The sequence below is a fragment of the Rhinolophus ferrumequinum genome, chromosome 4 (assembly GCF_004115265.2).
Source record: "Rhinolophus ferrumequinum isolate MPI-CBG mRhiFer1 chromosome 4, mRhiFer1_v1.p, whole genome shotgun sequence".
Taxonomy (NCBI): Eukaryota; Metazoa; Chordata; class Mammalia; order Chiroptera; family Rhinolophidae; genus Rhinolophus; species Rhinolophus ferrumequinum.
This window is the reverse complement of record NC_046287.1, coordinates 33,575,079-33,647,167: the sequence shown is the minus strand read 5'-3', so window position 1 is coordinate 33,647,167 and position 72,089 is coordinate 33,575,079.

Sequence of the window (72,089 nt, the reverse complement as noted above, 5' to 3'; positions counted from 1 at the left end):
TATATATATATATATATGTATATATTGTTTCAAAAGTCCTTTACTAAACCTTTCATTGCATGATATGGTAAATTAGTTTGTCACTTATTTATTTATTTTCCCCATATTTATTCTAGAATAAATTTAGAGACAGATGACAGATAGATAAATATACAGATACATGGATATATAGACATACATAAATACATATCTGAACTTTTTGTTCATTTCCATTGGTATATTTGCCTTTTAAGGAAAAAAAAGGCAGTTTAATATATCTGAATTTCTTTTCCATCATCCACCTGTACTACGTATAAAATGACTTAATTATACATGGGCATACATATTTATTTTTTTATAAATCATTTTGAAATTGATGTCTTCATAATATTGCTTTCACCATTCAACACAGTGCTTTACATCTCCATTTATTCTGACCTCATTTATGACTTTTAGAAAAGGTTTAACATTACTTTGATGCTAATGTGCATTAAATATATTACTTTGTATATATTTAGTTTTTGTTGACATCTCAAATTGGCTTATATATTAGTAACTGTTTTAGTTACAGGCAGATAAATTATTTCTCCTTTTCTTCTTTCATTGAACAACTCCGGACAGTTTTTCATGGAGATTGTCCAAATGCCCATATAACAGTATCTGCTAGGCAAACAGCTGTATTTCTTCAGGGCTCATCGTGAAGCAATAACCAGGAGAGTAATAATGCTTCATTATGCATTTCTTCGTATCTTTTCCAGTCTCACATCCCTACTAGCGTACTCTTACTTACTTACTTGTATTTTTCAAACACAGTCTGGACATTTAGTCTGTGTGCACGCTTGCGTATTTAGGAATCCAGGCTCAGAAAATTGCTAGCAGGGGCTCTTTCATAAAGCAAGCCCTCAGGATGGGATTTCAGAATTGGATTCCCACCTGACTTAAGACAATAATAAACCACTGATGATGGTGATTGAGATGACAGTAGTTTCTGGAAATTGTCACATCACAATTACTTAAGATTATACCTATTATTGATCCATACAAAGTACAGTAATGGGATTAATGAAAAATTTAATCGGTATGGGACAACAGTAAACATAATCATTGTGTAATGAGATTGATGCTTTTGATGGTACTCTTAGGTTGGTACTAATGTAATTGTGGTTTTTGCAATTATTTTTAACCTTTTAAACCACAATTACTTTTGCACCAACCTAATCAATACCTCTCAAAAAGAATGTAATAGGCTCTGAGCTGTTATTTGCCAAGCTAGTGAATGATTTTAAACCAGAGCACCTCCATGTCAACTTTAAATTAGACTTACCTCTGGTAGTCACGTGATTGGCAGTGCTGAAGACAAGTGCCCCTGGGTCTTGTAAGAACTCCAACGGGGATATAGAATGTACAATACTAAATAGACTTCTGTTACTTAATAAGAGACTGATAAGTAAGATGGACATGAGCAAATATATGTATAACCTTAAACCCGTAAGCCACCCCCATAACAAGTGTCATTCTTAGTCCTAGTAATGAATATAATATAGAAAAAAATATATACAATTATATATGAAAAATCATCATTAACTTTACCAAGCACAGAGTTACCTTGGTAAATGGCACATATCTGTTAGGAAAAGTTAGAATTATGACTTATAAAAGGTGCTTAAACTATTATAGTGTACTGTCTGCTGTGCTTACCGACTTTATCTATCTATGTGTCTATTGTCTATCTATCTATCAATAAATTTTACCTATGTTTTAAGACTGTACAATATTCCATTATTTCTGTTATTTCTGTGCCATGAGTCCAAACTACAAAGATTTATACATCCTTTGGTTAAAATGTCACTAAGCATCAAAGCTCTATCATTTGTTTCAGTTGCAGCTTATATTTGATAAAAAGACAGCAAAGATCAAAGAATTCTCAGAGCAGATAAAGATATTCAATGAGATGCAAGTAATATCTCTTTGCACATTATAATAATCTAGCGTGATAGACTTCATAGTTTTTACTCAAGGATATTCTGTGGACTCACTGAGTGTATGAATGATTCAGACTAGAATTTGAGTCAAGGGTCCAGATTTTGTAGTGTGATGGCTCAAATCAGGCCACCATTTACAAGGCTTTTAGGATGATTTTTTTCTGTTTGTTTGTTTGTGGGTTTTTTTTGTTTTTTTTATTATGCAATCCTAATTCTATAATTAGACAACTTGTACCCAATTATATTTCACAGGAAACAATGGTTAATTAGTTTCTACTAATTCGTCTTGCAGATCATTCTATTCTGGTTAGAGATAGACCTAGTTATTGTGAAAGTTACCTCTGGTAGTGTAGAAATGGTATGAAATTATGCAACACAAGTATCTTATCATCCTTATACAAAGCAAGCAGTGCATTTGGTTGGCATTTATCACCTACTACTCTGATCTTCAGAAAACAGTCAGAAAATATTTTTATGGGAGGCTTGCTCTTTCCTCAGTAAAGAATGCCTCTATGCTTGTTAAAATAATTGATATCTGACTTCATACAGGAACATATGTAAGTGGTAGGTGAGCACAGAAGGCAACTTAAATCCAGTCTAGCATTTCTATCTTCAGTAGACTTGGAGCCTTATCTTTCCATTTTGACAAGGAATTTCTGATATCTCAAGTTAATTTTGTGTGGAACCCTGTCAAGTCAGGTTATTGTCAACACTTAGTGATTGATCAATTACTGTCACATTTGTGGGAGCACATCAAACAAAATCTATAGTATGTGAACTCATCTGTAAATTCTACCTATAAAAATGATACTTCCCATTTCCTTTCCTAGCAGCTCAGGGATGCATTTTTACACATATATCTAAGTTTTCTTTATATGTGTAACAGAAAAGCTTGTATTGTTTTGTTTTGTACGCTTCCTTGTCTCAAATGTGAGTTTACAATTAGTCTTGTGGAATATAATGTAGTTCTGGATTTGTAGACAACAAATGGTAGTGAGGATAGGGTATGAAGACAAAACTTGCATTGTCAGGCTACTTTTGTAACAAGACACAAGATCTTTAAGCTTCAATGAGCAGAAGAGGAGCTGCTTCTGTTGGTGCAGAATTTTCTGTGGATTTGACATTATAAACATTTCCCCTAATTTGTTGATCGTCTTTATTTCCAATAAATTCTGAAATTTTCACACAAGAGATCTGAAAAGCCTTAAAAAATATCGTTTTGTAATTCAGGAAGTTAGAAAATCAGACTCTTAATTTGATATTTTATATCACCAGCACTCTGGAGAAAGTAAGGGAGTAGAGCATCATAAGCATTTCCATTTTCTATGACTGTGTGTTAAGCTACGAATTTAAAAACAGAATGCCATATTTTATCATTAAAACTGTTGGTGTAATCTGAAGTAGCCCTTATTATGTCAAAGCCTTGGCACCACAGTTACTGTGATTCAGGTGAGCAAATTTGAAAATTTGAATAATATTCACCACTGGATGCTCTTGCCTCTCAATGTCTTATCCTGTAGTATTGGATTTGCACCAAGTCAGATAAGCAATTCATGATTCTTGAACATTTATTAATTGCAAAAGTTTCTTGAAGTTATTATTATTTTTTTCCTAGAGCACATACTTGCAAGTAGTAAAATCCGTTCTTGATAAAGAAAAAATGATTTTACTAATGGACATTAAGTGGCTAACAGAATTTTCCAGTTAGCCAGATAATCAAATACTGAAGCTACCTACTGTTTATCCTGGAAAATATGACATAGCTGGACCATCAGTTCTAATGCGTCTTTTGGAGCAAAAATTAATATAAGACCCAGTCTTGTAGTAAAATAAGTAAAATAAGTCTTATAGTAAAATAAGACCGGGTATAATATAATATAATACCCGGTCTTCTTTTACTATGATATAAGACCAGGTATAATATAATATAATGTAATATAATATAATATAATACCAGGTTTTACATTAATTTTTGCTCCAAAAGACGTATTAGAGCTGATTGTCCGGCTAGGTCTTATTTTCAGGGAAACACAGTAGTACAACAACCAGCGTACAAAAGCATTGTCCTCCTGTTTGGCATCTGCATATTTAATAACAGAAAATACCTTGAATACTTATGAACAACTGAACACCTCTGCCACCACGATTGCTGGAAAATCATTTTCCCTGAATTTAATGACATCATGTTTCACACATCAGAAAATAAGCCCTGAAGATGTCCATCCTGATGGTATAATGTAGATTTCAAATTTCCACCCCAGCAAGAAAGAATAAGAATTTACAGGCCATATGCTATGCTAGTAAACCCAAACTAACAATATATCTGAAATTTTCAAAATGTGGGAATTATTTTCAGTCATATTGAGTAGCCCCGATTACACACATTCTAAGTTTCTTCATTGTTTTTCCAATAACATTTTTCTTTCCTTTTTAATATCATTGATACCTTTTGTCAGACAGTAAATAATTGGCTCAATCCACTATATTTAATCCTTATCTCCTACTACACTAAAAGTGAGATAATACAAATATTTGAAAGTGGAGGTTAAGTTTGTACTCTTAAGTTGATACTGCTTTCAGATAAGTATAACTTTAATGGTCTATATTTATATGCACTGTTTCCAGTAGAATGCACAGAAATCTGATTGGAATTCACTAAAGACATATTTTCTTATATTCTATTTTCAATAAAGGGCTTCCACACGTGTTAATATTTATATAGTAATCTAGTATATAAACTTAGAAATGTAGTATTACCAAATGTTTGATTGCGCTTGATACTGGTACATTGTTAGTAACATTAAAATTTCCTACTACAATAATAGTGTTCAACTACCTGTCAATTGTTGACATAAATTTAGCTTTAAATGGATTAAAAAAAAAACAACTTACATTTCAATTTCTTCAAAATAATAGGCTAATTTCTACATTCACCTAAAAGCAATGTAGGAAGTTTGAAAGACATTAAAACATTACAAGAATCCTACTGACATTTCTAAATATTTCTACATTTTAGTGCAATTAATAAAATTAATTTTATACATTCTGTAAGTCTCACATTGGAATCACTATTTTTATTACACTTAAAATCTTCTTGATGCACATGCATTTCTTTCACTTTTAATTTTAAATACATATTTAAAAGGGTCCTCCTCACTATTTATAATATTTATAATGTATAAATACGTGTGTGTGTGTATATATATATAGTACATATATAATATACATGCCTACGTATATATGCCTATATATAATATATATGCCTACATAGATATATAATGAGATAAATAGTATATATTTATACAGCCAGCTAATAACTCTGAGTGTTTAGAGAATGTACAGAATTTCATTATGACCAGGAATAAGAGATACCAAAATTAGGAATAACAATCATAATAATAATCATCACAGAAATTGCATAACTACAACTGAAACAGAAGAGCTTTCCCCTGAGGAACTTTATAATGGTCCATTATAAAAGCACTAGTAGTATAACATAGTCTTTACCTGCCATATATGAGAGAAGTAAATTAGACAAAGGATGATATTAGATGCAAATACCAGGGGTGCCAAAAAATGTATACACGTTTTAAGAGATGTTGTCTATGCCCAAGCAGTAGTTCGCTGTAATCAGAAGTGTCTGGATGCTGATGGTAACCACTTTGAGCACCTCTTGTAATTGCAGAAGTCAAACTTGTATTCATCTTTTGTTATCAATATATATTGACTATTACAATTTTAATAGTTGTTTCCTGTCTTAAAATGTGTATACTTTTTTTGGCACCCTCTGTGTATAGTACTCTAGTAAACTATATATATATATATATATATATATATATATAGATAGATAGATAGATAGATAGATATAGATATAGACATAGACATGTATATATATAATGTGGCTGCAGTCACAGGAAGGAATAGACACTAGAGAAATATGGAAGCTATGTTTGAAAGTAAAAATGAATTTGTGTTTGAGTTACTTTACTCTGACAATAATATAAAGGATATACTAAATGTACCGTGTTTCTCCGAAAATAAGACTGGGTCTTATATTAATTTTTGCTCCAAAAGATGCATTAAGGCTTATGTTCAGGGGATGTCATCCTAAAAAATCATGCTAGGGCTTATTTTTCAGTTAGGTCTTATTTTCGGGGAAACACAGTATGTCCCAGAGCTAGCGTATGTATACAGGATGTATTCGATATAATGTTTTAGGGTATATATTACATTATATATTGAAAATGACTGACATCTTTCAGATCAAAAATCTAAATTGATTATACAGTCTGATATATATTATCCAGAAGAAAAACAAATTTTGATTGTAAGTTGTGTTTCAATTTTAATTTAAAAACTGAACTTTCATATAATTAGTTTGATAGAGCAAGATTTTCCTTCAGTGAGCTCAACATTAGAATTTTATTACTATTTTGTAGTGCTTCATTTTAATGTCTATTTTGCCTTGAACAGATCAGTGTAGTCCTTCCTGTGGTTTAAGCCCCATTGGTTCTGATGGAAAACTTCAGCTTTCAATATGTGTACTGTGAAGCAAACATTATGTTTTCTCTAGTCTTTAGAGAAAATAAGCAAACATAAATTAAAGGCAGAGACTGTGTCTTTCCAGTGTCCTTTTTCCCCCCTGTGGTATCCAACCTATTATAAATTCTTGATGAATATTAAATCATGGTGATGACAAAATCCTAAACTGTCTCACTCTAAATCACCAAACTATGAAATTTTATAATTTACACACGATGTTATAATAGCTGGAAATAAGAAAGAAAACCTTTTTATGTTTCCTTAGGTCATTTTGAAAAAGTAAAACAATTGGCATGCATGACAGCCTCCCATCTATCTGTGTATTTAATAAACCAAATGTGATGAAGACTAATGTACCATACTGATGTTTGCAGAATTTCATTAGCGTATTTCCAAGACTATCATAACTCACTCACCTCTGTTGAGTTTATGAGCCATGGGTTTTGCTCCAGCACATAAAATCAGCTTGCCTAACACAACACAGAGACTGATAATATCAAAGATGACACTTCCTCACATTGTGAAACAAGGTGACTCATTTATTTATCCCTCCTCTGTGTAATTGGACAATGGAGTCATTTTAAATTAGCACTGAAATTAAGAACTTGTACGAAGTCACTAAGTGACAGTAACTTGTCTTTCATAATGAAAGTCTGGTATTTTTTAATCACAAAATTCAGAATATTACAGCAAAGCAATACAATTTATCAGCTTAGTATCCATGAAATCCCCTTGTATAAATTATTATCCATTCCTACTGCTGTGTGCAATAAATATTTTTAAATTTTTCAAGCAGCTTTAATAGTATGCTAATGATAAATTGATGTAATTACTCGTTTATACCCAGAAAGATAATAGAGACAGAATTGAAGGAAGATATTTATCCGATATACAGCATTCATCTATTTTTATTATTATATTGAATCATATACAGAGCTAAGTAATATTTTCATAGTCTATTTCAACCTTGCCCACCACATTTGATGATTCAATACATTTGTATTGCTGCTGCTCTCATAAGAAAATAAAATTATAAAATATGTTTATAGCTATAAACCAATTTTATATAAAAATCATATAAACTAAACAGTGATGACTACAAAATCTGTTTTCTGTCTAATTCTCTGTTTCCTTTTAATGACACCCACACTCCTACCTACACCCCATTTGCTCCTCTGCTGCCTCACTGGCCTTCCTCTTTTGTTTCATTATATCAAATTCATTTTCTCTCAGATCTAATGTCCTTTCTTATTCTGTTTGGAAAGCTCAAATGCAGTTTTTGCATCGCTGCCTCCTTGTGATCTTATAGGTCTCTGTTTATTTTTTTCTGGTGTAGTTGTGAAAGAAGGAATCTCTCATCCACATTCAAATACTAGAATTAGGTCGGTATGTTTTTTTTGGATTTTAGTCCAAATAACATGGAATACTAGAAGGAATTTATTTTTTTAACTATTGGGCAGCAGTTCAAGTCTTATTTGACTACTTTATACTGTATAACATTGTAATATTAGATAAGTCACTAAATCAGTTAAACCCTGTATCTCCTCTATATGAATGTAACGTTTACAATACAAATTCTTGGACACATGTCTGATTTTAAATGTCTGAATTTATAGAGATGTCCAACCTAGGATTTTTTTCTTCTTCAATATCCATCATGATATCCAAAGATGCTCACCTTGCCAAAAGGCACAATAAAATAGAGGATTCCTTCATCCCTATAGGCAAGCAGTCCAGATACTTGCAAAATAAAAAAGGAAGTAAACATTTTCCTAAAATGTCCATATTTTCAATTCCAATGATATATTAAACTGATTTAATTTTATTAACAACTGGATGCAAACTATAATATTTGAACAGATACAAGCATAAATAATGGAATTTTTTTGGTAATTTTTTTACCCATAACCACTCAAGAAGAACAATGTAATAAATACATCAGTATGAACAATGTAGCTAATTGTTAGAAGTAACCTGTATCTAGAAAAATGAAAAAAATGATAATTTAAAAACCAACAGGATAGACATTTATCTTACATCAATATGTATGGCTTTCTCAAATTGAAGAGGTAATATAAGCAGTTCTTTACAAATTGCTGTTGGTTCTTATACTTACCTTAATTGTGAAGTTAACTGAATATAGTTCAGCACAATCCATTTATGTTTATTTTTAAATAAACTTTTTACTCTCTCTCTTGAGATTATAATTTAAAGGAATTCTTATTTTTTACGAATGTCACACAACTCAGAAGATCATAAACAAGAATAAGTTAAAATACAAAATTGACAGCATAATAATTAGAAATAATGAACAAATAAATAAACAAAAATGGAAGTATATGGACAACACAACCCAAGCCAAAATACAAATTTTCCTAAATATATTAAGAATTCTTAAAAATCAGTGATAAAAGGAACAAAAGGTAGTCTAAGGTGGGACAAAAAAAAAATGAACAGATAAATATCAGCAAAAAAGAAACAAAATGGAAATATTCTTGACATATGTCCTAATTTCTTGATATATGATTTAGTAAATATAAGTATTTTTTACTTGTCAATTTCCCCCAAAAAAGAAACAAGTTTTATGATGTAAAACATAGATAAATCTGAGATGAAAACAGGTACTTTCATATTCATTCAGTAGGAGTTTGCCTATAGAGTATTACTTTGAAAGACTATCTGACAATATTTGGTAGTTTCAGTCAAAAACCATTTTTCACTACTTCTTTTTTTCAGACACTTTTCCAAGCCAAGAAATTACATCAGAAAAAGTTATAAACATGCCTAACCTCATGTATGTTATATTCCAGGAATGAGAGTAGGCAATAAAGAATTTAATGGGTCAAACATGTACTTCATCAGATGTTGGTAAGTGTTATAGAGAAACATAAGGCATGATAAAGTTAGTAATTATAGGGGGAAAGAGTTGTCACAATAAAGGTGACATTTGGTTTAAGATCTGGAAGAAGTAAGGAAATGAATCATGTAGATATCTTGAAGGAAAGCTTCAGTGTTTGAAGGCCGGGCCTGGGCAAAGATCTAATTGTGGAGATTGTCTACAGTTTTTTAGGAAGAAAAAGAATAGCAGTGTGTTCTAGAAGAGAAAATAAAGGAGGGAATGATTGGAGAGAAGTAGAAAGAAAACAGGAGAGGGAGGATATGTAAAATAAACCCTTGTAAATCATTGTGAAGACCTTGACATTTACTCTGAAGTAGAAAGACATTGAGAGGATTTGATGTGTCATGATCTGATTTAAGTTTCAACTTAGAAACTGACTGACTGAAATAAACTACATGGATATAAGTACTGATGTGGAATAACACTAGTTAGGAGGCTATTGCAATAACCCACAACAGAAATGGTGGCTGCTTTTATACATATTTTTAATTTAATGCCAGCTATATAAACTGATAAAATTGTAAGGGATAAGAGAAGGAGAATGGTTGATGATGAAAAACTTTTTGACATGTGAAACCAAATTAAAGCATAGTCATTAACTGCGGATCAGGTTTTTGAGTGTGACAGTGTGATAGGGAATGTGGAAGGCTCTTGATGTTATAGTTGAGAAGCCTTGGACGTGAAGAAATGTTGATTGTATAATTAGATACAGATCTGAAAATTAGTGGTGAGGTTTACAGTGAGATATTAAATTAAGAGCCGTTAGGTTTTAGATACTATTTGAAGTACAAGGATGTATGAATATGAAATGATAAAAGTGAGTTTTGATAAAGAGATGAGGTATCAGAACGAAGCCATGGGGCACTAACATCAAATGTCAGAGATGTGAATGAAGGGACAGACTGAGAGTAACAAGTAATGTAGGAAAGAAACAAGCAGAGAATGGTGACTTGGAGACACATTTTTTAAAAAATAGCATTTCAAATACTGTCTGTTGTAATTTCAAACTTGATATTTGTGTTTAGCAATGATGATGTCATTGTGACTTACAGATAAGTTTTGGTGTTTTAATGAAAAAGAAAATATGGACATTTTAACTATATTAATTCTTCCTATCCATGAACATGATATGTGTTTCCATCTATTTATATCTTCCTTCATTCCTTTCTTCAGTGTCTTATAATTTTCTGAGTACAGATCTTTTGCTTCTTTGGTTAAATTTATTCCCAGATATTTTATAGTCTTTGGAGCAATTGTAAATGGGATTGTTTTTTAATTTCTCCTTCTGATGTTTTATTATTGGTATATACAAAATGCACCCAATAAATTAAAATAATAAATTTTAAAAAAAGAAAAAGAAAATATGATTGTCGTGAAATGGAATCAAGAGAAAATGGAACAAGAAAGCAAAGATGTTTGCAAACAACACCTCTGATAAAGGGCTAATATCAAAAATATATAAAGAACTCATATGACTTAATATTATAAAAACAAACAATTTAATTAAAAATGGGCAGACAGCTCGAAAAGACAATTTTTCCAAGAGGACACATAGATGGCCAACAGAGGCTGAGCATTACTAACCATCAGGGAAATGCAAATTAAAATCACAATAAAATATCACCCCACACCTGTCAGAATAGCTATCCTCAATAAAGCAACAAATAGGTAGCAAATGCTGCCTACGATGTGGAAAAAAAGGGACTCCTAGTACACTGTTGGTGGGATTATAAACTGGTGTCACCATTATTGAAAACAGTATGGAGATTTCCAAAAAAATTAAAAATAGAACTGCAGTATGGTCCAGCAATTCGACTTATGGGTATTTATCTGAAGTAAACAAAAATTCAAAAGGATATATGCACTCTATGTTCATTGCAGCATTACTAAAACTAACCAAGATATGGAAGCAACCTGATGTCCATCAATAGATGAATGAGTAAAGAAGACATATATCCATACATGTATAGATATATACAGAATGGAATATTGTTCAGCACTAACAAGAAACTTCCTGAAAAAGAAACAATGAAAACAATTCCATTAATAGTAGCATCTAAAACAATAAAATACTTTGTAATAAATTTAACCAAGGAGATAAAAGCTTTCTCCTGAGCTATAATTTGGGGGAGGAAATCTCATTTTTAGTTCAAGCATATATAGAATCACCTAAGTATTTAATGGATAACAGTAGGATATGGCTAGTGGTAAATTACACTTAATACAAATCCACCTTGCATATCAAGTTTAATCTGAGGTGAATATTTTTTTTTAATTGGGGAAATAAGTAGACAACATGTTAGGCACATATCTCTTTATGAAAACTGAAGCGCTCTGTTTCAATATGAATGCTTTGTACGAATGTGAATAGAATTAATTATTTTTATTTTTAAAATATAATCGTTGAATGTGAAAACTTTCCAGAAACAATTTCAAGGTAAAATAAAATGTTCTCAATTTACTGTATCATTAGTATGCTATAAAAATTGTTACTGGAACATTTGCTCCTCAATCAACAGAAGATAGAAAAATTTCCTATGAATTTTCAGTTTGAATTAGGAAATAAATCGAATTAATTTCTTTAGCCATTAACCTTCTACATGAACTTACTAAGCTTTAGTGTATCTTAGATTGGTAGCCATTAAAATAGAACATAATTAGCAGCAACCTAATTACATTTAACTCATTGCACGCAGTAGTTTTCTTGTTCTTTCCATCCCATAGAGACAAACTAAAGTGATATTTTTATTTGGCAATTAAAAAAAAACTACAGAAATAATAAAATGGTTGCTTCCTTGTGGGCTATGTAGTGGGTATAATTTATTGTCTTTTACATAATGCATTGTCAGTTTCATATAATTAATGTATATTTTTATTTTGATTGTTAAAAAAACAAAGCAAATTATATATACATATATACACATATTTATGTACATAGAATGTAATATAAATACATATGTATAAATTACTCAAGGAAAGTTGTAGTTCAGTTAATAAAATAAGTTGTAATTACACAATTATAATTTATATTAGCTTTAATTACTAAAAATAAAATAAATAATACTAATAAATGCTTTAGTAGCTTTATATAGAAAGAAATCACTCTAACTAAGGAAATGAGGGATATTTTCTCATTCTAATTTGCATTTGTGATAGACTTTACAAATTTAATAAATTGATGAAATATGCTTATTTTATTTCTTATTAAAGTGTAGTTGGCATATAATATTATATTAGTTTAAGGTATATAGCATACCTATTTGACATTCATAGATATTACAATGTGAATTCCACACTGTCTAGTAAACATCTGTCTCTGCACAAAATTATCAGACTATTATTGACAATATTCCCCTTCATCTTGTTCACCCATCTCTCTACCCTCCTGTCCTCTGGCAACCACCAGTTTGTTCTTTATGAGTCTTGTTCTTTATGAGTCTTTATGAGTTTGTTCTTTGGTTTTGTTTAATGGTTGGCTTTAATGTCTTTTTTTAAATTTACATAAAAGAGAAATCATGAAGTACTTGTCTTTTTCTGATTTATTTCACTTAGTATTTAGAGGAAACAAAGTTGAGCAAAGCTAGATACAAAAGTAAGACTATATAAAAAATTTTTTAAAAAGCAGTGGCTATATTTTTTGACTTCTAGCTCCTGTAATGCCAGGGGAGGATGCTGTGGGAGGTGTTTTTAAATTGAAATAGTATAGATGAGGCAGAATGATGGTTTTCAAACGATTATAAAATTTTTGAAATGCAGCCTAAGTTTTTGACTTTACTCATAGAGCTAAACATTGTCTGTATTCATGTAGTCAACAAATAATTATTGATGTAATAGAAAATTTTCTACATACCTGGAATATATTCCTATACAACAAAGATTTCTGCCTTCAAAGAGTTGACATTCCAGCAGGAAATGTTAGGCAATGATCAATAAACAGAATAAATAGAAAAATGAAATATTGTTCTATAAATAGAAAGGTGATATAAAGAAAAAGAAAACAAAACTAGAATCTATTATAGTTATCCTAGTCTTTAGTAATTTTAAAATATATTAGTTTTTACAGTAGATATCAATGAGAAGATCTTGAAGGAAGAGAGTTAGCCATATGGACAATCGGGGGAGCATATAGATCTAAAAGATTAAGTAGTACAACTATCCTAAGTTGGGTGCATGTCTGCTGTATTGGGGGAGAAGAAAAAAGACTAGTATGGCTAAAACAGTGAGAGATGAATAGAATGAGGTCATAAAAGTGATCAAATCAGAACTTGAAGTAGTTTGTAGGCCATTTCAAGAGCTGTACAAGGGCCTTAAAGATCAGTTAATTTAGTATTCCATAATTAACTGATTAATAAACAGGCCCAGAGAAAATAAATAAATTGAAGGTATTAAAAACTTTCCTCTCCCAATACAGCTCCCAACAATACAGTTCATCTACTAATTCAACAGACATCAATGAAATATCTACACTGTGTCAATAGATATAGAAATAGAGTGAGGGAGAAAGCCATGAAAATAGGCAATCATTATTCCACTTTGTCACTTCCTTAATAGTGGTGTGTGCACATAGTAGGGAAACGATGGGAGGATACATTCCAGAGGCAGTAAAGGGGAATTGTTTGGAAAGGGAGGAAGGCCTCCTAATAAACATAGAATGCGTGGGAAATCTTTTGTAAAAGGAGACAAGGGTACGCAATATAAAAACACAGGAGTGGGCACTCTAAGGGTAATGGAGGCACAGAAATATTCATGAGTAGAACACAGAAGAAAAAAGAAAATTGTAAATCCATATAGACAAAATCAGGAAGGAAATAGAAGAATGCAAGAACACTGTAGAAATGAGAAGGGATGAGATTATGAATTATGTTATGTATCTGTTAAAGGTATGGGACTTATTTGAGGGTATGCAAGTCCCATGAAATGCAAGGAAAGAGGAAGAACATAGAATTTTGTTTAGATTTATGTTTTAAAATATCGTTATTATGGCCAAGCAGAGAATCCTATAGAAGAAATCAAACATGCAGAAGACCAATTAGGATATTGTTGAAATAACAGAAGAAATTAAACTAACCTGAAGAATAGAGAAGAGGCAGTATGATCTGGGAACATTTGTCAAGTAATAGGTAGAAATATGGTAGATTTATAAATGGTGTGGGTAAAATGCATGGCAAGGAGCTATTTAAAAACAATTAGAAAGATGGTGCCTTCACTAAAAGAAATGATACAACAATTGGAACTTGACGGTATCCTGCAGATTTCAGAGCCCAATCAGACCCCATTTGTTATGACTAATATCTACTCCAATGAAAATGAGGGTTTCACTTCTATCTCTTCTGTCTGAATTTAAATTTAAGAATTGTTCTTCTGCCTTAATTATTTATTTCTCTGTTTTGGTTTCAAGCTTGGTTTAATAAATATCTAAGACATTTTTCTTACATTTGAGCCAGCATCTCCATGTGTTTGTGTGGGTGCTGTGCGGGAGGCGATGCAGGGGGAAGCTCAGTTCAACAGACTGACCAGAAATGCCATCCCATAAAAAATGCAACTGTCTTTACAAAACAGATCAAATATATGGTGATGGAAGGAGAACTGACTCGTGGTGGTGAACATACAATGTGATATAGATGATGTATTACAAAATTGTACAGCTGAAACCTATATAACTTTACCAACGATTGTCACCCCAGTAAACTTTAAATAAAAAATTACGAAACAGACTTTTTCCAGAGGACACTGCCATGTCATTGTTATAAATTAGAAGAGGAACAGTGGGAAAAACAGGAAATAAAGAGAACAGAGAAAGTGAATCACTTCATCAATTGTTCTAGTATAGCTCTGACATGATACCATTTTACCATGTAATAAGCTAGATAAAAGATGGAAGGCATATGGTCAACTGGAGAGGAAAGATGATTTCATTAATATATATTTTTCATGAAATGGCAGCAAATTTTAATTTTAAATGGCATCAGGTTAGTAGTACTTGGAACATCTTCAGGTGTACACTAAAATCCTTGTGAGGATGAAGAAAAGTGTTACAACACTCATGAAGCTAAAGACCATTGTGTTACCTGCATTGGGTTCTAGGAGTACTTATTCTCCACTAACTGTTATTTCAATGAGGTTAGCTAGATTTATCTATTTTCTTTTTCAACTCATTTTTTAACCGAGCTTTTAATCTTGAAATCGGCTGTCATATTTCTCTCCAAGGGAAATTAACTGCTTTCATTTCTGTGCCACTGTATAGATGCTTTATGTTTCTCATAGCATTTACTTAATTCTACTCTGCAATAGAATAGGTTTGGTTAGCATCTGTCTCACTAATGAACACCTTGAAGTTGAGGAAACACATACTACTCATCTCTGTATTTTCTGCATTACTCACAACACATTTCAAAATGATTGTTCAATTATTGAATGAAATTTTGTTATCAGAATAGCATTGTAATAGAGAGCAATAAAATAATGTTTTGTTGTATGTTGCCTTAATGATTTGGGAGCTACTTTATGAAATAGAATAAAATAAAATAGGCAAGATTTAAAACTACATTTTAGTTAAAATGGTGGTTCATTATCCTGACATTTATAAGCCAGTGTTTATAAATATTTTTACACAGCTACTTAGCTTATAACTTATCACATACCATTTCCCCATAGCTTTAAAGAAGGATATATTTCTCTCCAAATTTAATGCACAAAAGTAATAAAAATGCTTCTCAGCTATCTATGACAAGTCAAGAGTGTAGGATATATACATAATTATTCTATCAAGTACATTATGTAGTATTCAATTAGGATAATAATTCTTCAAATGATAAAAGAAAACCCACGTTTATAGGACTGAAAATATTCACCTGCATACTATGATCTTTACTTCAAAATTGTTAATTTACGATTAGCTTGAATTATCTAACATAAACATATATTAGTACATATATTAGAAGGCTATTTGATGAATATTTAATCTAAGTTTAATACAAATGCATATTTAGTGTATTGATAAATGGACCTATAAAATATTTGATTGACACATGGCACTTACATCTCTGGAGTTCTATCTTGAAGGGAAATATTAAAAAAGTTTATTGTAGTTAAGAAATTTTCAAGTCAATGATGAACTTAAATACGTTTTCTTTTTTAATTACGGCAAATGTTTAAAAACAACCTAACTGTGAGTGGTTTTCTATTAGTAAACCTATGTTGACATTGATTTCAGTATTGACATATATACCAATTAATACATTCACATATATAAGTGTTGATTAAAAATCACCAAAATAATAAATTGTTCAAATTAAATTATTTTAGGATAAGGATAAATTAATAGCAATGTTATGATTCTTAAAACATTTTTAAATTTAGTAATTTCATGTTACAGATATTGAAGAAGTTATTGTGACAGATATTAATTTGTGACAGATATTGAAGAAGTTGTGTGATTATGTTGTAAGGCAGGTTTTGCTAGCAGCATTTTTCAGACATTTCAGACATTGAGAGTATGTGATTTCTCAACGTTCTATTATATTTAATTAGTAAATACAGTAGCTTAACCTGGTTTATTGTGATGTCAAATGCCATAACTTTCCACTAATCTATCACATAGATTTATCAAGAAAGAAATTGTGTATTTGAAATAAATGTAATAATTACTATTGCTATACTTAAATTTCTGCCTTGCCTGTTAAATTAGAAAACAAAAAATTAACAACTATGCATTTCATCATAATTCTATTATTCTTGGAAAAGAAAGACAAATGCATATATGAATGTGTACTCTGAGCTAAGGGATTTTACTTATTTTAACTGATTTAATTTTCATAATTCTGAAATGTAGATAGTGGGTTTTTTGTTTGTTGTTGTTTTTTTTTTTTTTTTTTTTTAAAGAACTGGAAGTGTTGTTTATAAAACTGAAGTGACAAGGGTATTAGTGAGCAGCAACAATACTCCAACCTGGTTCTAATTCTGAAGCCCCGTTTTCTAGTATACACACAAAGACTTGAATAGTTCTAGTGATATTCTCATTTGATAGACGCAAAATCAACAAATAAGATCAAAACGTATTAGACAATTGACATGTAATACATTAATTTAAATAATCTATGGAATATATTGTTTACACACCTATAATAAATTATGTAGAATAAAAGAAGCTTTCATTTATGAATATTTTCTATAAGTTCATGAAGTTATTTATAACCCTTTGTACTGCAGTAGAAATCAAACCTGCAATGTGTATGTGAGTGGTGTATATACTTATCTATTTCTTTCAATCATTTGAATTGTTTCTGCCATTGATCAGTTATTTCTTGAATTATTTCTTGAATCAACTCAGCTACCTATGACCTCCTCCTTCTTTCTGTTAGTTTTTGTTTTCCACTATATAAAATATCAATGCATAGACTCTGTTCAATGTTATTAAATGCAAAATTTCAGTAACAGAACACGATGACAACAAAATTATTAATGTTAAGCATTTTAATTTAATAGTAAAATTGGGCCTTTTTACTAATTAGTAGCTAAGTTAAATAATATTAGTGTCACTGTTTTAACAATTTTTAAAATCCTTACCAAAAGAGAAAGGTTTTATATTCTTACAGAAGCAAAACAATGGCAAAAACAATTCCAATTTGAATGACTGTGTACTTTAAAATGGTGTCTTGTCCTGTTTGATATCTTGACATTAATTTGAACCAGATATTAATTAGAAACCTATCACACAGCCATTTTTATGTAGCTCAAAATTTTCAAGGAATATTAAACATATTAGTCATTATTTCATTTCTGCTGTGGTTCATATCTATCTTTTCCATCTATTCCAATGTTTCCAAAAAACCTCAAATCTTTGATAAGTAATTTAGCAACATATTTATATTAAAATTAAAAATAAAGAAACCATATGCATGCAGCATGTATACCAAATATAAAGTCATTACATTTTATAAAGTCAATGAGAAATTTGAAAATCTAAATGACCTCAACACCCATTCATTTTTTAAAAAATTCCAAATAACTTTCTTTTGAAATTCAAGCATTACACAATAATTTAAAGAAAGTTAAAAACACTAAATTTTATATTCACAACTGTTCAAACCTTTTTTTAATTTTCTTTCAGCAAAAGGACCATTTGATTGCTCTTCTGTTGTCATGATTTGTGACACCTGGAGCACCATCCTACTATCTCATCAGTCTATGCGTTTTGAAAATTTCTGAATTAGAAGTTGAACTTAACAGAGACTGACTAGGAGCAGAAGCAGCAACCGCCGCCAGCATTTCCAGTGTGATGGTGAGCTTGCACCTCTTCCAGCTTGCACCTCTCTGTTCTCTGCTCCAGCTATTGAATTCCCTTCTCCAAATCTAGTTTCTCGTTCTGTTTCATGCATCCGGTATCACTCTGTATTGCATACTTATATCCATTCTATTAGAGTACCATATAATTACCTATTCAATAATTATTAAATAACTAACTGCCAAATGTGATGCACTGTTCTGAACTTGTGGGATACAGTAAACAGACAAGTAGAATTCCAACCCCTAGAGTTTATAATCTTGCCACAGTTGAATTTAATTACTCATTCAATTTCAGTGTATTGAAAAGCTTTCTAAAATATGTAGTTAAAGATTATTTTATGTAAAAACATTTCACAAAGTCTACCAAAATGTAAGCAATAGGCTATGTACTGAAAGCATGCATATCAAAAACATTTCTTTGCATTTAAATAGCTGATAATCTACTTGCAAGATGATAAAAAATGTGAGGTAAATTAATGGGTTATTTATGAATTTGGAGGTTCTAGACTCGAATGTCATGTTTAAATCCAAGTTCTGCTGTTAACTGGTTATTGAAACAATTTACTTAACCCTCATCAATAAACATAATTTTGAAAATAACAGTGGTAATGATAATAGTAATGGTAGTGTTTAACTCATAGGATTGCTGTGAAGATTAAAAGGGGTAATGAAAAGTTATGCATGTGGCTTGGCACAGAAATTGTGGTCGGTAAATATATTTTTGTTGGAATAATATTGTTAATGCCTTATAAGAGTATATATTTTAGATAGTGTGGGAACATTTATGAGGCATTAACTTAATTTTGCCTGGAAGGATAATTCATACCCCACATGTGAAAGTGAAATAATATTAACTCATTGAACTGAGTTGGTGAGTGAGGCTTACAATGAGATGTGGTACTCTGGATACCAAGTAAAACGCCTTCTCATAGCATACATTCTATACATACCATACGCTTTCTCATTTATGTTTTACTACATCGTGGTGTGTGTGTGTGTGTGTGTGTGTGTGTTTCGGAGGAGGGGGAGGGTGAATAAAGAGTAACTGGAATAAGAAACAGGCTTTGTGCAGCCGCTTGAATTGCTTTTTCAATGCATCACTGTACTGCCAATATTGCAAATGCTTTTCTTATGAACAAACAATTATTTTTATACTACAAGGTAAAAACTCTTAAATTGTTCTTATTTTATACAAAAAGTGAAAAAAAAAATAGAGACAGAGACAGATATAGACAGAGACAGAGACTGCGATAGACAGATATCAACTTTATGTGAGAAAATATTATCGTTGAAATAAGCATTCACCAGCCAATGCAGACCCAAGAGGAAGTCCAGAATAAAATGTCTCATCTGTCTAGGGACATTGGGTTAACTTTGTTATTTTTTGATAAATAAGTAAATTTCCTTAAATTGAGAAAGCATCATTAAATTTGCATTATTATAGACATATAATTGAAATGTTACTTATAACACAGTAGAGTCAGGACTTGTAAATACTTCTTTTCTTTGAATTTCTCTACCTTACTAATGATAGACCCATATAAATATTGCACATTTATTACTGATGTGTCAGGATAATGCTGGCATTTGGCAGATCATATACAGCAGAAAAGATTTGTTTACTTCAAAGTGGTTGTATTTTTAAAAAGCTCTAAGATCAAGATTTATTTGAGTATATAAACGTTTTTAAACTTTTTAAGCTAATATTTTTCTCACAATCTAGAAGATGAAAAGACAATTTACTAATGGTGAAGAATGTCTGTCATTATCTTGCTCTTCACAATAACGCTCTGAGATGTGCACTATCCCTATTCTCAGATGAGGAAATAAATTAGAGGTAGTGTAGAGAAAAAATGCCTATAATAGCTTAAAAGTCATTTGCTTTTAACATTGAAAATATGTATCAATAAAAAATGACAGTGTTAGAAGAAGAAAAATGGAAAATACGTATATTGCTTCTAATGAAGCAGACTCCAGGAAAATAGAAAAGTCAGTTGAAACTCACCTTGACAAACCCATTGGCATTTAAAAAAAAAAAAAGTCAGATTAATTAAATGTATCAGGATGTTTTTACCTGAAATTAATACAAATCTCAACCAAAATTACACACAAGAAAATAGTAGGTAGCTGCTACTAATTCTTAATTTAATTCAGGACTGCTTAGGATTTCTACATTACTCTTCGCCAGAACCAGAATCTTTTCTTTTGTCCACAGGCTGGTTATATCACAATTGAAATGACTATGTCACCAGCAGTCCATTCCCGTTTACATGACTGCATCCAAAGAAAAGAAGGTAAGTGTCTCTGCAGACATTTTTTTTAGTCACTGTGGAAATCTTTTCCCATAGGTCCATCCTGCCTAATATCCCTAATGTATCTTTGGCCAGAACTGGGTCAATTTGCCCATTTCTTTAAACCAAATTCTGTCAAAGGGGAATGAGATTTCCACACTTACCTTACTCATTGGCTGAACCTAGAAAGGATCCATCTTTCCTGGGCAAAGCACCTTCACATTCCTAAACTACATGTAAATTTTCAGGGGGGAAAATAAAATGGCTTTTGAATAAGGAAAGTGTGTCTATTAATACATATATATGTGTGACTTAGAGATAGGATGTGATCCTGAGTCGGGGAGTTTCTGGTTTTATTCTATTGCAAGTTAACTAGGTTCAGGGACCAATGCATTATACTACGTCAGGAGATATCATCTATGTTGTAATCTCTGTGAATAATGCTACCTGGACTTTACATTGTGTAACCTGGGGGACTACGTGCGTCAGCTCTGATAGGTACAGTGTCTTATGACCTTGCACGTGATGTTGTATAAATTACCATAGGACCCAAAACAATGATATTTTATGTTAAACACTGATTACTACAATATAATTACCATTAAATATTGCTAAGATATTTATTAAATGCAATATGCCAAAAACTGAGATAATCCTGTAATACATATTTTAATTTAATTCTCAAAACAACCTTAAGAAATAAGTAATTTTGTTTTCCCCATTTTCAAATGAGGACATTGAGTGCTTTATAGTTTAAGTATCTTTTCTAATATCACAGTAAGCAAGTAATACAGATAAGGCTAGAGCTCATATATTTCAGTTATAATATCAAATCATTGCTCTCAAATCACTACTGTTAAACATCACTCACTCTAGCAGACTTCAGGAATGCAAGTAGGGAAGAAAGTAAAAGTGCTCAATGATCCAGAAGGATGAAAACTGTAACAGCAAGGTAAATATGTTGACCATAAAAATAAGAAATACATAGAATAGAGTCTGGAACTGAAAAATACAAGGATAGTAACGTAAGCAATATTAGCACTGATTTTGACAATGTTGGTTTCTCTAAATTTTGAAAAGTAAAATGAGCCCAGAAATGGGTAGTGAAGTGTTTTCAATCCAAAAATAATCATATTCAATATGAGTAAAACATTTATGATCTCAGTGGCTTTTGTATTCTACATGATTGCAGGAGAATTAACAATGGCAAAAGTAGAAGCACTTACTACTTGTTAGAACAATAACTTAAGAACACAATATATCAGCAAAAATAGGGAAAAGTTAAAATATCCTATGATATCTATGTTTTCTGGGTCATATAATTCTAAAACATTTTTGAAATAAGATACTGATGCAAACAAATTGATTATGTTTTTAAGATGTGATGCTTTTGAGTCATTGGAGTCTTAACTTGGAATATTTTCTTTGTCATTTCCTAGCTACATTACCATGAGGAAAGTTAATGAACCTCTTGAGATTTCAATGTTCCCAGCTATTAAATATGGGTTAATAACATCTATCTTAGCCATTTTGAGGTTGAAGGTAGATAATGCATGACAATCATCTAGCTGGCTGGTTACTTGGCACATACCAGGCATATTTTCTTCCTCTTAATAGAAAGAAGCATTATGAAAAAGTGCTTTCTATTTGGGTTTAGTTTCTCTTGTCTTTTATCTTATTCATCATTTAACCTGCATTCAAAATCATCTTTGTGATCCACATCCCTAGGCAAGTATTAATTCATTAACTTTAATCACCTCCTTTCAACAGAATAGGGTTCCCTGGTACAGAGGGAAAGATGTATACAATTTCTTCAAAAGCATCACAGTTACATGCACACCACAGAGAATTATACACAATGGAATAAGAAATTTGAAAGAGTTAACTCGCCTTTCAGACTGCTAGTCTGTGATAAAACCGTAGATAATGGCACTCATCCTTCCAAGCAGTAAGAAAATCTTATCAATATATTATATATTTGTCTTAGCATATTTGATTGTATCTTTGTATTGCTCTTTTTATTTAATTTCAAGTATACTTTTAAGTTCAATATTAAAATTAAACATAAAATGTATTTCAAGTGATTTTTCTCCATACCTTCCAATTTCATATAATAGGAAAAAAACTGAAAAATAACTCTAATATATAAACTCCAACGTTTTTATATTTTATGAAGCAAAAATCTTAAACGGACAAAACAAAGACTGTATCTCCAATAAATTGACTATACAATCTACCATAAAAAAATTGCCACTAAAGAGTGGGAAAGTCAAAATCTCAGAATATGAGCTTATAACTTATAACACCTCAACTACATGAAAAATTTACTATGTTGTCATTAGCTGTCTCATTTATCTGCAGTAAAAATGGTAACTTGAACACATCGGCAGCAGCTCTCCGGTCTTGCTATTCCAAAGGACGAAGTTGTACAGTATACAAAGAAAGACATCTTTCAAGTTGTAGTTAATGAAACATATAGTCTTAACAGTATTTATATAATAGTGTTTATATTTAAAAGACAATGTAAACAGGTAGTGGCAAAAATGTGGTTAAATAACACTCGCGCGGGTGCGCGCGCACACACACACGAGGTTCAACAATTAAGTTTGCGAACTCATCCTAGAAAAAGTGCTACACACCTCATGGCCTGATATCATTATGGCCATTATGGTCACCTTCGAAGTGCTCCCCTTGGGAAGCTATGCACCGATGCCAGCACCTAGTCCACCCTTCAAAGCAATTTTGGAACTCTTTTTCTGGAATGGCCATCAGAGCTCTTGTCATATTACCCTTGATGTCTTGAATGTCATCAAAATGGCCTCCTTCAATATTCCCTTTATCTTTGGGTAAAGAAAGAAGTCATTGGGGGCCAGATCAATCAGGTGAGTAGGGAGGGTGTTCCACTACAGTTATTGATTTACCGGCTAAAAACTCCCTCACAGACAGTGCCGTGTGAGCTGGTGTGTTGTCGTGATGTAAAAGCCATCAATTGTTGGCGAAAAGTTCAGGTGGTCTAACTTTTTTCACGCAGACTTTTCAGCACTTCCAAATAGTACACTTGGTTAATTGTTTGTCTAGTTGGCACAAATTCATAATGAATAATCCCTCTGATACAAAAAAAAAGTTTAGCTAGTTTGCAGGACTTAATTTCCGACCTTGTGTGTGTGTGTGTGTGTGTGTGTGTGTGTTCTAAATGAATATGTGATTTAAGCCTTACAGCTATTTTGAAAAAAATAAGGATCAGAATTAGTATCTCAGTATTTAAAAATTCAAAATGGAGAAAAATAATCTTAAAATATTAAAAAGTAAACTAGTTGTATTGACTACTGCTAAGCTTCCTCATAGATTTAGTAATTTCCTTAGTGTATAAGATCTTCTTATATAATCTGGAAAACAAACAAACATCATGAGCATAGTCATAACTATCAAAATGGCAGTGGCTCATATTTCAGAAACAATAATTTTTACACTTTTTTCAGAGCAACATTGTGTTTTAAGAGTGAAATGGAAATGCACTTTGGATTTCCATGCTGCACCTGGAATTTCAAGAGTTGCAATGTTGGGCAAACTCAGTGTACCTGTTGCATTCTGCTTCTACTGTATATAACTAAAGGAGCTGGCATCATTATAATAAGGTTCAGATTCAAATATCTATTTGAAATTAGAAACAAAGATGAAGTGGGGCACCCCAGACAAAAATAACTGGCAGAAGTTATATGTATTTGTGTGTGTGTGTCTGTGTGTATGTGTGTGTATCTCTTGTTAAAAGGATTAGCTCACATGATTACAGAAACCAGCAAATTCAAAATTTACAGTGTGTGCTGGCTGCTTTGAGCCCCAAGAGAACCAGTGATGCCATTCCAGCATGAAGGGCAGCTGGCAAAGCCCCAGGAGAGCCAACATCCCAGTTCCAGTCTGAAGGAAGCATTCCCTTTTGCTCAGGGAAGGCAGTTGTTTTGTTTTATTTAGACCTTCAACTGATTGGATGAGGCTCATCCACATTATGGAAAGCAGTGTGCTTTACTCAAAGTTTACCAGTTTAACTATTAATCTCATCCAAAAGCACCTTCCTAGTCGACATAAGAAATTAACCATCAGATGGTAAAGATTTGAAGTGGAGAACAGTGAAATGGTTATTTGATTTATTAAGATGTGAACACTGGAATTTCATTTCTTGCAATTATATAAATGCACAAAATATATTCTTAGTTATTTTTTTCAAATATACTTTATTATATGACTCATGATTCAGCCTTTGGTTACAATAAAAAAAATTAGTTTATCTTTCTATCACATCCCTGTCAGAGAATGGGGTAATGAATGCAAAGAGGGTGAAAATTGAATTTGCCAACAGCTATTTTTAATGCAACTATGGATTTGGGAAAGAAGATTGGTGTTACTAGCTAAAATGAGATTTGGGTGTTATGGTAGATTTCATATTGATCTTATATTAATTATCTTAAGAATCATTTTTAACAAGCTGTTTAATTCTTGTGTGTTCAGGATTCATTTTAAACACTCCACATATTCAAAAATAGCTTAAAATTAGTCAATATGAAACAATAGCATTAAAGTGCATTTTAAGAAATGTGAGTTAATTAAAATTAGGCAGCAAAATATGATCAGATGAGGAAGAGAGCAGTCAAGAAACATTATAAACCTAAAAATGGAGAAAGGGATAACATAACACATGGGAAATCTACAGTTCTGATAGGACTGTAGAATTTCAGTTCCTTGACAAATCATAAATAACGGCAAAGTGGAGACAGAGTGACCTTTTCCATCCTTCACTAGTACAGCTCTGTATTTTTAGTCTCCATAACAGCGTCTGGTAGCATTCCAGTAAAACAAAAGAAAACCCATGAAACTCTTATAGTAATTTCATTGTATTTACCTTGAGTAAAACAAAACAAAGCAAAACAAGCAAACAAAAGAAACTTGCTATGGGAAAATAACCTTTATCCATGTTTTTATAAAATTTCTCATTGTATAAATCAGGTATGTGTAAAGGGAAGAGAGAAGTGTTTTCTTGTTACTTTTCTTAGTCCTGACTGTTCTCCTGCTTCTGGAAAGGAGAATATTATGGCAGAGGATGAGCAGCACCTGCTTACGACCTTAAGTGGGGTTTTCAGATGGTCAGAAATAAGAGAAAGACACCCAATACCCTCCCATGGAAATGGGAGGAATACAGCTGGCTAAAGCCATCACATGTTGTTATTTTGTGATGATTGGTTGTCTGTGATATTCTTTTGGAAAATTTGAATTATAAAAGCAAACACCTGTATAAATAAATCACAGTACAGCATTAACAAATGACTTCACGGGGAAAAGCTCTGTCCATTCTTAAGATCTAGCTTTCCAAATGAAACACAATTGAAGTAGTAATAAAACTAGAGTTATTACAATATCATTCTCAGTTTATATAACCTGAGAATGTCTGCTGGCATCACAATAAAGAATTATCATTCATGTGTTGTGTTTTTTTTTGGTTTTTTTTTTTTTGTGTGTGTGTGTGTGTGTGTGTACAAAACATTCTTTCCCGAGATATCTGAAAAATTTACCTTGGAAAAGTACTAGACATGATATTATTAGCACCAAAGGTATAGACACTGGGTGAAAATTTAGTAGTGTCAGGCACAGACAGTTTTGATGTACAGATTCACTCCAGAGCAACGGTTTTCTACTAGAATTGGTTTTGCTGTCCCAGGTCACTTTTGGAAATGTCTGGAGACATTTTTGGTTGTCACAAGGGCAGTGGGGTTGTTACGATTATCTGGTGGCTAAAGGGCTGTTAAATATCCTGCAATGCCTGGGATACCCAGCCATCCTGCCCCCTAAAGACAATTATTCATGCAAAAGTGTCAACAGAGTCAGGGTTTAGAAAGCTTACTTTAGAGGTGATGATAATGATGATGTTTATTACCTTGTTAATTTTCCCTCAAAAGACCATGGTATGAGTTTCTACCAATTATAAGTATAGTTATTTAATTATACTTACGTGTTTCTATGTTGATAATGATATTAGGTTGTGTAACCTATTTTTAAAACATGATTTCATTTGTTTACTGTTACTTATAACGAAAGAATTTTTGCACTTACATCTGTTCTAATACCATTTCCTAAGCATGAAGGAAATAGATGAAAGGTAACCAATACACTAAATATTGTGCATAGCCCTACATGTACCTTAATGTACCCTTAAGTCACATAAATGCCACTTGAATTTCAGATAACAACATATATCCTCTGTTTTTGACATTTTAAATAAATTGTGTTAAAATACTTGTAAGAGTTTACTTTCTTCTACATTCAGACTTCAGTCAGATGGCTGAATGGCTGAAGTCACCTCACTGTATTTTTTATTCCCCATTTCTTGACGTAACTCAAGGGACTTTAACATATATCTGCCGTGATATTTTTTTGTCTCCTTTAATCCTACTCATTTTTTTTACCTCTGCAAGTGTACATATATTCCTAGTTATGCAAATGATTAGATGTATGCACACACAAACACACTGCTGTTTGGAAATACATATATTTTCTCCTTTGTATACAATGCTTATATGTAAAAAATGGAAGCATTTTTTAAGGGATAAGAGGTAATGTTTTAAATTTTAGTAATGTGGTAACCAATCTCTCATTTCCTATTTCTAAACTTCACTATTCCTTAGTAAATTAGTGTTATCTTTAATAACTGAAAATAAAAGAAACAATATTAATGATATTAGACCTATGAAGGGTACAGCATTTAGATCTATTGTTTTAATTTTTTATGCTAATGCAAATAATATATTCAAACATATATATTCAGCAGCAAATTATATTCTTTTAATCACCTGCTAGTTAAAATTATAGCCTAGTTTTGTGCTAATATTTTATTCCATTTAACAAAAATTAATTTTCTCTGAGGTACATGGAATTTTGCTGGAATGAACCATTGAAAAGTAGGGGAAAACAGTATCTTGATGTGATAAATAATGGGAATGTTATCATTGTTTTCTCAATTACTGAGATACTAAATATCACGTATATTTTGGGTGTATAAACTTAGACAAGTGATCTGGATAGGCCAGTGAACTGGTGACTGACTTTACAACTGCAGGTAACTCTTGGATGAATATACTGGAAAAATACAGCTGAAGAAGTTAGGACATTTGGAAAAGTCAGAGAGTGAAGTAACAATATGTCTCAGTAGAGCCTTGATGTTTCACAAAAAAGAAACACATTTATCTTTTTATATCATCAGAATATTTTAAAAATATTTTTAAACTACTTAAACTTCTATATGTATTAGTGCAGTGGGTTAGTGTCACTTGTGTTTTTTTTTTCCCTAAGATAAGATTCTTACTGGTGAGATAAACATTTCCAAATACAGTTGAGCAAATTATGTTCATCTGTAAGTTTTTCTTTTATCTAAGGAATTGAGGTTCCCAGTTCTAAAATTTATCAAAAATCTTGTTTATATTGCCTTCCAATCATAAAAAGAGAGGGGGGAAGAATACTTAATTTTTACATTCATCAAACTCTGTTACTTAGAGAAGAAATCATTGTTCAGAGTAGTAAAACAATTATGTATTTGTTTTAAAATATTTATTTAATATTTACTATGTATTACATAGAGTGTGAAATGCTAGATTTACATATTTTAGAAAAACATGTACAAACCTTTCCCTCAGAAAGCTTAAATCTAGCAGGAATCACAAATTTCAATGACACATTTATAGCAAAGTAGAAGACATTGAATGGTTTAGAATTTAGGGAAGACGTTCCCAAGGAAGTTAAGGTAGCCAAGGCAAAAGTAAAATGAGAACATATAATTGTAGGTAAATGCTTAAAGGCAGAGATATTGTAAAATAGTAGAGGAAAACAAAATTATGTCCAGGAGAGCTAAATATAGAATGTTGGAGACAGAGATGGGGAGAGGTGTGTGTGTAGCTAAAGTAATAAGATATCTAGATTCACTTAGATTCAGTTTTTATGTCTGAAGTAAAAGAAAACCAGAAACCTTTATAATAATGCTTAAATTGAATGCATTTGCTTAATATCGTGTTTTTCAGTATTTAAAATATGCTAGCCTTTGGATAGTTGCTGTAGATATATTTTCAAGTTTACGTCTCTCATAAGAACATGAATTACATATCAATATTACCCCAATATACACCAGAGGGAATTGAGACACAGAAAGCTCCATCAGTTGTGTTAGAAGTGGGATCTGAATCCATGTAATAGGACTCATATTAACACACTGTTAACCACAGTGCAATTGAAGAATGCACAGAGTTCAATTATAATAATACCCAAATTACTTATATGCCCCTTTTCATCTCACTTTCTATTCAACAATTTACCCATGAACTATCCTTTATTTCTTCCCATATCATTCTTAAACATACTTAGAGTAAAGATTTGATATGTCACAGATACCAGATTAAATCTAAGGATTCAGAGATGCATAACAAAATTCCAAGCTTTCAACAATTTACAGAAAAGCTGAGACACAAGCAAGTGATCAGACAACTAAAAGTGGAGATATTAAAAGAGTGGTAAAAAAAAAAAAATATATATATATATATATATATATATATATATATATATATATATATATATATGGAGGAGCATGGCTTACTCCTTATTGATTATCAGAAGATGCTTTTCCAAGAAAGGCTGGCCTGAATTGATACTTGAAGAATAAACAGCAATGAACCAGGAAAACAAGGTTGTGAAGAGAACTACAGATAAGGTAAAAAACACATGCCAAGATTTCGAATTATGAGAAAGCATTAAAAAAAATGGAGGGGATATAGAAAACTAAATTATTTGCCCTGAAATTACGCAAATAATGGAATCGTTCATTAGAAGTTTATTAGTCAGAGTTCTCCAGAGAAAGAGAACCAATAAAATGTGTGTGTGTGTATGTGTGTGCGTGTATGTGTGTGTGTGTAGTGTGAAATAACCCACATAATTGTGGATGCTTGACAAGTTCAAAATCTGATGGATGAGGCTGGCTGGCAGAATGGAGGTTTAGGAAATAGTTTCAATTCAGGTTCATAGGCAGTCAGCTGGAGAATCGAGAGGAGTCAATGTTGCAGATCATGTCTGAATGCAGTCTGCTGACAAAATTCCCTCTTGCTCAGGGGAAGTCAGTTTTTTGTTCTACTTAGGACTTCAATTGATAGAGTGGGACCCAGCCACGTTAGTGAGGGTAATCTACTTTACTCAGAGTCCCCAGAGTTCGATGTAAATCTTATCCAAAAGCATGTTCGTATCACATGAAACATCTAGAATAATGTCCGATCACATATCCAGACGCTGTGGCTCAGCTAAGTTGGCACTTAAAGTTAGCTATCCCAGAAGGGAAATACATCATATCACTAATAGTTTCCTTCTTTTGGAAGAAATGGAAATCACACAAAAAAAACAAGCATATGTTCTAATTGATAGGGATATTCACATGACAGATGAAAGATGCATTTTTGTAAAATTCCTCTTAGTTGTGCTTTTTAAAATTGTAAACATGAAATCTGTCCCTGACAACGATTGCCTCCTTAGCAAGGAGTGCGTGGCAGTGATCTTAAATTTTCCATATTACAAGAATATATTCTTTTAAATAATAAAAATAATAATAACAAAATAGATTTAAAACCAAGGTTACCTGGAGATAGAAAAACCTCAACGTTTTATAATCATCCCCTTTGTACACTACTTGGATTGTTCTCTGAGGAACCAAGGAAATGTGAGTTTTTTAGGTACTCAAATTGCCAAATATGTTCCTGTACCGAACAGGTTCAGGGTACTAATCTATTGTATTTTATCTATAACTGCTTAACTAGATTCCTTGATCCTTTAAATTTATAGTCACTGATAGGGAAATCTTTCTCAATCATTTTCTAAAAGAAGTCAATTACCTTTATAGTTCTTTTGGATGTTACATACCCTACATTTAGACTAAATCCCATTTATAGCGAACGATAAAGATCTCCCAGGCTTGGACCTATCTCCTTAAATTATCTTTCCTTTTCTTGAGAACTTGAAAGCTTACTGCTACAACTGTATTACAGAAAATTTTAAAGGTTTGGTATAGCCTTAAACCATTAATCTATTCCTGTCATATCTATTACATCAAGTTGCATTTGGAAGCCATTCCATCTACCTCGTTTTACTTCAAAAAAAAAAAGGAATTTTCAGTCACTTGCCGTAATATGCCCTACACGAAGATTGAGCATATTTGAATTAAATGTACTTATTCAACTTTTCTTAGATCTCACTTTAGGAAAAACATTTCAGCAATCGGCAGTATAGTTAATACAGAAAAATTAGGATAAAAACCAATAAAATCTCTGTGACTGTAAATATGAGATAAGTTACATTATGGAAAGAAAGTTCTAAATCCAGGAAAGCAACCACTCCCTCTTATTCTGTGACAATTCTTAGAACTAAAGAAAATTTTAGATATCAATATTAAGTAGACTAAATGTATATTTAAAGATAAATGAAATGTCCTTTTAATACCTCTCTTGTCATTATGTTATTCAAATAGTTAATACTATCTTAGTATCTAGTGAATAAATATTTAAAGAATTCAATGAGTTATTAAAAGGTTCTTCCTAGAGCCCTTTTTAGAATCAGTCCCTTCAATGTGAAAAGCAGATGGGAACATGAGTGGTAACTCATGTAAAATTTTTGCAATGATGGATCCGCTGAAAAACATAAACACACACACGGATACTTTATATACACACACACACACACACACACACACACACACATATATGTGAGTATACACACATATACATATACATTTTTACATATGAACTATACAATATCTTGAACTTTTTTTTCCTACTTAATAATCTATAACAAACCATTTTATAGCATACCATATCTTTAACAAACAATGTAATGTGGCAGATCAATAATCAAAACCAAACAAAAAACCTCTTGTGTCTAAAATCATACAAAACTAAGTTTCTCTATGCTCCTGAGGCACTTTTAATAGCCTTTTATTATCTAAATTCTCACTTATGTTATAATTACTTTTCTAGGTTTCCGACTCACTAAATCTGAGCAAGTTGAAGATAATGATGATGTATCTTTATACCTAAAATAACACGAAACAAAATGTAGGTGCTCAAATCATGTTGAGAAACATTAAATTAAATTGAATTGAGCACATTGTAAATTCTAAAATGTTTTTGTTTTTACACATGAAATGTTATTTTTTCAATGATACCAGAAATTCATATGGCAAATAATTTAAACCAATTTATACTATAAATTGCTACACATAAGAAATTTCATATGGAGATTAAATTTTCTTCTGTCTGGCAAACATGTCTTTCATGATTTCCCAGGAAAATTATTTATTATTTGTAGGGGATATAGATTCGTGATGTATTGTCTATTCATATCATCCCTAAAAGGTATGACTATGAAACCAAAAACAATTATCTCAGAAATCAATTAAGATTTGTAGTTGTATGTATGTACTATATAACAACAATATGATATACCCAACGTCATAGTGATTACTTCTGTGACTTTCACATTGAAAAAATATAAATAAATAAAGACAACCGTTAAAATGGCATAAATTTTCTTATTTGTAACTATAAAACTTTCAGTACATTTCCAATTTATTTTGCTTGTTTAACTTTTCCCAGAAAGTAACATCTATCAATAGATATTAAAACAGGTAGAAAACTTTCGTCTTCTCTCAATTAAATTTTTGATCCCCTCTCTACTGCTGCTAATTTCATTAATTGGATCTTCCATCAATAATATATTTAATTTATCACTCAAAAATGCCATGGTTGCACTGATATAATAAAGCATGTATGTCATATACACATAAAAAATGTATGGATTAATGGATACCACAGAACTAAACTTCGCTGAACAAGTTCCCTCCACAGTGGAAGAAACTTATTTTGCTAGAAGTCTCCTCCATCCTCTTTTCTGTCATAATTTGCTCTTCTTGTCTTGTCTGGAAAATAACTTTTCACTTTGATTGTTATTGCCCCAAAAGTTCTGTGTCGTTACTAAGCCTTCCGGTTCCATTAAGAAATGCTTTTGTCTTTTTACATAAAATTAAAAAGTATAGCATCAAACACTGCTTGCCTTGTAAGTGAAAAATCACAGAATACTTCAGTTCCAACACTTTATGGACATTCCATAGTTCTCCTTGGTTTGCTTTAAACCAGCCATCTGGATTTCAACAAAATTTAGGTTTAAAATTTTGAAAGAGGAATTCAGAATTTCCATAGCAGTTTTCCCAGTGCTTGAATTCTCATACTGATTGTACTTTGCAGCGTGTGCTACACTGTTATGCTCCATCCTAGTGGCTGAAAATGACTTGTGTTTACTAAATTGATGGTAAAACCACTGCACAATTTATCAGTATCACAACAGGCTATGTCCCTTAATGAAGCAGATATTACTTGTTCAAGCATTTGTCATAAGCAAACAGATTGTTTTTCTATGCTACTGACTTTTGGCCAGAGGTATGATCCAGACAGCAGGAAACATGAGTTTTGAGTTACGTTATTTTTTTTATTCAAATCCCTTATTGAATACATAGTAATTATATTTATCTTTCTGTTTTAAATTAAATTAACAAATGCTAGGTTCATACGTAGCGTCATTTAAATCCCAAACTTTAAAAGATGAAATTACATTCAATAAATAATTCTTGACCATTTATTTTGCACTTCAAATTAGGTTAAAAATATACGTAGGAAGTGTTTTCCCTTTATATATATATATATATATATATATATATATATATATATATATATATATATATATATATATATATATATATTTGTTGGATTGAAGTGATAAGTAATTAAGCAGTTGATTGATATAGAAGATAGGACAGGAATGTCATAGTAGCCAGTAATCATAAGTTCAATTATTATACATTATATATTTCCATTAAATTTAGAACAAAATGTCTATTTTTATTTAGAACCTGTTTTGTTGTTGTTGTGTGTGTGCCGTAACCCTGCAGGTTTATCTTAATTAAGAAATATTTCTGAAGAGAGCCTCTGAAGCATATTCATCATCTTCCTTCTGCACACTTCTTCAGATTCATTTTATTCTACATTTTTACATCATTCATTGTTCTCCATGTAAATGCCCCTCAGTCATTTCCAATGTGTATTGTATTCTTGCTTAGATTGCTTTATACTTATCGCTTTCTCTTTGTGAAATGTTCTTCTCCTTGATCTTTTATTCCTGAATTATTTTCATTTGTTAGGTGTCCACTCTAGTGTCCCATTCCTGGTCTTTTCTCAATCATACTGTATACAATTTCACTACTTACCTCAGTCAACTTTTATCTTATTACCTTGTTTTATTCCAGTTTATAATGTTCCTTTCTTCCTTCCCTCCCTCCTTTCTTCTGATATTCTTTCTAACTTCTTTTCTTTGTCTGTATATTTGTCTCTGTCTCTCTCATTCTCTTTCTCTAACCACATTATTTTATTTTTATATTGTTTTATTGTTCGTTATGTCTTTCCATCTCTCTAAGTAGGTACCTTAAAAAAAACAGAAACTGGGTATATCAGCTGATATTAATAATTCAATGTAAAGAATGATTTTTCACAGGTATTGGAGAACTAGAAAAACAGACAACACTGAGGTGACATAGATACTACACTTCAGGCATCAAGGCATCAGCTACTAACCTTGTAGCTGATAGAAAAAAAAAAGTAGAAGAGGCAGAGAGTGTAAGAATCTAAGAACTCACAGGATAAGAATTGGAAAGATAGTCTTAAAATTCTGAGAAGATACTAGCTGGATATTGGTAGTACTTTAAGAATTGAAAAAATGGACCCCGTGGAAATGGGGCTTAGGCTGCTAAGCATGGAGTGCTACCTGGCTGATGCTACAGAAACTAAAGAGCAAACCATATGCTGTAGCAGTGAGATGATAGTTTAATAATCAATATATTTCATCCCTTTGCTACATTGTATCCACACATCTGCTTATGAACTTCCATACAATAATTAATACAACTTTATAATTTTACCCAACACGATGCAATTATTTTTCATGCAAAGAAGTTATTGCCCTCTCTCCAAAAGAGAGCACAAGGTTCTAGGACTCATTTTATCTCTCAGCAAATACCATATCATCCATCTCTAATTTATTTTAATTAGTTCACTAATGGTGTTATAGCCGCCCACATGAATATGTTGCAATCTAAAGGCTACATGTATTGATTACCATTAACTGACAACTTCCTCTTTATACAATAATAAAAATAGGTGATGGGAACAAAGACATTGCATAGTACATCCCCTGTGTTTGTGTGTGTGTGTGTGTGTACCTGCTAAAATCTCTTTTAGTTTTCTCTCTGAACATAAATCATAGTTGATACTTTAAAATTCCTCTTTCAACTACCAATTCATTGTTTAAGGAGTTCTTTACTTCATGGAGTGACCTCAAACTTTATTTCTGAAAGGTCTAACAATTTAGTGGTCTGGATTTTATTGATTTTTATAGTTTCCCTTGAATGTTTACTGTTGGTTATGGATGTACATCTTGACACCGCAGCTAAAAATGGGTTCTAAACCCATCCCTCTCTATTCCCCATGTGCATAGGCTACACACTTACCTCGTAAGTATCATAATCAATAACATCAGGCCATAACTATACCATTCTTTATCTATTTAGTGGAATGAGGAGATCGAAAAGGCCAAGTGATGACTTCAACCTCTAATTCAACGAGCCATGTTTCTGTGCCCCGGGGGAAAGAGCAGAACTAACATTTTTGTCACAGGAAAACTTTCTAAATTAATTATTACTCATAATAATACGATACGTATAATTCTAAAAATGCCTGTCCCTACCAAGATTCCCATCTCCTAGTTATTCCACAAAAATTAATCTAGTTACTTCTGTGAAAGAATTTTGGTGATGGAATTAAGGTTACTTATCAGCTGGCCCCAGGATGGCATTATCTTGGATTGCCCAGGTGGGCTCAGGGCATTCTCAAGAGTGAATAAAAACAGAAAATGAAGGCAGAAAGGTCAATCAGAGAGGTACAGGAGGTACAGCTGAAAAGAAAGTATAATAGCAGAGGAGAAATGAAGCAGAAGTGGAGATTAGAGAGAGAGATGATGAATGAGAATACAGTGCCCAATTCAATGACATGTTCCTTTGGGAATGGTGCTGTATCAGGGCTTTGGAATTATTCCCTTATGTTGGAAAGTTAAAAACTCAGCAATGGAGGCAGCAAAATGAGTCTTGGAAAGGAAATCCCATGCACATTGTAAAGCCCATGCAGAGACCCCATCTTTTTTACCATAGACAATTGTAAATAAACCTACTGAACAAGCATTGCAGTGACTGGATAAAGGGGCCGACTGACATCCAAAAGACAAGTTATGTCATCCAGCTGATTATTAAAAACCTCCTCTGAATTAAATGAACTTTTGTCAGGTAAGCATCCAATGGTAGACACACATCTTCATACTCTTCTGATTTCAGTAGATTTATTAATATATTCCTCTGAACTCACTGACTTTAATTCCATTGTCTACTCATTTTCCAAGTTTCTGTTCATATACCCAACCATTATCTACTTCCTGTAAATTAATATAGATCTATATGTCTATATATTTCCAGATACAGACAAAGTAAACTCAAACTTTATGTATATTGATGTTCCACCCACGGAGATGACGTCCATTGATCATTGTCTTTCAAGGACACATTTCTAATTGAAGCTCTATTACAGCAGCACTCTTTATGATTGGATACATTATATGAACAAAGGGCCTAAGATATATACTTTTCAGTCAACTTGTCACAAGAAACTCTGAAAGAAGCCATAAGAGGAGGAGTGGAGATGTTTCAAGGGAAGATATTACAGGAATCTGAGCCACTTGCTTATTCATCTTCCTTATACTTCCTTTACCTGGCTGAACCTGATCTCTTATGCATCATTTACATAGGATGATTGATGGCTTCTGTGCATGCTCTGCCTTATGATGTGGTAGGTCAGAATACACCGGATCCAAATTGTCAGGTCAATCTGCATGATCCTTTGATGTCGTGTGAACATTTTCAATTTATATAGGGCCCAGGAGTAGCAAGCCAGAAAGTATTTCTCATAAGGAAATGAAAAAAATGTCATATGCAGAAGAGGGCAAGACGTTGCTTCAAAGCACTTAGGAGTTCTCAGTGTCCTATTGTTTCTTTCCAAAAATTTCATAGAACATCCCTTTTTGCCAAGGACAGTTTACATACCAATGGAACTGCTTGCTGTGCAGAAAGTTCGTGATACCATAGCTTTTATTACAGACTGGACTTCCTAAAGACCTTTCTTTTGCTCTTGGCCTCACTCACTCAACATTGGCAATCTTACTTGTTACACAAAATATATGTAACATACTGTTTTTAAAGTAAATGATGCAAAGTGTCATTGGAGGGGTCATATTAATATACTCTAGACCAGTGGATACACAAAACATATAATGAGATGGCAAGACCCTTAATTTTTGTGCGGTTTGACTCGAACTTCTGGATCACATTTTTCTTAGTAAGCATTTTATGGCCATTGCTACCTTCTGCATATTATACGTAATAAGCAAGGTTTCATAAATACAGGTAAACAGTGTAGATTGTTCTATGGTTTGTCAATACTGTCAAGATTCCTGAAAACTAGATAATAGCAAAAGTAGGAAAATTGACATAGCCTTGAAAATAGACAATAAAGATGTACTGTTATACCTGCCAGGCAATAGCAATCTGCCTCTCGTGGACCTTATATAGAGAAAAATTATAAAGCATTTGCTTGATCAATAGTTGTATAGATTTCCTCTAGTAAACATACTTATTAAAATAGCTGAAACTCACAATCATTTTTCTAAGATTCATGTGATTCTATACAGGCCAAATAAGTGAGTTAAAATTGAGATGATACAGGATTACCAATCCACAATTTTCTAGTATTTGATACTAACAGTAATATTTGTAATCCCCCCAGATATACAGTATTGCCTTTCATTATTAAATATCTTTATCAATTTGTCTCAAGGATGTTATATCCCCCTTTGCTGCCACTCCACCTCATTATTCTGAGATTTCATCTCTGATGCTATTTCAATTCTGAATCCCATCTTAAGAATAGCATCTCCCTCCACCACACCCAGCGTTCTGAGGACAGCTACCTCAGAGATTTCCCACGTGCTGGCCATCTCCTCAAAATTGCAATTCTCAGTACCTTGGTGTAGAGAGTGTACCTGGGCTCATTCCCTTGTTTGGAGAATAATAGAGTGAGTGAATGGGTAGATACAACATATGATAAATGCACGACAAAATTTCTAACTCCCTAAGACTTTGAATCTTTTTCCTCTATGTTATACCAGGAGAGTAGACCTCTCAACCTCACTGAATATAGGTCATCAGTAAGTGCAAGACTCAGCCAAACAATCAAGCAAATTCTTACAGCCAATGCTTCTGTGAAAACTCACATCTTAAATTAATATCTGATAAATACATTTTTATTAACTTGAGAGTTTATTCCATTTCCCTTGTTCTACCACTATTAGGATTCCAAAAGGTATCCACATGTGTTTTATTATATAAAGTGGACTAATACAGGAATTATTTTTCAGGATAGCCTGTCTACACTCTCCAGGATATAACTCAATTTGTTGTACTACAGGATATAATAAGAGTTCGGAATGGGCTTAGACAGGAACAAATAGCCGTTTTGCAAGTCAGCTGCCCAAGATGAGATTAATAAATGGTCTGCAAGGAAACTACAACTTATCTCCTTAGACACTGGAGGGAATTGGTCTCCTTAGGGCAGACATTCTTCTGCTAGAAAGGACTGCTCAGAGAAATTTAAGGATTCAATATACTAAGCTTCATCTCCTTCTGTCTGTGAGCCTATAATCTTAGGTCCTACTCTTTCAAAATCAATGCTTCACCTAAAAGACTGCATAAATCTATGAATTCAGTATATGCTGCAATTCTGAATGCTGTGTAGTTACATTTTGGGTTAGATTTTCACTGAGCTGTGCACCCAAACTATAAGAAATATGTTGTGGTTAGGTGTTTTTTTTGTTTGTTTGTTTGTCTGTTTTCCATAGAAGCTCTCTGGTTCTCTGACTATTCAGTGAGCTGAAAATGTGAAATTGTAAGCTTGCAATTTTCTTTACATAAGCTCTTTGCAGCATTCACAATCAAACATTCTATCTCACTGATCGTGTAGCCATCATTACAAACCTAACAGTTATTCACATTAACCTCTTGCTCCTTCTCACAGTACACTTCTTCAGCAACCATTACTTCACTATCAATAACAGCTATTAATTTAATACAGTTTATTATCAGGACAATCTACTAATATTTGTTTTCCATTATCAAGGAATTAATTACTACCTTTAAGATGAACAATCCCACAATCACATATTTGTGGTTCTGTTTTCTTGGGACCATTTCAAATATCACATACTGAACATAATACCAATTATTGCCCATCAATCAAGCAAAGTGAAACTGTGCTCAGTATTTCAATAGATACATTTTAATATAGGATATTGCTTACATTGTTCTAGGATGTCTGGAAAGGCAAAATGAAAACACTCAAGTAAAACAGAGATAATATTTGGATTGTCCAAGGTTAGACACTCAAAGGAAGAGTCTCTCTCAACCTGGGGTCAGACCTCAAGGAGTGGGTGCTTACTGTCTGGTGCTGGTAGCTCACCAATAATAACCAGGTGCCTTGAAGAGCTGTGTTTTGAGCAGGGAATTACTATTTGGCTAGTCATGACAATTCTGAGAAAGTATAACGAGACTGATTTTAAATAATAAAGGGAAGTGGAAAACAACTATATGCTTCCAATGTGAAGAGCCAGTGATGCAAACACCAATCAGAATAGCCGTGGAAGTGGAAGGAAAAAGTTGTACGTACTTATCTTTTTCCCTTCCTACCTTCTATAATGCAGTCATTTGACAGAGAATAAAAGAAGTCAGTTGACAAAGAAAAATGTGGTTTGGAAAATGCTGGTTCAAGCATTTCAAAGTAGAATACAAATGGGTAGATCTGAAGTTGAATGACAAGAGTTTATTTACTGCCAAAATTCTGAACTAGAATGTATGTTGTATGATAGTGAGATTCTGTCAGTCTAGTTCATTATGTTTCTAGAAACTTGGAACACTTAATAGAAGGGACTTAGTACTTATTTGTTGAGTAACTTATGTGTTATGAAAAATGTCTTGATATATATGTATGTGATAATATATATTAGCATGTGACACTTTAGGTAAATGTATTGGCATGTGATGGAATATTAACAAAATTAAAATTATCACAATAAAATGTGTATTAGCATATTTAAATATTTTAAATTAACTTTATATGATTATGTGTGTTATATTTTCTATTAGCATTACTTTATTTCATATAAGAAGTAATTGCAAATGCCAGTTATTTAATTTGCTTTGGTTCCCAGAGATAAAGTGTCACTAGCCTATTTCTTCCCTGCAAGCTTCTCTTCAATTTTTATAAATGATTTACCCAAAAGATTTTATAAAAAGTGTTTGAATTAATTTTCTTCTTCTGAATCAGTCATTCACAAAATAAGGATGCATAAAAGAAAAAAAATTATATATATATATATATTCCAAAACATATATGTTCAATCTTCTCATCGATTAATTAGCTAATAAATAATTAATCAATTTATGATTCATTGAAATAGTTCAAAACCTAGTGTAAATAAAATAAATATGGAATTTGTGATAACCTTTGCTAAGAGCTGTAATTGTCACTTGTACAAAATGTTAAAGAAACATGGAAAAGTGAGTAACTTAACTCTGGTTAGGTGAATGAAAGAAAGCTTTGTGAGAAGAACAAAGCATTTTTCACATTTTACTTTCACCTTTTTATTTTTTTTATTATTATTTTTACTTGTAAGCCACATTCCATATGCAACTTTCAACATTTAGTCAGGTGGCAAGGTTACCTTGGCTATCTTGCCAACCACATGGTCTCTGAGGAGTTATTCTTCCCTTGATATACAAGCATGTCACTTTTGATTTTATTCCTCTTTGTTTAGTAAGGTATATGATGCAAGATACATTTATTCCAATTCCTTTCTGTCGCTGCTTTGCTCACAGATCATTTTTAGTGCCTTCTTTGTACAGTTTTTCAGGTTCTTAAATATTTCAAAATAGAGTATGGCAGTACCTCCTGGGCTATGCTGATGTTTCTTGCAGAGCTCATGTCTTATTATAGATTCTAGATAAGAACTACAAGATGAAAGACCCAATTAGTAGTAGTGGAAGTTGATCCTGCATTTTGCAAAATCTTTGATCACAAACAGGTGGAGTCATAGTTGTTTTGAATGATATGTCAGATGTTTTAGAGAATGGGGCATGGTCTTTCCCTTCTCCATAATTATTCATATTTGTTCACTTCTCCTAGACTCTTTGTTTGTTTGTTTGTTTGTTTGTTTTAATCTCACTCTCTTCCTCACAGTTATGTCCTTGTATTCCCTTCAGCATCTCTTTTTTTAGGGATATTTCCCAAACCTTAGGATACTTGGTTTAATTAATTAATCTTAACTTCTGGAAGTTAAATAACATATAAATTATAGATAAGATTTTATTTTTCTGCATCCCATCCAGAAATTTTATGTCCATACTTTGTGTTAGCAAGTACTAAATCTTGATTTGTGTTTCCTGTTCTCTTAGAAATGGAACTTGGAACATACTATAAATTCTCCATATTTGAGTTGAATTATACAGATGAATAATTAGGTTGTTATATTGAATCTTGTAGGAGGTAGCCAAGAGGAATTAGCAGGTGAAAAATCCAAATGTTAATTTAGAGAAGAATCTCTAGCAAAATATATTTCTGTGCTGCAACATGGATTGAGGCAGTTTATAATAATGACTTTGTTGTGTATTTTTTCATCCAACATTTTTTTCTGTCTCTCTTTTCTGCCTGTAGACTTACTAAGCCATTTTTAAACGTTGCTAATTTACTTAAGCTTTCACTATCCCCAGTTGAAAATAATTGACACTTCCTTGTGATCCTATATTATTTTTTTCTAGTTGTTTTACTTCATAGTTTCTATCATGCAGGTTTTATATCTAAATAGAGTATAGCATAGCGGTTCAGAGGCAGTAAAGCATAACATTTAGTCAGTACTTCTCTGCAGTCAGACTGAGTACTTCAAACTTTGTTATAAGGGCAATGATTACCTATGATACTATGGACAATTTATTTAATTTCCAGGTTCCCCATGTAAAAATGAACATAATAGCAGCTCCCACATTGGGTTATTATAAGGATTAAAAGTTATCCTATTTACAAAACACTTAGATCATTACAAAACACATAACAACCTGACAATATTAAATATTATCATGTATTTATTCTCTCCTATGAATATTAAACTTTTTAAAGGCATAGATAAATTTTTATTTAGTTTTATGTGCTGCAGTAAATAATGCAAATTCTATCGAAATTCTTACTGTTGCTTTTATCATTTCATCCTTGAAATATACTGTTTCATTTACAAAGCCATTCTTTTTCTGAAATTGTTTCTTTTCCCCTTTCATAATGCCCAGAAGTTAAAAAATAAAAACTCGGCCTCACCACTTTTGCTCTGTGTATTGCTTTTTAAACTGGTTACACTAAGTTAACCCTCTTAGATATAATTCTGTTGCCTTATTATAACTGGGTCTACATTATGTTCTTGTGACTAAGTTCTTGACTATTGTATGCTGGTATTTCAATAATTTATAAGGGAACAAAAGAACATGTCATTAACTTTCAGGGAATGTTCACCAGGAGTGTTCTGAAAGCTCTGAACCCCTGAGTTATTCACTGAAACTCTGATAATCGACCCCCGAGTCCCATTCATTCTCCATCTTTATGTTTGATCTCCCTAGGAAGAATGGAACAAACAGGCGAGTAGAGCACTCTAAATAATAATGCACCAGATTAAATTTTAGAGACTGGGACCAGTTCCTGGCTCTGCTGTTAATTGTCTGTGTGAAAAAAGCAAAGGGATTTAATGTCTCTTGACCCTAATAGTTTCAGCTACTAAATGGGAAGGCTTGGCTAAGTCATTGGTTTTCGTTTTTGGAACACAGAAAGTGTGTCAGTTGTTTTTGTTTGTATGTTAGTAAGCATTATTTAATGCCTATAGGAATACAAACATTTTCAACACACGATGTAGTTTTTATGATACCAGAACCCAGTAGTATTTTTGATATTATTGTCGTCGGAAGGCTTAATGGAAACAAATAAATATAAGTGTATTAATTACTTCACTAAATATTTCTAAGGCCTTTTACATTTTATTCTCAAAATGAAAGAGATTTTAATTTTAGTCATTCATACAGTGCATTTATTTACTTGTTCATTAGGGGCATATTTAATGAAAATTTATTTGTTAATGTTTGGGACATAAAAGTGAATAAACCAGTACTCCCAAATTTGGAATGCTCTGGAAATATCGTAAGTTAAGACACATGATAGGGCAGAAAAGGAGAACAGGATGTCCCTGAATACCTTTTCTGGAGATGCATGTTACAATCAGAATGTAATGTAATTTATATCTCAACCCTCTTAGAAGCTCCATAAAGCAAGGATCATAGCTATTTAACCCACAAGAATTTCCGAGACTCAAAAAGAGTGAATAATCTGGGTTATGTTCAAGAAGCTATTGAATTTGAAATTTCTGCTAGGTAATTCTGGTCTAAAATTTTTCTTCAATTTCTTGAATATAATAATGTGCCCCTAGAGAAAGAAAAACTTACTTTGATGCCTTTTGCACTTTATTAATATACCATAAAGCCTAAAACAACCAATAAAATGTGTTTTTTGGTTTCCAGGCTTTGGTTTATTACATCTAAGTTATTTCTTTAGTTTTCTTAGAAATCACTGATAACCCTTCCACTGAAGTGTTTATGTTTTGGGGTGAATAAAATGGGTGCTTTTGTTACCGGGTTGTGATAATATTCCTGCACAATTGCTTTATTTCCCTTTAAACAGACTTCAAAAGCTCCCTTATTTCATTTATTGTAGTAAATGGAAATTTACCAAACAATGTGGCAAAGACAAATCTTTTAGCAGCAAAAAGATGTCTCTAGGGCTTCCTGTAAAGTCAGAACAAAAGGCTTCATAGACATGTTTGAAACTGGTTAATAAGACACAAATGTAATAGGCCTCACTGCATTTCATTTCAGAGAAAAACAAACAAACAAACAAAAAGCCAGTATCTTCAAATGTGAACCTCAGATTATTGCATCTGCTATTTGTTTAAGCAGCCAATGCACCACAATTCATTCCCAGCCTACAAATTGCTTTTGTTGGTGGGAAATAGCATACAATAAAGCCAGATTTCCTGGTGCTTTATTGACTCATGATCAAGTAGACGTTGAGAATTCTTTTGTTTTCTTTCAATGACTCTCTCAAATTCTCTGAAAGTTTTCAAAATAGTATCATTAAGTACTGTGTATTTTAAGGCTTTGTAATTCTTTGGAATTTTTGTATTCTTAAAGTGTTTTACTATTTTATTTTCAAATTGCCTATATTTGTATGGATTTTAGCACTACTGTAAAAATAAGCATTGATTTCTCTAAATGTGGAAGATTATTCCTTAGTGTCTCATTGACATTCCTAAATTTCATGATTATGTTATATTATGATGGAAATAAAGTATTACAATTTCTTATAAAAATAATTTAAAATATGTCATGATAGCATGTTTTTTCAGTTGCATTTTGCATTACCTTGTGCATATTATATAATCGGATTAACATATATTGCATGGAATGTATTACTCAATGCTACCAATATAATAATCCCATTAGCATTTTTTGATTTCATAAAGTGTGCTCACTAAATATGATTTAACAGATAAACATGTACTCTAATAGTTCCTATTAAGTAAAAAAACAAAATATTTAAATGTCAAGGTTACTATAGGACAAATACTTTTTATATCAAACTTCAAATTATAGAGATATTTAAAGTCATTTATTTAACAAATAATATTGATTTAGAATTTTCTTTATTTGCATATTTTAACAAGAATAATAATACCGGCAGTAGTGAAAAATCTTCAGCCCTTTTAAATCCTTAAATGTAGATAGACACATAGCACAAGGTGAAAGCCTTCTTTTATGTATTTAACACTAACTAATCCTTCAACAACTACATCTCCTCACATTTTTTTCTTGAATCATTGGTCAGAGAGCCATTCTGTGTTCTTCAGGGCATTTGACATATATTGTGGCAATTTTTTAAATTTCCAATTTTCCTTCAGAGGAAAATATAATTTCAAAGTCTAAAAGAACAAACAAAAGTTCTAAGAAAATGGTTATTTTTTCTGTGATTCTTTCAGAAAAGAATATTTTTATAATTTATATGTTTGATACACATTTTTATTTTATTTTTTAATTTATTGGGGTTACAATTGTTAGTAAAATTACATAGATTTCAGGTGTGCAATTCTGTATCACATCATCCATAAATCACACTGTGTGTTCACCACCCCGAGTCAGCTCCCCTTCCATCACCATACATTTGATCCCCCTCACCCTCATCCCCCACCCCCCAACCCCCTTACCCTCTGGTAACCACCAAATTACGTTCCCCAGATTAATTTTCAAACCCGTGGCCATCCTGTGGTCACCAACTGCCCTCCAATCCCCTCACCCTCCCCCCATCCCCCACCCCTCCCGCCCATCCAGCAACCCTCAGTTTTTCCTCTTTGTCTCCAAAACTGTTTCTGATTAGTTCATTCACTTATTCTTTTCTTTAGAATCCGCAAATAAGTGAGATCATATGGTACTTATCTTTCTCTGTCTGACTTATTTCTCTTAACATAATGTTCTCTAGGTCCATCCATGTTGTTGCAAATGGTAAGATTTCTTTCTTCTTTATGGCTGCGTAATACTCCATTGTATAAATGTACCACAGTTTCTTAATCCAGTCATCTACTGATGGGCATTTTGGTTGTTTCCATGTCCTAGCTATTGTGTATAGTGCTGCAATAAACATAGGAGTGCATAAAGATTTTTGAATTGAAGTTTTGGGTTTCTCCGGATAGATACCTAGGAGTGGAATTACTGGATCATAGGGTAGTTCCATTTTCAGATTTTTGAGATACCTCCATACTGTTTTCCATAGTGGCTGCACCAATCTGCAATCCCACCAACAGTGCACAAGCGTTCCCTTTTCTCCACATCCGCGCCAGCACTTGTTGTTTGTTGATTTATTGACCCATTTTGACTGGGGTGAGGTGGTATCTCATTGTGGTTTTTATTTGCATTTCTCTGATTGTTAGTGAGGTTGAGCATTTCTTCATATGTCTGTTTGCCATCTGTATATCCTTTTTAGAAAAATGTCTCTTCAAGTCCTCTGCCCATTTTTTAATTGGATCGTTTGTTTTTTTGGAGTTGAGTTGAGTGAGTTTTTCATAGATTTGTGATATTAATCCCTTATCAGATATATCATTGGCAAATATCTTTTCCCATTCAGTAGGATCCCTTCTTGTTTTATTGATCTTTTCCTTTGCTGTGAAAAAACTTTTAAGTTTGATACAATCCCACATGTTTATTTTTTCTCTTACTTCTCTCGAGCGAGGGTATATATCAGTAAAAATCTTACTCCGGGTAATGTCTGAGAAGTTTCTTCCTATTTTTAAGAAACACATTTATAATCTTTGAACATTTAAAAAGTATATAAACTTAATCATAGATATTTGTATCTATGGGATACACATCTCAAATAACGTTGCCCATTGCTCTTCTGCTGTTTCAAATGAGGAACTTGGTAGATAGATTAAGGAATTGGAAATGGGGAGATTATCCTGGATAATTCAGGTGAGTTCAGTGCAATGACAGGGACCTAATAAGCTGGAATCTGGAAGATCAAAATCAAAGAAGTAGATGGGACAACGGAGCAGTGGTACAAATTACACAACAGCAGGCCTGTAGATGAAGGGACTACAAGCCAAGGATTGCAGTCAACCTCTAGACGCTGGAAAAAAGGAAGGGAAGAGACTCTCTACTAGAGCCTCTCAAAGGAACACAGCCCTAGATTTTAGCCCACTGAAAACGATTTATGATTTTTCCTCCAGAACTGTATAGTAAATATGAAAGAAAATATAAATAAATTTGTATCATTTAAGCAACTAAATTTGGGGTAATATTTCACAGCAGCAATAGGTTACTAATACATGTAGTTAACAAAATAAGTCCTTGTAAGTAGAATAAAGAAATTTAGAAATGTCATTTCTGTCTAGAACTAAAACATAAGAAGCATTATTCTAAGTCATAACTATGTTATTAAAAAAAACTTTATGCTATATTAAACATATTAAGTAATGTTTAATCATGTTGACATATTGTTTTTGAATCTCAGCCCCAAGAAATCTAGTCATGTGGCCTTAGACTAATTATTTGTCAACTGTGTACTTGAGATTCCTTTCTATTATACAAAATGAACAAAATACTTATGAAAAGGGCTAGAACAATACCGAACACATTATAAACAATCAACAAATGCCACTGTCTATTTTTTACTATTTTTTTAGACAGTATTATTGCTGGTTATTATTAGGTGGGTGCAAAAGTAATTGCGGTTTAAAAAGTTAAAAATAATTGCAAAACCCACAATTACTTTTGCATTTTATTATATACTTTACAAATGAAAGCCAGATTCATAAAAAAATAACAATTATGAACTATAACAAGTTTTCCAATCACTACGCAGTTTTCAAGTTCCAAATTTTGAAATTTTATGAATACAATAGACTATAATATCTAGTTATTTTATGACATTATATTGATAATTTAATTAACGTGAGTGCTATATAATTATGTCATATTAAAAGTAAAAAAAAAAAAAGCTTAACTCCCCCAAATTAAAAACATCATGGAAAAATGCACTAACCATTCTAAATAAATTGTGTTTTTCCAGTATACACAATATGTCAAGCCTGAATTAACAATAAAATCTGAATTTTATGTAACAGTCTCTGAAGTCCTGCAGCCGCCTTCATCTCCTGGGTTAACAGAAGTCAGATGTAGGAATGGTGTTAGACTATAAACTGAAAATTCAGAAACATAAAGTAGAGTAATAATTATATTTTTAACATCATGTTACCATCAGAGTAGTCAACAATAACTGTTCTTAGAAAATTGCTTAGCCTTTCCTCAACTATAGCTTAGAAAGTAATTTATTCTGAAAGTGTTGTATTTTTGCTGACATGAAGAACTTTCCTTAGTCCTATTACATTCTTATGTACTGCAGAATTGAACTTTAGAGTAATTTACAAACTATACTTGGGGTGCCCAAAAATGTGTACACATGCCTTCTATTCATCTTTTGTTATGGCATAAATTATTACAATTTTATTACAGTTTTTTCCTTTCTTAAAATGTGTACACATTTTGGCACCCTCTGTAAGTGTGATTGGTGAGGTTGGAAAAGAAGAGCTTTATGTATGTTCAGCTTTCTTAGAGACAGTTTTAAAACCTGAGGGATACTCACTAGCATATAATTCCTAGTTGCCCATCAAAGGTACAGATGTCTCCACAGACTTACCACGCTATGTTGACTTTGCTTTTCTCTATGCCCTCAGGGGTCAACAGAAGAACTGGCTATTTATTAGATGGAGTACATAATCTATTCTTAAGTCATGTGTTTCCCAAATGGTAAAGAATGTACACCTGAAACTAATATAAAATAATACTTAATGTCAACTATAATTAAAACATATATAGTCACAGAATACAAAGTACAGTATAGGGAATATAATCAACGGTGTTGCAATATCTTCTTGTATGTACAGTGTCATATGGGAAGTAGACTTGTTGGGGTTATCACTTAGTGAGGTGTGTAAACATCTAATCACTATGTTATTTTGTACACCTGAAACTAATAAAAAGTGCAAAAAATTAACCACTTTATCTTTAATCGTAGTGTGTATATATATATATATATATATATATATATACATATATATATATGTTCATATGTCGATTGAAATTAAAATATTTTAGCAGTGCCAATTACTTTCTGAGAGTGCCATTTAGACATATGGTACAATATGTTTATACCTATTACAGACCATCTGCTGTCTAGCCTAAATTGCACATTTATTTTACTTTTAATTCACAAAGAAAATGGAACATAGAACTGGCCCATATACTATGATTTGGCTGAGCTTTAAGCAGGTGCAAATTCAATAAGGAAACATATTTGGAACTCTAAAAATTTCACTTATTCTGTCCCCATGTAGGTATATATTCTTTCCAAACCAATACAATTACTTCAGTTCTTTACGCTTAGATCTGTTTCACTAAGTTTGTAATGGAGTCAGGTGGGATGGGATTGATTGAGAATCCAGAGAACTATAAATCCTTTTTTGCTAAAACAGTAATGTTTGTCATATAGCAGTTAAGACATATGTGCATACTTGCAATTTCTGTAATTCTTAACTTGATACAAAATTATTTTTTTTAAGGTTAGTTCTTTCCAAAACTGCTCAGATATTCTAATTATTAACTCTAAGTAACTTTTTGCTAAGTAATGTTTTTGGTTAAATTGTAACATAATGTAAAGTTTTTCAATTAAGTCATCAATACTCCAAGGCTGTTATTAGCCAGAAAATGTTTCAATATTTAAATTTGACTCTCTTTAATGTAAAATATTCTTCATTAGTCTGAATTCATTAGGTAGGAATTGTTAATGACTTTTGAAATATATCATAGTTCAACAAGATAAACTCATTCCTTTCAAGAGTTCCCATACCATTAATTTTATGTAAGAAAATATATTTTTTCTATGAAAGGCACTTGATATATGTAAAGGGCCACTTGATATATAGATTGAAAATTATTTATGAACATTTTCCTCAAATCATGGTATCTATGAGGTTCAATATATACCAGAAGGGGAAAATATATACACACATATATGCATATATACATGCATACATACATACATACATATATACATACAATGTCCCATAAAGAAAATATAGGTACATTATGAGAGCTCAAAGGAGTAAGTTATGTTTAGGTTCAGTGCCTGGGCAGAACTATTATTATAATAGAAAAGAATAAGAATCTAAAGAGCCTTCTTAAGGAAGTCCATTCTAAAAATGATTTGATAAAGAACATGTGGTGCATATATACAATGCAATATTACTCAGCCTTAAGAAAAGATGAAAGACTGTCATTTGCAACATCATAGATGGATCTTGAGATTAAAATGGTAAGCGAAATAAGTCAGACAGAAAAAGCCGAGAACCATAGAATTATACTCATATGTGGGATATATAACTGAAAGCATCAAACGAACAAGACAACAAAAACTCATATACATAGACATTAGTTGCTTGACAAAGGGGGTATTTGCACAGGTGTTCACATGATTATTCATAAATGATTTGTTTTTTGCTGTGTGTATGAAATGTCATTAAAATGTGATTCAGGTTAATATTTTATTTTTATTATACTTACTATTCTCTTTAAGTACTGATACTTCTTGGATAAATATATGTCTCATCACTTTCAGTGTTTTTTATTACATGTTTTAGCTATAATTTAAAAATAATATCACAGTGTGAAATTTACATAGGACCTTTGCAGAGAATTGAGACCCGATTTTTTTAGTGCGAGTTTTGAGTGTAAAATGACACCCAAAGGCAGAAAGAAGCAATGTGACCTAAATTCCCAAGTAGTCATGAAAATAGTAATTATGAAACATAATGTCAGTAATATTTTTGGAACTGAGAAAAATACAGATGGCGAGTACATATGTATAAAAGTTATACTATTAAAATTTGTGCATATAAACTTTAAACAAATCCTAAATTAACAACAAAAATATATATATATATATATAACTTCAAACCCAAAAGAAAATCTAGGCTTATAGTTAAAAAATAGTTTCAGCAAATACTTATATTTTTTATAGTTTTTATAGTGTTTTTTTCTGAATATGATAAATTTGTTATTTATAATTCTAGAGGTAGGATATAATGAAACATACTTAAAGATAAACATATGGACTTTTTTCAGTTTAGAGACCACAGTATTCTCCTGTATTACTGCAAAAACTTATTACAATGAGAATAATAAGTATGTGCAAACACACACACACACACAAACACACAAAGACATAATAAGCAGCTTAAAACAAATATCCCAAAAGTCACATTTTGAAGGGGCAAAACTTCTATGCTCTTCACTATTTTATAAATGCTTAAACCAATTCAGATAAATTATTCAGTCACTAACTGTGATCTTAAAGGCAATAAGTACTCTCCTAGACTAAAGTCTAAGACTGATTGTTATGTAATTTACACATGATTAAGAGATATTGCTTTGATTTAAGGCTCAAGTATTTCCTAAAACCAAGTGCATTAACAAATCAGATAATTATTCTAGATAAACTGTATAGTAATGTAAGAGGTCAGACAGTTAAGCTTGGGAACTCATCCTAGAAAAAGTACTACATACCTCATTGCTGAACATCACTATGTTCACCTTCAAAGTACTGCCCTTGGAAACTATGCACCAATTCCAATGCTTAGTCCACCTTTCAAAGCAATTGTGGAACTCTTTTCCTGGAATGGCCATCAGAACTGTCCTTGATGTCCTGAATGCCATCAAAATGTCTCCTTTTCAATATTTCCTTTATCTTCTGCTAAAGAAAGAAGTCATTGGGGGCCAGATCTGGTGAGTAGGGAGAGTGGTCTAATATAGTTATTTGTTTACTGGCTGAAAACTCTCTCAGAGACAGTGCCTTCTGAGCTGGTGCATTGTTATGATGCAAGAGCCATGAATTGTTGGTGAAATGTTCAGGTCATTTAACTTTTTTACGCAGCCTTTTCAGCACTTTCAAATAATAAACTTAGTTAACTGTTTGTCTAGTTGGTAAAAATTCATGAGTAATCCCTCTGAAGTCAAGGAAGATTAGCAACATCATTGCAACAGTTCCCAAACTTAATTATCTGACCTTGTAAGTCATATATGTTACCCAGGAAATAAGTTAGCTAGTAGATCTGTTTTAAAGGGAAAACAGGAGGAGATGAAACAGCTCTAAGCAACAGATGCTAGCTGAATAAACATTCACTGAGGCCAATAAATTTGAGGAAATGAAGCAAATGAGTATAAGGTCCTGATCAATTTAAAGAAGCTAACTAAACATGGTGAATTTCTTGAGGAAAGAAGTGACAACAGAAGTGATAGAAATTGTTCTGAACAACTCCTCTATAACTCAGTATAATGTGAGGGAAGGCTCAATTTTCACTTTATCCCAGAACTCCTAAAAACATTGTCTGAAATATGAGGACTAGATTGCTTTGATTTTGTCATTGTTCCTCAATAAAAGAAGTAAGTCCCTTTGTGAAGGGAAGGGACCATCCCTACCCATGATTCTGAGATACATTTTTTTTGACTTTGTTAGCTACCAAATTGAGTGTAGGAAGCTGTCAGTTCATTGAAACACAATCTTGAACATTTATACGTCATCTTCTCCTGAACTGTCTTCTTCTGATATCTTTCTAAGCCATCATTCACTTGTTCTAAACTTATTTCTATAACAGTAGTTAAGCTTTCTCTCTTTAAAAAAGCTTATGGTTTTCAATTGCTTATAAGAGAAAAAATTTGTACTCCTTAACATTACTCCATCTTATCTGACTTAGCCCTAAGCATATCTATAATAAGAATTCTATACCCCATTACTTTCACTCTATTTTTGTTATCTGTAAATAATTAGTATATATGCTCTAATCCCAAGCAAACCCAAGTCCCTGACCTACCTTGCCTTGATTAACACAAACCACACAAAGTACTCTCTTGTATTTGCTTAAGTGGATTCATGTTTGATTTCTTTGATAAACTTAAAGAAACAAAATGTGCTTTTTAGACTTGCTTATCATTAGGCCATCTATTTTGGAAAATTGATAATGGAACATATGCCTAGCTATACATATTACATTCTTGTTTCTTGCTTTTTTTTTTTTTTTTTTTTTTTTTTTTTTTGTGACCAGTCCAAATGTCCATTATATATTGTGGAAGGAGAAAAGACAAGCCAAGTCATTAGCTCAAGCTTGAATAAAAATGTTGCTAAATGAGACCAACTTTGACATAAATGTTAGGTAGCGAAGCAAGATGTTTAAATATATGACAGATGGAAGAAGATCAGTCAAATTTTGGTTTTGTTCCAAGAATGTTCATTATGGAAATTCCATAATGTAACATAAATTTCTACAAACCTATGCTACATTAATTACAGCAAAAAATGGTAGAGCGACAAAATGGTAGAGAAGCTATTGGTTGATCAACTTCAGTTTAGCAAAATTTTGGTGGAAAGGAATAGTTGGAGGCAAGTTTTTCAAGGGTCATAGTGAAACATTTTCAGTTTTTCAGGGATTTTTACAATAATTTCTCTTTACCAGCATTTGCCTCAAAGAAAACATCCTTATGCTGAATGTCAGAGTACAGATGTTTACCTCTATTAAGATTTCTAAGTCTGAAGGACAAGTGAAGTCCATGATCACAGGAAATGTTTGACTTTTAAGGAGGTCCTCAATTTTCTGTGTAACCTTTTTTTCCCTGTTGAATTCATTCATCAGATATTGTTACATAAAAGTACTTGGGGCTCTGGACAAGATATATGCAATACAGAATTGTGATGCTAAGGAATATAAGAAATGGATCATTAATACACCTTAAAGTACTTCCTTTAGCAACGTGACTTTTTTTAGTTATAGCCAGGTGGGGGAAAAAGTATATCTGCATTTTTCCAATTTGGAAAGTGGCACAATAGCTGGGTTTCCAGGTTTTCTCATCGTTCTGTGTAGTTCTTTATCCTGTCCGTCAAGCACTGTCAAATATCAAGAATTAGGTACTGAAAAAAAAAAAAAAAGTACTAGAAACTCAGGAAACAATCTTAAATTGTCCATATTTGAAAATTAAAAATTTATAATTTAAATTATGGCAAATGACTTAAAGAGAGGTATTTTTTAAAAAGGAGAAAGAGACAAGAATCAGTAGCTCTTTGTATTCAGAATCAGGGTCTGAAAATCTTAGCAAAGAGTCAGCTGTTTGATTCAAGATTTTTGGAAAAGCTGAATTCTTTATGATATTGTCTGTTTCTAGAGAATCCCGAGTCTCAGTTTTAATTTCCAAGTGTTGAGGATATCCAGGTCTTGGGAATGTGATGCATTTTGAGTGTGGAAATCTAGATCTAGGAATCTGTGTTTTCAGAGATAACTGCTGGGTTAGTAAGACCTGACATGGTCTTTTCCAGTGAGGTTCAACAGCATTCTTGTGTTGTTTCTGAGATTTTCCTTTGGTAAAGCTGCTTAGACCTGTGGGTTATAAACTTTTGTATATTACAATAAAACTTTAAAAAATGACAGTTGATTATTAAACATGTAATCATTAGCTCACCGAGTGAGATCTAAGAGAATGATAACATGATTTCCTGTCAGTTAATTTTTGATAGTCAAGGAAGTTAAGGATATTATCTTAGGTCATAGCAGTTAGTCCGTCAAATAATTTTCCTAAATTTATTCCTTTATTTCTCACTACTGATAGAGAATGATAAGCACAATGGAGTTTCTGGCTGATGAGTGGTACTATACACAACTATTTCATTATAGTCCCTGTAAAATGGGCACTTCTAGCTCTAGACAATTTGTAATACATCAAGTTGAAAATATAAAGTCTGGGAGGCTAATTGGTATTGTTGATTTTGTTTCAGTTTGTTTTTTTTCTATTTGTTAATTCAGTTGCCCTATGGCAGAAATGACCTTATGGCCACCTGGAAAATACATGGGCAATATGAAAAATATATTTATATCCATTTGAAGGATGCCATTACATAAACTCCATTTGTAAATATCCAAATAAACTTTGAAGATTTTTGTTCTTGCTTATGCCTGCCTCTTACAGGTTTGATTGAATTATACATTTGGAAAATGGGACATGTTCCCAAAACATACTAAGCGGTTTTGAGTAAAATTATCCCACCTATAGTGATTTTAAGATTTCAGCCAATTTATCTTTGCTATGGTGATCAACCTGTGTCGCGTTCCGCGCGACGAGAGTTGTGGGGATCGAGGAGGGTGGCACAGGGTAAAGAAAAGAAAATAGTCAATAATAGATTACAAACAGGGCCAAGGGACCCCCAGTCTCAAGGACTGGATGCCCCAAATCGGGCCTAGCATCAGCTTTTATTAGTTAGGTGGGGAAATAAAGGAGATAAAGCTTGTCGATCTCAAGATCTGTGAATTCCAGACACTATAATAGGAAACTGATTCAAGCCAATCACACTTGCCTGCAGGCAGCTGAACCTTAAGTCTCAGGGTGTATGTACTTCCCCAAGGGACAAAACCTATATGCATATGAATAGATGGAGAGCACATCATTGTATCTCTTCCCCTGCAGGTTTGGGAAGGAATGCAGCCACAGAGGCAGAGGCTCTCCTTAGCCTGGGGGAGGTGGGGGGTGCTGTACCCACCTCTACGACGAACCCCGTGGGTTCTTTTGTTGGTCCCCATTCGACTGCGCCTGGCTTGAGTTGTCTCCCCCCTCCCCCCCATGAGGGATCTTACTCGTCATTGGCTGACCAACCATCTTTTTGGGGCCAAACATGGAGACATGAGGTGCAAACACAAAGGTTAAGCAAAGTCCCTGAAAGGATCCATCTCACAGCCTTGCCTTTCTTTGAGGGCAGGTACAAGGAGACAGATGGGTAGGCTGCTGCATGGCCACAAAGCTGAATAGTTATTTTAAGAAAGTATGTTAGTTTATTAGTTATGTTAATAAATTACTATAATCAGTGATTATTCTGAGAGTGAGAACATATTATAAACGGTGTTGATACAGACAAACCTCTATAGCAATTTGATGTACATTACCAACCTAACTGTGATTGTCATTGATTTTACCTGATGGTCAAGTATATTGAAATACAAAACAAAAATTATTTTGTAGAGAATTATTATGCAAACCTTTCAGCTTGTACACAAATATATTTTAATCTGAGGGATTCCATATATCTTTTGGGGGGACAAATTCAACCCAAACAGGCCATCCTCTGCCCTCCCCAAAATTCATGACTTTTCCACATGCAAAATACATTCACCCATCCTCATATCCCTAAAAGTTTTAACCCGTTTTAGAGTCAATTTTAAGTCTAAAGTTTCATCTACACATAATCAACTCAAAGTCATCTAAGTCAGTTATGGTTGAGATTATGGGTATGGTCCATCCTGGGAGGAAATTTCTTATCATGTATAGATTTGTCACGCAAAATTCAAAAACAAGTAATATGTTTATAAAATACGTTCAGTGGATAGACATTTCCATCCCAACATGTCAAAGGAAAAAGACTTCTTAGGTCTTAAGCAAGTGTGGAAACCGGTAGGGCACATGTCGTCATATTTCAAGGCTTGAAAACAACCTCGTTGGCTCATTGCTCTGTTGTCTGGGCCCTGTCAGCCCCCTTCAGTGTCTGTGCTGCTGGCTCCGCTCTAGGAGGTACTGTCACCACAGGCTTCTCTATCCATGGTTCTGATCTCACTCAGAGTTATTCTTCATTCATTTCATCTGGTCCCAAGCATTCAAAAAAAAGGTTGTATATAAGGAGTATAGAATCAGAAAAAGGGCAAAACCAAGAATGCAAATAGTAAGATGCTTGAAATTTCTCTAAATATTTGAAAAACCGCTGTAAATTTTAAATATGTGGAAACAACTAAATGCAATTTGGATTCTTGTTTTGCATTTATCTTTTTTTAAACACTAATCAAAAACTTTTTCAAATGCTTAAGTTTGATTTAAAACATACATTTTAGAATAAAAATATTTTAATCTGAAAATGATTTACAATTTGTTTTAATAGTTAGTGCTGGAAGATGGCCTAAAAAGGGAGATTTGACAACCTGTTTTCTCAACCCACACCTTCACCATCTATGATTATAGATGCTGAAAAACATAAATTTGACATTTCAGTGAGTATTCTGAGTCATGGAGAAAGAAACTAGTCCAAATAAACTGGGGCAACTGTTACTAAGAAAGGAAAATATGACAAAGACCATCTTTGTCTCAGCATTATACCCTGTTAGTCATTTGACTCACCATATCTTATACCAGAGACATTTTGCAATAATATATGTCTCAGTTAAAAGTGGAATCATTTTGAAAACTATCATTCTGAATTTAAATTTTAAAAAAAGAAAGAAAAAAAACCTCTTGAATGCTTTAAAGGTAAACATGATGAGTTCTTTTAAAGCTGAAAGTCATTTGAACATGTCACAGGGTAAATTTTTGTATTTTATTGGTTGGGTAAGCGTACATGATAGCTGAGAGATTAAAGTTTTTCAAAGATGACATTGGTGAATGCCTGCCAGATGAAAAGTTAGTGAAAAAAATCCTTTCAATGTACTTTCCACTGGTAGAGTAAAATTTCAAATTAATGATTTAGCTGAAAACATGAAGACTGAGTTAACATTTTGTCTTAAGTGTTGTACTTTTGACTTACAAATGGATTAATATACAGATGTGGTAATACTGTTTGCTTGAATTGGTACAGAATAAGTACAAAATAAACATTGTACATCATAATTTATAAAGTATTCAAAGTGCTGAATAACTATTTTACGTGGTCACTTTTTATCCTGGAATAATTTTATTGACATTTGCACTGTTTGTGCAAAAACCCAGTAAGTAAAACTTGTGGTGTCTTAGCACAAATAAAGGTAGACACACCAAACTATACTAATAGTCACTTTTCTTCACCTGTACTTTTAGATTTTCTGATGAGGTAAATGGAGATATTAACAATTACATATCATTTATTTTTATTATTTTTAATATGGATAATAAAAATGTGTCAATATTAGAAAGATCTGTATAATTCATTGAAAAAATATGTTCCAAATGATCAATGTATGATGATACAAAATCATATATCAGTAAAACATACATTCAAAGATAGATTAATGGATTTTATCATACTAAGGTATGATAGATTTATTAATATAGTTTCAGATTCTACATTACAATTAATCTTTAAAAAAACCACCACTTGTCAACTTGGAATATAGTATCAAAAATAGCCACAGTTATCTGAAAAAGGTTGGTAAAATACTTCTCATTTTCTCAACATAATTTCTGTGGCTAGCTTTTCTTTGTATTCTTAAAAAAAAAAAGTTTTGCAACAGATTGAATGAAGAAACGGAAATGAGAATTCTGCTCTATTCTATTAATGTGAGAAACAGTGGTACTCTTCTAATTGTTTTGGATAATGTTTTTTTCAATAAAATTTATTAACATAACCATGTAATGGGTATATAATTGTATTTTTTACAAAACAAATTGATAAGCAAATGTTTTGAAAAATTTTAATTTCTAGTAAATATTGATAAACATAGACCATATAAACAAAATATTTTAGAGATTCTCAATAATCTTTAAAATTGTAAAGATGTCTTGAGATCAAAATGTTTGGTAGTTTGTCCTTGTTCGCCAGGATTAATGTACAAGAATGTTCAAAAAGCAATTTTTATTATTATAACAGTATATAAACAATGAAATGCATTTTAAATAATGAATAAAGAAATTATGTTGTATTAATTTATGGTATTTATTTTACCATATGATCATTGAGAGCAAAATTTTAATTAAAAGAAGTGTGATGATTATCGTCACAATACAAATCATCTAACATGAACTCATAATGATAATTTTAGCCCATTATGGCTACAAGAAATTGCTCTAATTTTTGTGTGTTTTTTTTTTTGTTGTTGTTGTTGTTCCTTTCAAAGCCCTACTTATTTCTCTGTTATGGTGGTTCTAGGAAATTCTCTATCTTTTCATAAGAATGAGAATTTCCCCTTTAATTTTCAATCTTTTTCTTTAAAACTGATACATTTTAGAGTGCAAAGAACTCTCTTTCTATGTTCTCAGTTACCACTGTCAAGATTTGATGTTGTTCTGCTGTTGCAAACCTATGTATTAAAGAATCTCACACTGCCCCCCTGAGATTTGGCCAAAGTGCTCTTTGCAACCACTTAATAGCTGAGAATGACTTTTCTTCCTCTTTTCTGCACTGGAGGAGTTGAAATAACTATAACATTTTCAGGAACTTTGAAGGATGTATATATTTTTTTTCAAGTTTCACTCAATCATTCATATATATATATATATATATATATATATATATATATATATATATATGTGTGAAACCTGAAAATGCCTCTCGGTTGCTAAGATACCTTTCCTTTATATATCCTATGTCAACTCTGAGACATTAACGTACAGGTTAAAAAGATTTTGCTTTTTAGAGTCATTTAAATTATTATGAAATGTAAAGACAATTCCATACACTGCCTTTGGAAAGGCCTCTAGTTAAGCAATTGTATGCCCATTGAAATAAATAGAAAGAGTATCATAATTTCAGAACCAGTGATTCTGTTTTTAGTAATATGCTTTTTATTGACAAATGCAGTATATTTTTGTTGGAAATTCGTTTCCAAATAATCATGTAAATAATAATGAGTCACTGAGTTGGGTTGTAAAAATGACTCATTGAAAAACATTAGTGTTGAAAATGAATTTATTGTTAACACAAACATCGATAAATGTTTTTTAGATTCTATTTTTTTAATATATTGCGGTGACAATTGTTAGTAAAATTACATTGATTTCAGGTATACAATTCTGTATTACATCATCTATAAATCCCATTGTGTGTTCACCAGGCAGAGTCAGATCTCCTTCCATCACTATATATTTGATTCCCCTCACCCTCATCTTCTATCCCCCAACCCCTTACCCTCTGGTGACCACTAAACTATTGTCTGTATCTATGAGTTTTTGTTTCTCATTTGTTTGTCTTGTTCTTTTGTTGTTTTTGGTTTATATACCACATATCATTGAAATCATGTGGTTCTCTGCTTTTCCTGTCTGACTTATTTCGCTTAGCATTATACTCTCAAGATCCATCCATGTTGTTACAAATGGTCCTATTTCATCTTTTCTTACCGCCGAATAGTATTCCATTGTGTATATATTACCACAACTTTTTTATCCATTCATCTATCGAAGGACATTTTGGTTGTTTCTATGTCTTGACCACCGTAAAGAAAGCTGCAATGAACATTGGAGCATACGTGTCATTATGTATAAATATTTTCAGAGTTTTTGGGTAGATACCCAGGAGAGGGATTGCTGGGTCATATGGTAATTCTATTCGTAATTTTTTGAGGAACCTCCACACTGCCTTCCACAGCGACTGCACTAGTTTGCAATCCCACTAACAGTGTATGAGGGTTCCTATTTCTCCACAGCCTCTCCAACACTTGTTACTATTTGTCTTGTTGATGATAGCCATTCTGACTGGGGCGAGGTGATATCTCATTGTGGTTTTTGCATTTATCTGATGATTAGTGATGTTGAGCATTTTTTCATATGTCTATTTGCCATTTGTATGTCCTCTTTGGAGAAATGTCTTTTCAGGTCCTCTGCCCATTTTTCAATTGGGTTGTTTTTTTGTTGTTGAATTTCATGAATGCTGAAAAAAATAAGACATTTTTAAAAGAAATTGAAGAAGACAAAAAGAAATGGAAAGACATTCCGTGCTCATGGATTGGAAGAATCAACATAGTTAAAATGGCCATATTACCCAAAGCAATATACAGATTTAATGCAATCCCCATCAAAATCCCAATGGCATTTTTTAAAGAAATAGAACAAAGAAATCATCAGATTTGTTTGGAACCTCAAAAGACCCCGAATAGCCAAAGCAATCTTAAAAAAAAAGAACAATACTGGAGGTATCACACTCCCTGACTTTAGCTTGTACTACAGGGCTACAATAATCAAAACAGCATGGTATTGGCAGAAAAACAGACACATAGTCCAATGGAATAGAATTGAGAACCCAGAAATAAAACCACATAAATATGGACAGATAGTTTTTGACAAAGAAGCAAAAAACATACAATAGAGAAAAGACAGCCTGTTCACAAATGGTGCTGGCAGAATTGGATAGCCACATGAAAAAGAATGAAACTGGACTGCTATCTGTCACCATGTACCAAAATTAATTCAAAATGGATCAAAGACTTAAGCATAAGACCTGACACAATAAACTGCATAGAAGAAAACATATATACTAAACTTATGGACCTTGGGTTCAAAGAGCATTTTATGAATTCCAAACCCAAGGGAAGTAAAAGCTAAAATAAACGAATGGGACTATATGAAACTTAAAAGCTTCTGCACAGCAAAAGAAACCATGAACAAAATAAAGAGGCAACCAACTGAATGGGATAGTTTGAATATTTGGTTTCATTCCCTCCTGGCTTGTAGAGTTTCTGCTGAAAAATCTGATGATAATCTAATGGGCTTTCCTTTGTAGGTTACCGTCTTCTTTTCCCTGGCTGCCTTGAGGATTCTTTGTTTGTCATTAACTTAGACAACTTCAATACAATGTGCCTTGGAGAAGGCCTGTTGGGATTGAGGTAATTAGCTGTTCTATTTGCTTCTTGGATTCGAGGATCCAGTTCTTTCCACAAGTTTGGGAAGTTCTCATCGACAAATTGTTTGACTATATTCTCTGTTCCCTTCTCTCTTTCTTCTCCTTCTGGTATGCTCCTTATTCGTATATTGCTCTTTCTGATGGAGGCAGAGAATTCTGGTAGTGTTCTTTCATTTCTTTTAAGTCTCAAGTTTCCTTCTTCTTTCATCCGTGTCATTTCCAGGTTTCTATCTTCGATGTCACTGATTCTTTCCTCTATCTGGTCAACTCTACTACCGAAGCTGGCTATTTCATTCTTAATTTCTTCTAATGAGTTCTTAATCTCCAGAAATTCTATTTGGTTCTTTTTTAAAATTTCAATCTCTTTCATAAAATGCTCATGTTTTTCTTTGATTGTGTTTCTGAGTTCATTAGCCTGCCTTTTTGTGTTTTCTTGCATCTCATTGAGTTTTTTCAGAACTGCAATCTTGAATTCTCTGTCATTTAAGTCACATATTTCCATATCTTTAAGTTTCTTTTCTAGAGACTTTTCTCTTTCTTTCTGAGCTGTCTTGTTGCCTTGGTTATTCATGACAATTACTGATTTATTATTTCTCTTCCTAGACATCTACAGGAGTGGCTTCTGCAACAGGTTGATAGGAAGAGGTCTTTCTTTTCTTTTCCAGTACTTACTTGTTGGTAGAATGTTTTATTTTCTCTCTGACTGCATCCTTTTTTTCTCTCTCACATGGTAGTGCTATGTTTTCTCTGCAGTATTGCAGCTTCTCACACAATTGGGCGATACCCTGGGGGACAAGCTTCTCCTCTGTTAATAGTTTGCCTGGGTCACAGGGCGCAGTGTCCGTGTGGGTATGCGGAGAGCTTTTGAAGTTCCAAAGCTCTTCCTGCACCAGATTCAGAGCCCGTATGTTTCAGCAGTTCTGTTTACTCCTGCAGGGATCTGTCCCAGATAGGTGGGGCCAGGGGCCGGGTGAGTTGTGAGAGGTTGCTCAGAACAATGGCTGTGACCACCACCACAGCCGGTCCTGCTTCCACAGCTCCCTCCCCTTTGCCAGAACTAGTTGGGCTGGGAATCTGTGTCTGCGGTCCACGTTCTCAGAACAGCAAATATTCTGTTCTTTTGATCTGACACTGCTAGTGTTCGCTTGTAGCACCGGGCAGGTGGGGGCGGGCGAGCTCTGGGAGGGTAAGGAGGGGGCGGCTAGTGTCAGTGCCTCAGGCTTCCATTCTCTGTGGCAGTGAGGGCTTAAACCACCGTTTTCAGCCTTCTTCCCTCAGTCTCTTCTCCGAGGTCTCTGCTGTGAGAATTGAGTTCAGTCGTGTTATATGCTGTCCCCCCAGTCCTGTGGGCCATAAGCGGAGCCCTAGCAGTCCAACTTCTTCCCTCTCCCGCAGCTGCGGTAGTTCCAGGATGCAGAGAGCTTGGAGCACTGAACTACATCTGCGTCCTGCGCCCGCGTGGCTCCGTCTCTGCACTTCTTCCTTCTCTCCTCCCCCACTCGCACAATTCGCCCACCTTTAGGTGAATTCAGTAGTGGGCGTCTTTGTCTTGCCTGTCTGCTGTGCAGGTAGTCCTTTGTGAAGTTTAGTTGTTCGACTGATTGTAAATTCCAGGGGAGATTTACAGTGGCTCACCTCACTCCACCATTTTGATGACGTCTGATTCTAATTTTTTAATATGTAATATTTTATAGAACTTTTTTCTAGTCTCTATATAGGGTGCTTCCTTATAAAAGTAAATTTTAGCACAATATAATACCAACTGAGGAATGGAAGGGAAGATAAAGGATATTTAATCTTTGTTTTACTGAATACATACAGTGTTAAGAATATTCATTCATGCAGTTTTACATTCTAGTGACTCAATTATAGACAAAATTTCAGCAAATATAACAAATACATTTCCAACCTTTTTCTCTATCTTTCGTTTTTTTAAATCATGTTTTTATCCAGGAGTGAAATATGCGCATTATTTTTTAACTTACATTAAAGTCAAATATAATTTATTAAATTCTAATGCTATGACCAAAATCCACATTTACATGCCAGTTGGTACTTCGTATACATGGAGAGGAGGGAACACATAGTGTCAGGGAACCCATAGCTTGGAACTTTAACTACAGAGTAAGAGCTCACAGAAGTTGCAATGGTCTCTCTCACTTAATGTTCCCCAGCTCTGTGATATAATACACCCTGATACTACACCACTGTCAGTCTCACTAACTGAGGTGATATCTTGAGAATTATAATTGATTTTGAAAACTATTCATCTTCTTTCCCACGTGTCTACTTATTACTTTACCTCTTTCTTTTTTCAGTTTCTATTTATTTAAGCAAACATTTCTCAAAAACCATCTAAAAATAGTGATTTGGCATTCCTATTATAAAAGCAATGTAAGTTCATAAAAAAATACTACTATAGTTCAGCACATGAGGTGACACCCAAATAAATTATCATGCATATAGTTTCAGGCAAAGAGGAGATGGTTTAAGATGAATGGCTCTGCAACTTGATTCTATGAGTTCAAACTCTGCCTATCTTTAATGTGCCTTCGAGAGCAAGATAATTAAGCTTTGTTTGATTCAGATTCCAGGGTAATGAAATAGTACTGACCTCATAAGACTGATATGAGATTTAAAATAATCAACACTTCATTAGTAACAGTGAACTTACAAGCCTGAAAATAAGTCTAAGATCAGTTCATCAGTTGTGATAATGAAATTGACCTCAAAATACTATGTAATTGTACAATAAGCATTTACTTTAGATTAGCAATACAAAGCAGCATATTTTTTTTACCATTTTAATGTCATATTTGATAACTGCTGTTTGAATAAGCTTGAACATTTCCCCATAATTCTAAGCATTACTCTTTTTAATAAATCTCTGCCACCCCACTGAATGAAGACAACATAATTTAATCAAACAGTCTCATATTTTGGGATATGCATACTGTTTTCATTTGTAGTTGTGGAAAGAAGATCAAATGCATGTGTTTTTTAGATGTAATTTATTCCTTGTATACCTTAGGATGCTTTTCTAATATTGAAATGACTAGAATTAGGGCTATTCAACTCATTCATTCAAAGAACATTCAATTCCTTTCCGTATCGAGGGTGGCATTCATCGCAGCTCACTGGCAGTTACTGCCAGGGTTTGTGTCCCCACAGAAATTTTATCCCATAAAGAATAACTTATGCTTTTGATACACACTGTCAAATTTCCTACTGACAAAGCTTGCCCACATTATCTCCTCATCAAAAATGTATAAAATACTATTCCTTGAACTTTAGCCAATAATGGATATTCTAACAAAGCACGCAACAATTTACCTAAGAGCAAATAACAATAGCAACAACAAAAATAAAATCTGTGCAATTTAATAAGAGAAAAATATTACACTTTTTGCTTTGTGGTTTTTTAAATACATATTTTAATTGTTTATATTTCATAGCTCCTAAGTCTTCCTTTTTTATCTATCTATCTATCTGATCTCCCCTACCCACTTTCCTTTTGCAATATATATCAAAGAATATTAACTAATATGGCCTAATATTAACTAATATGGCCTAATATGGCCTAATATGGCCTAACTAACATTAACTAATATTAACAATGTGGCCATATGAAAAAAAATATAAATTTTCCATTCTTCCTTGCATATATAGATGTATATGATGCAGTTCTGGACAATCAAATATAAACTGGTTAGAGCTTCAAGTGAAAAATCTTTGTTACTTTTTAATTTTATTTTATATGATCAGTTTCTAATGAGAGTATATATTACATAGATATTATTTTTATATTCTACTTTATTCCAATTTCAGACACTATTTTGGTCAGTTGTTTTAGTGTGTGAAGTATTTGTTGATGCACAGAAAGTAGTTTTCCTGTGTTAAATTGAGCCAAATTAGTCCAAATGTTGTAGCAACGCTGTTTATAAGCACGATGTTTAGAGTAAGAGCAACTGATTTTAATCCTGACTACCAATTTATTTGCTATGTAACCTTGAACAGGTTATTTAACATCTCTGAATTTCGAATTCTTTATGTGTAAACAATGATAATACATGCTTAATGTGCAGATGAAAACAAGAAGTGTATGTTGAATCCTAAGAATAGTTTTTTAACACTTTCTTTTATTATTGTTGTAATTAGTATTGTTACTATTATTACAGTGGCCATGGAAACTCTCTTGTTGGGAAGTAGACATCCCTTAATATGTTGTCCCAAATTTTGTGAGAGTTTACAATCAAGTGTCTCATGTATGCCCAAAAACCTAGGCTGTCACTATTCTTCACGTTAGTGTCTGTTTTCTTTCTTCTTTCCAAATTTGAGTCCACTATTCATGTCTACTGTATACAAATTTAAGAAACTATTTGTTGTCCCGGTCCATTATTGCCATGCTAACTTTAATGCACAGTCTTTTTAATGATGCTTCTTAAATTTCTGAATATGTTAACCAAAAATGAATAATTTATATGAAGAAGTAGGAAGAATGGCTTTCATATCAAATCCATCAGCTACAAGCCATCATCCCCTGATCAGAATCTCTATTAAATTTTCATTCAACTTTAAACATATGTCTCAACTCTAAATTTAAGCAGGTAGAAAGTATGGTCATGATAAAACAATCTTTATCATCTGGTGTCATACAGCTAGCTCTTTCTCCCCACCAAAAATAATGGGTATAAAACAACCCAAAATACTCCATACATAATATTATTTTTGTAATTATTAAGTGGTTACTACAACTGTTCAGCACGTAGATCAAAAATTGGGAAGTATGAAAATATGATTCATTAGTATTCAAAATAAACATTGAACCAATGAAGTATATGTTGAAATGTGTGAAGTTGGGATGCTTAAAATACTGATACTCTGCCTGAAATATGCTACTTTATTTTGTAAAGTGAGAAATACTATCAAGCAAAACTCCTTGAGATTCACCCTCTGAAGTAGTGCGATTTAAAATGCCCTTCATGATATCGACTAGAATTGAAGTGTATCAGTTACTAAAAATCCAGAAATAGCAAAATGAAAATCACTAAATCAATAAATAGCATTTAGTAAGAGTTTATTGTGCATATAAGAAGAGTTTGTGAATGGGGAGCTTCCAAAAATAAAAACTGATATAAAGCTCAGAGCTATGAAGTTACAAGGTGGCTTCTAAAGTAAAAGTAAGAAAGTTGTTAATCTTTAAAATGGTTGGTTATTACAATGGAGGTTTCCAGAAGACCAGGAATTGTTTAAAAGATTCTCTTATAAGATTTTTAGGAAGATGACTTAAGTTTCTTTTATGATTGACAGAAGCATTTATTTACAAGAAATAACCTAACTTAAATTTTGCTTATCTTCATGAAATGAGCTTCATTTAGTTTTGCTTATGTGGCTTAAATCTTTTTGTCTGTTCAGGGAATTCTCAAGTCTGATCTTCATTTTGTGTTTAATTTTAACACAGTAAAGAGGATTATCACACCTAGAAATATCCATATACTGTGAATAACAGAAAAAGTCATCTATATTCTAATTCTGATATCTTGGCATGTAAGTTAAAGACATAGTGTAAATAAGATATTTAAAAAGTATTTAGTATGTGTTGATAATACCAGATAATCATTTTCTCTTCTGTTGCCTTATTTTTATGATTATTGAGAGCACTGTCTTACCCAAAGAAGAGAAAGGCAATAGCAATTATGTAATTCTGTGAAAAAAAATTCAAATATGACAATGAATGAATACAAACAAATTGACAACATCTTGTACTTTCGTTTATCTTAAAATTTGTAAAACACACATACTTCCTTATACGATTATCACAATTGCTGTTTAAAGATACATGATGTTAACAGATTATGAATAATTACTTTAATTTTGCAGTAAGAGATATGGTGATATTAAAATACAATTTCAATGATTTTCTTAAAGTTGTATTATTTCAAAGATTTGGTGTAACCAAACAATGATATAGGGATATAACCGAAGCAGTGATATAAATGATACATGACACAGACATCAATATATGACCCAGAAAAGGAGTGCAAGCCTCAGTGAGAATTTCATTCAAGCCTCACAGTGAGAATTTCATATACAATTTCATTCAAGTTCTTAGCACATTGTATAAATAATCAATAGTTTTGCTTTGCCATTTTATTTATATTAACCATGACCACATTTATATTAACCATTTCCTCAAGCCCCACTCAAACACACACACATACGCAATGTGATCTTTTAAATAGTACTTGAATAATTGAGGTTCTCATAATGCTGTCTTTATAGTTTCTCTTCTGAATTTTTAAAGAAAACTTGCAGGCTATTATGTCAGTTATGTTTTTTTAAACAAATTGATATATTGTCTAATATGTAGAGAATAAGTATGTGTTTTTTTTTTCTTCTAACCTAATGGATACTTAGCAATGGAGAGATATATTTTAAATACTGTATATGGTTGTTTCTTTTCAAGCCAGCGTTGAAAATGAAATTTTTAATGATTTTCGAATGGCCCTCAATCCTTAAATTATTCTTAAGGGCTTCCACATGAGACTTTCTTTGCTACCTTATGATGGAAAACATAAGTGAAGGGATCAGTACAGATTCAGTAACAGCTCCATGTTGTTTTTAGTTTATTTCTAACATCTACTAAATGTATTAAACATCTGTCGTCACTATTCAGAATTTATCTTACGTATGTATTTATGATCTTTATACTTTGTAGACACTCAATCTTTGATAAACCAGGGGAAACTTTTATTTATTTATTTTTTTGACAGTAAAGTAGCCCTGGGCTTCATACAGCAAGAACACAGGTTTCTAAGATCAAGTAGAAGATAAGGTTAATATCTCAGTTACCTTTTATCCTGTAAACGATTCTTTCTGCGTATAAAGAAAAGCATCTTGTCAGGATAGCATGATAGAAAATTGTACATTTAGTACCCACCATCTATTTTTCTTTGGATAAACAGAATCCTTCACTTTCTTTGCTTTCTGCCAATCTTCCTTTCACAAAGAGTAAATTACCTAAATGGAGAGCAGGTTGTTAAATGTCTGAACGTCAAGATTCTAAAAGTTCTGGCAGCTTGCCATATTGAAGATCTGACAATAACTAGCCTTGTATTTATTTAAAACTCCTCCCCATTTAGATATTGACAATGTAGAGAATGCGAGTGTTTCGTTATTTCCTCCTACAGTTTACATTCGTTGGGAGAAATCAACATCTTTACAGAACTTCTGGTTTTCATTTCTTTTCCTCCTGACTTCTACTCAAGTAATGATTGGTATGGTAACTTTCACAATTGTAGTAACTATACAAGCAGAACTCTGAAGATGTCGTCCTTGCACTGTGTTTTTAATTACTGTTCTATCTGGTATGAATTGGAAGACAAACATGAAGCAGTAACGGATGGTAGGGAGTGCAATGAAATATAAAGATAGTGCCATCTTCAACCTGACTAATACTATATTCATGTCAAGTCACACATTCCCATGGAAAGGGAACCACATTAGACTTGTGACTTGGATTTGAAGAAGTTACAAACTTACCTTTGTCTCCATTTCCGTATTTCAAAACTAAAGGTAAAATAAGTTAAATACGTAGAGTGTGAGAGTAGCTAGCTAAAACACAGTAAACACTCAATAAATTTGCTAAAGTTGCCATAGCCCAGCTTCTCTCAGATATATTATCTTTGATAGATACCTTCAAGTCTCAGGCAAAATTGTTGTCAGGTTTCTTCTTATAGTAATACTGTAGTGACTATATTATGTCCCCAATCTGACTTAGGTATACGTATCAAAGTGCAATTTTTTTGTAAGGTTAAGAATTTAATAGTAGTCACTCAAAGTAATATTTTCCCCCATACAGAAAAGTATTTATAAAAATGTTGCAAGTGCTATTTAAAATCCTTAAATATACATTTCTAAATATTTCTATAGCTTTTTAAAGAATAAAAAAAAATCAAAGCTGGATGTAAAGTGGGAGAGAACATGCAAGATCAAGCTGGAACCCACAAGCATGAGCTGGACTCACACAAAGATGTATCAGTCCTTGTTGCCTGTGACCTTAATGAAAGAGGGGTCTTATACAAACTGGGTCCTTCTTCATGCTGAGAAACATACTCACTGAGTCAGGAATCTGAGAAGCTAAGAGAGGATTCAGAGGAAAGTGAAAGGATTTCAGGCCCAGGCACTGCCTCAGGCCAATGAAATAAGCCAACCAATAAAGGACAATATGTGTGAGCTACAAAATGGCTTCTGCTTTATTTTACCTTCCCAATCTCTAGCAAGATGTGTGGTTTTTTTTTTTTTGGTAAAATCTCTGAGAAATCAGGGTATAAGACAGGGAGAAGTACCTTAACTAATGTGAATGTTGACAGTGAGAGGAAGATATTCTAGGACTGATCCCTCTAACATTCCAGGCTTGTCATATGGTTTGTCTCCTGGGATTGTTTTTTTTTTTTTTTTTTTTTTTTTGAGTGAAAGAGAAAGAATACCAAGACATTTTGTGTACTAGAAACTATTTCAAAAATACAGTGAGGATGCATTTGATGACTGTATCATCTTTAAACTAAGATCTGCGTCACATTTTATTTAGAGCATTGAATAATGTCCACTCTTTTTTTTCCCTTTTTATCATGAAGAGATAAAGCAGGAAAATTTAAGATAACACATGATATTAAAATGGGGAAATTTTATTTATATAGAAGCAGTTTTCTTTTAAATTACATATAAGGTGTAAACCAAGAAAGACTTAAGCTAAAAGAAAAATAAAAAGCATCCATTTGAGAGTCAGACATTGCGACTGGGAAGCATAGATTCATGTGGCAGGTGGAAGACAACAAAGGCAGAGTTTATAAAGACTGGGATTACATGTGTCTTCTCATTCTGGCCCTCTTTATGAAAGTGAAGTATTTCTGGTTAGGTTTATTGGGATTGGTTGAGTTTAACATGAACATTAAGGATGCTGGTTGGCAAAATAGGCTCCCTTGAAAGTAAATAATGTAGATGATCTGGTTGTCATAGTAAGAAAGAGATAAGATCCAGGTATAGCTGAGAAGTCAAAAGTTCATGGAGGGACATGCTGGGTGGAATATGTGTAAGATAAATTTTGTCATGGACTCCTGACTAGATTTTACTTCCCCTGACATCAATGAGTCTACGTTGGTAATCTGTTCACAAAGGTTAGGGCAATATGTTATCAAAGTTAAACAAAATTAAAATGTACATGGAAGGCTCTGTAGAAGACATTTAGTGTCACCATAGGAAGGGCAGTGTGAACCTGAAGATTTACAGGCTGATGGGAATTTAATTGTATCCATAAAACAGTAATTATTTTATGCATGGAAGAAAGTAAATGCAGAAGTTAGCAATTTATCTCTCTCCTTCGAGATCTTTCTCCCTTAATCTATTAGCCTTTTCCAGGATGTGTGTACTTTTAATTATGTTACTTCCTATCTCCTCATGGACATTGCTCCATAAAAAGTTTCCTATCATTATTAGATACTTATCCTCTTCCAATTTGTTATGTATGTATCATTTCAATAATAACAACAACAGTATAGAACACATTCTCTCTATTTATGCTACTGACCCTCAAATTCTCTTTCTATTTCATTTCCAATTCAAATGACAGAAAACGTATTCTGTATTTCCTGAGTCCAGATACCTGGATCTCATTTGCTAATGACATTTTACAATCCAACCATTTAGCTTCTTCTTCCATGCCTGAATTCAAAATATTCTAAGGAATTTGGAAGCCTCACAAGGTACTACATTTAATGAAAAGCACTTCCATCCTTGTATGCCTGTGTTACTCTGCAGTACCACCAACACTGCTGAGCTCTAGTTCGTTAAAAGTCTACCCTACCTTTGTTTGCCCTGATTATCATGTTGCCTCTTTGACTGTTTTTTTCTCATTTTCTAGTTTTTACTCTGTGTGAACCATAAACTCATAATCTCTAATTCTTGCTTTCATCTCCTGCTTTGTAACTGCACCTGAACTTCATTTCTTTAGCATGTATTCTGCTTTAATCCAAGCTCCCTTTGTTTATCCTGATAGAACTATGACTCACTTTCATTCTTTCCCCAGATCCCCCTGCCTGTACATATACTTTATGTCCATTCCTTTTAATCTTTAAGCCATTAAGATATTAGGTTCTGGTCAGAGTCAAACTCAATTTAAGAATAAAGCTTCAGGTCTATCAACCCTGGCCAAAATACAATATCCAAACCTCAAACTAGAATAAGGTTTTAGTCAAGCAAACAAATATAACACCTTGGCCTCAGTTATGTTTCATCCCTAGACTCCTGAAAGCAGAATGGCCCCACAGACCACATCTCCTGGAAATCAGACCAAACAATGCCATGACGGACACCAGGATGTGAAGCCATGATAAATTGCTCCCTGCTTTAGCGCTTTAGCCCGGCCAATCAATAGAGTCCACAACCCCAACTCCCATAGTAATCATGATTAATGATTGTTCCCTTCTGTAACCTAGCTACTAGAGGCCACCCAGGAGCCAGGTTTTTGATAGCCCTAGCTCACCTATGAGTATGTCTCAAG